Source organism: Crassostrea angulata, chromosome 2 (genome assembly GCF_025612915.1).
Source record: "Crassostrea angulata isolate pt1a10 chromosome 2, ASM2561291v2, whole genome shotgun sequence".
NCBI classification, from domain to species: Eukaryota; Metazoa; Mollusca; class Bivalvia; order Ostreida; family Ostreidae; genus Magallana; species Magallana angulata.
In genome coordinates this window covers 59,490,114-59,562,202 of record NC_069112.1, presented here as the reverse complement: position 1 = coordinate 59,562,202, position 72,089 = coordinate 59,490,114, and the positions used below count along the sequence as shown (strand labels likewise).

The 72,089-nt window shown below is 34.3% G+C and overlaps 1 long non-coding RNA gene and 1 pseudogene across 1 annotated transcript; one reads left to right on the top strand and one right to left on the bottom strand.

The window, feature by feature from the left end:
- Positions 1–8,130: 8,130 nt before the first annotated feature.
- Positions 8,131–10,855, bottom strand: LOC128173357 (uncharacterized). Its single transcript, XR_008242484.1, has 3 exons — positions 10,765–10,855; positions 8,541–8,927; positions 8,131–8,460 (listed from the first exon to the last, which is right to left on the bottom strand). It is a non-coding gene; the product is annotated as an uncharacterized LOC128173357 (long non-coding RNA).
- A 29,746-nt stretch (positions 10,856–40,601) lies between these two features.
- Positions 40,602–64,666, top strand: LOC128174594 (uncharacterized; annotated as a pseudogene).
- Positions 64,667–72,089: the final 7,423 nt, after the last annotated feature.

The window sequence follows — 72,089 nt, the reverse complement described above, 5'->3', positions numbered from 1 at the left end:
TAGTATCTAGCCCTTAGAATGTAGACCTTTGTCTTATATGTTAAATCACGTTTAGCCGTTAAATAGCAAAACCAAGGTCGTACATGTATTTCATGTTCGAAAACACAAGGAAGACCTCCTCGTTGCTCGCAACGAGATCGTGTCTAGTTATTATTATTATTTTTTTCCAAATTTTGTGCACGCGATTTCTCGGAATCTATTCGACCGATCTCAACCATTTTTTCACAGATGTTAGAGCGTGATCTAAACTTAATACATTTTTCTTAATTTTTTCGTAGTCACTTCCGGTACCGAATTTTCGGCCATTTTGTAATTTTTGACGACCCATTTTGTGCAGCTATAAACTCGGAAACCATAAGAGATATAAATATCAAATTTTCAGGATAGGTAGATGATAGTTTGGAGTTGTGCAGCATGTAGTTGTTTAATGCCTGTTGCGCCATTTCTTGGAGCTCGCCTGGGCACAAAAATTGGGTACGAATTTTCATTCAAAATTTTCACACGTTTTGATTTATATCTTTTTATCAGTTGATATTTTGTTAAGACATATATAACAAAAGAGGTAGAGAATCAAAAGTTTATTCCAACAAAATAAAGAAAAAGGGGCTGGCCCCTTTAATTAGGGGCCAAAACACTCGTAAACTCTATTACAAATAACTTAAAAACGATAAAGATTTTGTAATGTATTATAGAAGCAAAGTTGTTGATCGTACCAATATCTATTAGAAAAAATTATTACCACGCCCATTTATTACGTAATTAGGGATTTTTAGGGGCCAAAATACTTAAACTTTGACAAAATATAACTAGAGAAGTAGAAATATTTTGTTAGACATCATAAAAGAAAAAATGTTTGAATTAATAATTTAAATTGATTCCACTTATCAAAACACGAATTTCTGTCCCCATTAAGGATCTAGAGGGCTGGCCCCTAAAATATTCAAACATTTGTATCTAAAAAATGATCAACAATTTTAAATACGTGTAAGAACAAAAATTGTTAGTATTCTTAAGATCTTTTAAAAGAAATCAAGAAAAAGGGGCTGGCCCCTTTAATCAGGGGCCAGGGTACTCTTAAACTCTATTACAAATAACTTAAAAACGATAAAGATTTTGTAATGCTTTATAGAAGCAAAGTTGTTGATCGTACCAAGATCTATTAGAAAAAAATATTGCCACACCCATTTATTACGTAATTAGGGATTTTTAAGGGCCAAAGATCTTTAACTTTGACGCAATATAACTAGAGAAGTAGAAATATTTTGTTAGACATCATAGAATTTTTTTTTTTTGAATTAATGATTTAAATCGATTCCGCTTATCAAAACACGAATTTCTGTTCCCATTAAGGATCTAGAGGGCTGGCCCCTAAAATATTCAAACATTTGTATCTCAAAAATGATAAACAATTTTAAATAGGTGTAAACACAAAAAATGTTAGTATTCTTAAGACCTTTTCACAGAAATCAAGAAAAAGGGACTGGCCCCTTAAATTAGGGGCCAGGGCACTCTTAAACTCTATTACAAATACCTTAAAAACGATAAAGATTTTGTAATGCATTATAGAAGCAAAGTTGTTGATCGTACCAATATCTGGTAGAAAAAAATAGCCACGTCCATTTATTACGTAATTAGGGATTTTTAAGGGCCAAAGAACTTAAACTTTGACGCAATATAACTAGAGAAGTAGAAATATTTTGTAAGACATCATAGAAGAGAAAATGTTTGAATTAATTATTCAAATCGATTCCAAATATCAAAACACGAGTGTCTGTCCCCATTAAGGATCTATAGGGCTGGCCCCTAAAATATTCAATCATTTGTGTCTCAAAATGATCAACAATTTTAGATGGGTGTAAGAACAATAAATGTTAGTATTCTTAAGACCTTTTCAAAGAAATCAAGAAAAAGGGGTTGATCCCTAAATAAGGGGCCAAGACACTCGTAAACTCTATTACAAATAACTTAAAAACAATGAAGATTTTGTAATGCATTATAGAAGCAAAGTTGTTGATCGTAACAATATAAGTTTGTAAAACTCATAGCCACACCCATTGATGACGTAATTAGGAATTTTTAGGGGATTAAAACATTAAATCTTTAATGTGCTGTACGGAAATGTGAGTGGAAATTCAGAAATTTCATTGATATTTTAATGGTATCGTTTGAAAAATTAAACGGAAGACCTCCTCGTTACTCGTAACGAGATCGTATCTAGTTATTATTATTTTTTTCCAAATTTTGTGCACGCGATTTCTCGGAATCTATTTGACCGATCTCAACCATTTTTTCACAGATATTAGGGCGTGATCTAAACTTAATACATTTTTCTTAATTTTTTCGTAGTCACTTCCGGTACCGAATTGTCGGCCATTTTGTAATTTTTGACGACCCATTTTGTGCAGCTATAAACTCGGAAACCATAAGAGATATGAATATGAAATTTTCAGAATAGGTAGACGATAGTTTGAAGTTGTGCAGCATGTAGTTGTTTAATGCCTGTTGCGCCATTTCTTGGAGCTCGCCTGGGCACGAAAATTGGGTACGAATTTTCATTCAAAATTTTCACACGTTTTGATTTATATCTTTTTATCAGTTAATATTTTGTTAAGACATATATAACAAAAGAGGTAGAGAATCAAAAGTTCTTTCCAACAAAATCAAGAAAAATGGGCTGGCCCCTTTATTTAGGGGCCAACACACTCGTAAACTCTATTACAAATAACTTAAAAACGATAAAGATTTTGTAATGTATTATAGAAGCAAAGTTGTTGATCGTACCAATATCTATTAGAAAAAATTATTGCCACGCCCATTTATTACGTAATTAGGGATTTTTAGGGGCCAAAGTACTAAAATTTTGACGCAATATATCTAGAGAAGGAGACATATTTTGTTAAGCATTGTAGAAGAGACAATAACTGTATTGATGATTCTAATTGATTCCATTAATCCAAACACCAAAGTCTGTCCCCATTAAGGATCTAGAGGGCTGGCCCCTAAAATATTCTATCATTTGTAATTATAAAATGAACAACAATTCTAGATAAGTGTAAGAACAAAAAATGTTATTATTCGTTAGACCTTTCGAATGAACTCAAAAAAAGGGGCTGGCCCCTTTATTTAGGGGCCAAGACTCTCGTAAACTTTATTACAGATAACTTAAAAACGATAAAGATTTTGTAATGCATTATAGAAGCAAAGTTGTTGATCGTACCAATATCTATCAGAAAAAATTATTGCCACGCCCATTTATTACGTAATAAGGGTTTTTTAGGGGCCAAAGTACTTAAATTTTGGACGCAATATATCTAGAGAAGTAGACATATTTTGTTAAGCATTGTAGAAGAGAAAATATCTGTATTGATGATTCTAATCGATTCCATTAATCAAAACACAAATGTATGTCCCCATTAAGGATCTAGGGGGCTGGCCCCTAAATTATTCTATCATTTGTAAATATAAAATGAACAACAATTCAAGATAAGTGTAAGAACAAGAAATGTTATAATTCGTGAGACCTTTCGAATGAACTATAAAAAGGGGCTGGATTTTTATTTAGGGGCAAAGACTCTCGTAAACTCTATTACAGATAACTTAAAAACGATACAGATTGTGTAATGCATTGTAGAAACAAAGTTATTAATCGTAATAATATCAGTTTGTAAACTCATTTCCAAACCCGTTGATGACGTAATTAGGGATTTCAGGGGACTTAAATCTTACATCTTTAATGTGCTGTATGAGAAAAAGTAAAACTCTTTGTTAAGCATTTTAAAGGATAATAACAATCGTATACATTTTCTGAAAGGGAATGGTTGAGGGGAATTCTGAAATTTCATTGATATTTTAATGCTATCGTTTAAAAATTGAACGGAAGACCTACTCGTTACTCGTAACGAGATCGTATCTAGTTATTATTTTTTTTTTTCACGAATTTTGTGCACGCGATTTCTCGAAAACTATTCGGCCGATTTCGACCATTTTTTCATAGATGATTGCCAGTGATCATAATTCTAGAAGTTTTTTGAAATTTTGAAATCGGCACTTCCGGTTCCGATTTACGGCCGATTTTGTCAGTTTTTACGACCCATTTTGTGCAGACATAAACTCAGAGACTATCAGAGATAGGAATATGAAATTTTCAGGATAGGTAGACCATTGTTTAAAGATGTGCAGAACGTAGTTTGTTAGCGCCATTGGCGCCATTTCTATGAGCTCGCCTAGGTTCAAAAATTGGGTACGAATTTCGAATCAAATTTTTCATACGTTTTGATCTGTATCTTTTTATGAGTTGATATTTTGTTAAAACATATATAACAAAAGTGGTAGATAATCAAAAGTCCTTTCCAACAAAATCAAGAAATAGGGGCTGGCCCCTTAAATTAGGGGCCAAGACACTCATAAACTCTATTACAAATAACTTAAAAACGATAAAGATTTTGTAATTCATTACAGAAGCAAAGTTGTTGACCGTAACAATATCTATCAGGCAAGATCGTTGCTACGCCCATTTATTACGTAATTAGGGATTTTTAGGGGCCAAAGTACTAAAACTTTGACGCAATTTATCTAGAAAAATAGACATATTTTGTTAAGCATTGTTGAAGAGAAAATGCTTGCATTGATGATTTTAATCGATTCCATTAATCAAAACACCAATGTCTGTCCCCATTAAGGATCTAGAGGGCTGGCCCCTAAAATATTCAATCATTGTATCTAAAAAATGAACAACAATTCTATATAAGTGTAAGAACAAAAAATGTTAGTATTCGTGAGACCTTTCAAATGAACTCAATAGAATAGGACTGGCCCCTTAAATTAGGGGCCAAGATACTCGTAAAGTCTATTACACATATCTTAAAAATGATAAAGATTTTGTAATGCATTATAGAAACAAAGTTGTTGATCGAAACAATATCACTTTATAAAACTAATTTCTAAACCAATTAATAACGTAATTAGGGATTTTAGGGGACTAAAATCTTAAACCTTAAATGTGCTGTATGTGAAAAAGCAAAACTCTTTGTTAAGCATTTCAAGGGATATTGACAATCGTATACATTATCTGAAAGGGAGGGGTTGAGTGGAAATTCTGAAATTTCTTTGATATTTTAATGGAATCGTTTAAAAAATTGAACGGAAGACCTACTCGTTACTCGTAACGAGATCGTATCTAGTTATTATTATTATTATTTTCCAAATTTTGTGCACGCGATTTCTCGAAATCTATTTGACCGATCTCAACCATTTTTTCACAGATGTTGTGGCATGATCTAAACTTCATACATTTTCCTTAATATTTTCGTAGTCACTTCCAGTACCGAATTGTCGGCCATTTTGTAATTTTTGACGTCCCATTTTGTGCAGCTATAAACTCGGAAACCATAAGAGATATGAATATCAAATTTTCAGGATAGGTAGACGATAGCTTAGAGTTGTGCAGCATATGGTTGTTTAATGCCTGTTGCGTCATTTCTTGGAGCTCGCCTGGGCACGAAAATTGGGTACGAATTTTCATTCAAAATTTGCACACGTTTTGATTTATATCTTTTTATCAGTTGATATTTTGTTAAGACATATAGAACAAAAGTGGTAGAGAATCAAAAGTTCTTTCCAATAAAATCAAGAAAAAGGGGCTGGCCCCTTTATTTAGGGGCCAAAACACTCGTAAACTCTATTACAAATAACTTAAAAACGATAAAGATTTTGTAATGCAATAAAGAAGCAAAGTTGTTGGTCATACCAATATCTATTAGAAAAAAATATTGCCACGCCCATTTATTACGTAATTAGGGATTTTTAGGGGCCAAAGTACTTAAACTTTGACGCAATATAACTAGAAAATTAGAAATATTTTGTTAGACATCATAGAAGAGAAAATGTTTAAATAAAGGAGTTATATCGATTCCACACATCAAAACACGAATTTCTGTCCCCATTAAGGATCTAGAGGGCTGGCCCCTAAAATATTCAAACATTTGTATCTCAAAAAAGATGAACAATTTTAAATAGGTGTAAGAACAAAAACTGTTAGTATTCTTAAGACCTTTTCAAAGAAATCAAGAAAAAGGGGCGGGCCCCTTAAATTAGGGGTCAGGGTACTCTTAAACTCTATTACAAATAACTTTAAAACGATAAAGATTTTGTAATGCTTTATAGAAGCAAAGTTGTTGATCGGAACAATATCTATTAGAAAAAATCATTGCCACGCCCATTTATTACGTAATTGGGAGTTTTTAGCGGCCAAAGTACTTAAACTTTGACGCAATATAACTAGAGAAGTAGACATATTTTGTTAGACATGATAGAAGAGAAAATGTTTGAATTTATGATTTAAATCGATTCCACTTATCAAAACACGAATTTCTGTCCCCATTAAGGATCTAGAGGGCTGGCCCCTAAAATATTCATACATTTGTATCTCAAAAATGATCAACAATTTTAGATGGGTCTAAGAACAAAAATTGTTAGTATTCTTAAGACCTTTTCAAAGAAATCAAGCAAAAAGGGGCTGGCCCCTTTATTTGGGGGGGGGGGGGGCAAGAAACTCGTAAAGTCTATTACAAATTACATAAAAACGATTAAGATTTCGTAATGCATTATAAAAGCAAAGTTGTTAAATGTAGCAATATCTATCTGGAAGACTCATTGCACCACCCATTTATTACGTAATTAGGGATTTGTATACATTATCTGAAAGTGTGTGTTTGTTGGGGGGGGGGGGTATTCTGAAATTATATCGAATATTCATGGTATGATTTAAAACAGAAATCGCAAGGAAGACCTACTCGTTACTCGTAACGAGATCGTATCTAGTTATTATTATTATTTTTTTCCAAATTTTGTGCACGAGATTTCTCGGAATCTATTCGACCGATCTCAACCATTTTTCCACAGATGTTAGGGCGTGATCTAAACTTAATACATTTTTCTTAATTTTTTCGTAGTCACTTCCGGTACCGAATTGTCGGCCATTTTGTATTTTTTGACGACCCATTTTGTGCAGCTATAAACTCGAAAACCATAAGAGATATGAATATGAAATTTTCAGGATAGGTAGACGATAGTCTGAAGTTGTGCAGCATGTAGTTGTTTTATGCCTGTTGCGCCATTTCTTGGAGCTCGCCTGGGCACGAAAATTGGGTACGAATTTTCATTCAAAATTTTCACACGTTTTGATTTATATCTTTTTATCAGTTGATATTTTGTTAAAACATATATAACAAAAGTGGTAGATAATCAAAAGTTCTTTCCAACAAAATCAAGAAAAATGGGCTGGCCCCTTTATTTAGGGGCCAAGGTACTCGTAAACTCTATTACAAATAACTTAAAAACGATAAAGATTTTGTAATGCATTATAGAAGCAAAGTTGTTGATCGTACCAATATATATTAGAAAAAATTATTGCCACGCCCATTTATTACGTAATTAGGGATTTTTAGGGGCCAGAGTACTTAAACTTTGACGCAATATAACTAAAGAAGTAGAAATATTTTGTTAGACATCATAGAAGAGAAAATGTTTGAATTTATGATTTAAATCGATTCAACTTATCAAAACACGATTGTCCGTCCCCATTAAGGATCTAGAGGGCTGGCCCCTAAAATATTCAAACATTTGTATCTCAAAAATAAACAACAATTTTAAATAGATGTCAGAACAAAAAATGTAGAATTTGTGGGACCATTCGATTGAATTTAAGAAAAAGGGGCTGGCCCCTTAAATTAGGGGCCAAGACACTCGTAAACTCTATTACAGATATCTTAAAAACGATAACGATTTTGTAATGCATTATTGAAGCAAAGTTGTTGATCGTACCAATATATATTAGAAAAAATCATTGCCACGCCCATTTATTACGTAATTAGGGATTTTTAGGGGCCAGAGTACTTAAACTTTGACGCAATATAACTAAAGAAGTAGAAATATTTTGTTAGACATCATAGAAGAGAAAATGTTTGAATTTATGATTTAAATCGATTCCATCAATCAAAATACCAAAGTCTGTCCCCATTAAGGATCTAGAGGGCTGGCCCCTAAAATATTCAAACATTTGTATCTCAAAAATGATCAACAATTTTAAATAGATGTCAGAACAAAAAATGTTAGAATTTGTGAGACCTTTCGATTGAATTTAAGAAAAAGGGGCTGGCCCCTCAATTAGGGGCCAAGACACTCGTAAACTCTATTACAAATAACTTAAAAATGATAAAGATTTTGTAATGCATTATAGAAGCAAAGTTGTTGACCGTACCAATATCTATTAGAAAAAATCATTGCCACGCCCATTTATTACGTAATTAGGAATTTTTAGGGGCCAAAGTACTTAACCGTTGATGCAATATATCTAGAGAAGGAGACATATTTTGTTAAGCATAGTGGAAGGGAAAATGCTTGCATTGATGATTCTCATCGATTCCATCAATCAAAATACCAATGTCTGTCCCCATTAAGGATCTAGAGGACTGGCCCCTAAAATATTCAATCATCTGTATAAAAAAAATTGATCAACAATTTTAGATACTTATAAGAACAACTATTGTTAGTATTTGTGAGACCTTTTGAATGAACTCAGGAAAAAGGGGATGACCCCTTACATTAGGGGCTAAGCCACTCGTAAAGTCTTTTTCACATACTTTAAAAACAATCAAGATTTTGTAATGCATTACAGAAACAAAGTTTTTGATCATAACAATATCAGTTTGTAAAACTCATTGCCACACCCATTGATGACGTAATTTGGGATTTTAGGGGACTTAACTCTTAAATCTTTAATATGCAAAATGTGAAAAAGCAAAACACTTTGTTACGCATTATAAAGGATATTGACAATCGTTTTCATTATCTGAAAGGGAGTGTTTTAGGTGGAATTCTGAAATTTCATTGATATTTTAATCGTATCGTTTAAAAATTGAACGGAAGACCTACTCGTTACTCGTAACGGAAGACCTTATTGTTTTCGTACTGTTTCTTATTATTATTATTATTATTTTTTTCCACAAATTTTGTGCACGCGATATCTCGAAAACTATTCGGCCGATTTCGACTATTTTTTCACAGATGATTGCCAGTTGTCATAATTCTAGAAGTTTTTTGAAATTTTGAAATCGTCACTTCCGGTTCCGATTTACGGCTTATTTTGTAAGTTTTTACGACCAACTTTGTGCAGACAAAAACTCAGAGACTATCAGAGATATAAAAATGAAATTTTCAGGATAGGTAGACCATAGTTTGAAGGTGTGCAGAATGTAGTTTTTTGGCGCCAGTGGCGCAATTTCTTTGAGCTCGCCTAGGCTCGAAAATTGGGTTCGAATTTCGATTCAAAATTTTCACATGTTTTGATCTGTATCTTTTTATGTAGTTTTTTTGCGCCAGTGGCGCCATTTCTATGAGCTCGCATAGGCTCGAAAATTGGGTACGAATTTCGAATCAAATTTTTCATACGTTTTGATCTGTATCTTTTTATGAGTTGATATTTTGTTAAAATATATATAACAAAAGTGGTAGAAAATCAAAAGTTCTTTTCAACAAAATCAAGAAATAGGGGCTGGCCCCTTAAATTAGGGGCCAAGACAGTCATAAACTCTATTACGAATAACTTAAAAACGATAAAGATTTTGTAATGCATTATAGAAGCAAAGTTGTTCATCGTACCAATATCTATTTGAAAAAATCATTGCCACGCCCATTTATTACGTAATTAGGGATTTTTAGGGGCCAAAGTACTTAAACTTTGACGAAAAATAACTAGAGAAGTATACATATTTTGTTAGACATCATAGAAGAGAAAATGTTTGAATAAATGATTTAAATTGATTCCATTTATCAAAACACGATTTTCTGTCCCCATTAAGGATCTAGAGGGCTGGCCCCTAAAATATTCAATCATTTGTATCTCAAAAATGATCAACAATTTCACATGGGTGTAAGAACAAAAAATAGTTGTATTCTTAAGACCTTTTCACACAAATCAAGAAAAAGGGGCTGGACCCTTAAATTAGGGGCCAAGGCCTTCGTAAACTCTATTACAAGTAACTTAAAAACGATGAAGATTTTGTAATGCATTATAGAAGCAAAGTTGTTGATCGTACCAATATCTATTTGAAAAAATCATTGCCACGCCCATTTATTACGTAATAAGGGATTTTTAGGGGCCAAAGTACTTAAACTTTGACGAAAAATAACTAGAGAAGTATACATATTTTGTTAGACATCATAGAAGAGAAAATGTTTGAAAAAATGATTTAAATTGATTCCACTTATCAAAAGACGAATTTCTGTCCCCATTAAGGATCTAGAGGGCTGGCCCCTAAAATATTCAATCATTTGGATCTCAAAAGTGATCAACAATTTTAGATGGATGTAAGAACAAAAAATGTTAGTATTCATGAGACCTTTCGTATAAAATCAAGAAAAAGGGGCTGGCCCCTTAAATTAGGGGCCAATAGACTCCTAAACTCTATTACTCATACCTTAAAAATGATCAAGATTTTGTAATGCATTATAGAGGCAAAGTTGTTGATAGCAGCAATATCTGTTTGTAAAACTCATTTCCAAACCCATTGATGACGTAATTAGAGATTTTAGGGGACTAAAATATTAAATCTTTAATGTGCTGAATGTTAAAAAGCAAAACTCTTTGTTAAGCATTTTAAAGGATATTGACAATCGTATATATTATCTAAAAGGAGGTGGTTGAGGGAGAATTCTGAAATTTCATTGATATTTTAATCGAATCGTTTAAAAAATTAAACGGAAGACCTACTCGTTACTCGTAACGAGATCGTATCTAGTTATTATTATTTTTTTCCACAAATTTTGTGCACGAGATTTCTCGAAAACTATTCGACCGATTTCGACCATTTTTTCAGAGAAGATGAGTCTTGATGTAAACGTCATACGTTTTTGAGATTTTTCCTGTAGGCACTTCCGGTACCGATTTATCGGCCATTTTGTACATTTTTACGACCTATTTTGTGCAGAGCTGATCTCAGAAACTATCAGAGATATGACTATGAAATTTTCAGGATAGGTAGTCCATAGTCTGAAGTTGTGCACTATTATTTTGTTTTACGCCAGTGGCGCCATTTTTTGGAGCTCGCCTAGGCACGAAAATTTGGTACGAATTTTCATTCAAATTCTTCATACGTTTTCATCTGTATCTTTTTATCAGTTGATATTTTGTTAAGACATACATAACAAAAATAGTAGATAATTAAACGTTCTTTCCAACAAAATCAAGAAAAAGGGGCTGGCCCCTTAAATTAGGGGCCAAGACACTCGTAAACTCTATTGCAAATAACTTAAAAACGATCAAAATTTTGTAATGCAATATAGAAGCAAAGTTGTTGATTGTAGCAATATTTATCAGGTAAAATTATTTTCACACCCATTTATGACGTAATTAAGGATTTTAAGGGGCCAAAGTACTTAAACTTTGATGCAATATATCTAGAGAAGGAGACATATTTTGTTAGGCAATGTAGAAAAGAAAATGTTTGCATTGATGATTCTAATCAATTCCACTAATCAAATCTCCAAAGTCTGTCCCCATTAAGGATCTATAGGGCTGGCCCCTAAAATATTCAATCATTTGTATCTCAAAAATGAACAACAATTTTAGATGGGTGTAAGAACAAAAAATGTTAGTATTCGTGAGAACTTTCGATTGGACTCAAGAAAAAGGGGCTGGCCCCTTAAATGAGGAGCCAGGACACTCGTAAACTATATTACAGATAACTTGAAAACAAGCAAGATTTCAAATAGCTTTGGTACTTAGCCTTTTTTACAAAATTGATACCAGCGAGATTTTAGTCACTGTAAGTGATTGAGACACAAACTTTTATAAATGATAGACAATCGATTGAAGATATATTTAACGGGTTTTCTTTTGTCAACCGTCACTCCCGGTACTCACCAGAAGAGTTCAAACAATTCATTTTTTTCACAAGTTTAACTGATTATCTTTGGTGTTTCATCTGCTATGATTAACAGTAGTGTACACTAAACATATGTATAAAAAAAACCCTAGCTTTTATTTTCATAAACCTCTTTTGTTCGTCCGTTTTCGGTCTCGAGACAAAAAACCTAGATTCACCAAGATCGCAGATTTGGCAGAGAATATCGATATTTCATCGTATCATATGAAAACATAATCGGACGGAAGACCTACTCGTTAGTCGTAACGAGATCTAGTTATTAAGGTCTTCCGTTTCCAACGGAAGACCTTATAGTTTTCGTACTGTTTCTTATTATTTTTTGTTTCCAAATTTTGTGCACGCGATTTCTTGAAAACCTTTTGACCGATATCAATCATTTTTTCACAGATTATTAGGTGTGACCTTATCTTCATACGTTTTTTTAATTTTTTGTGTCGTCACTTCCGGTACCGATTTATCGGCTATTTTGTAATTTTTTACGACCTATTTTGTGCAGAGCTGATCTCAGAAACTATCAGAGATATGACTATGAAATTTTCAGGATAGGTAGTCTATAGTTTGAAGTTGTGCACTATTATGTTGTTTTACGCTAGTGGTGCCATTTCTTGGAGCTCGCCTAGGCTCGAATATTGGGTACGAATTTTCATTCAAAATTTTATATATATCTTTATATATCTTTTTTTTATCAGTTGATATTTTGTTAAGACATATATAACAAAAGTGGTAGAGAATCAAAAGTTCTTTCCAGCGAAATCAAGAAAAAGGGGCTGGCCCCTTTATTTAGGGGTCAAGGCACATGGAAACTCTATTACAAATAACTGAAAACGATAAAGATTTTGTAATGCATTATAGAGACAGAGTTGTTGATCGTACCAATATATATTTGAAAAAATTATTGATACGCCCCATTATTACGTAATTAGGGATTTTTAGGGGCCAAAGTACTTAAACTTTGACACAATATAATTAGAGAAGTAGACATATTTTGTTAGACATCATAGAAGAGAAAATGTTTGAATTAATGATTTAAATTGATTCCACATATCAAAACACGAATTTCTGTCCCCATAAAGGATCTAGAGGGCTGGCCCCTAAAATATTCCATCATTTGTATCATAAAAATGATCAACAATTTTAGATGGGTGTAAGAACAGAAAATGTTAGTATTCTTAAGACCTTTTCAAAAATTAAAGAAAAAGGGGCTGGCCCCTTTAGTGAGGGGCCAAGAAACTCTTAAACTCTGTTACAGATAACTTAAAAACGATAAAGATTTTGTAATGCATTATAGAAGCAAAGTTGTTGATCATACTAATATATATTAGAAAAAATCAATGCCACGCCCCTTTATTACGTAATTAGGGATTTTTAGGGCCAAAGTACTTAGACTTTGACGCAGTATAACTAGAGAAGTAAAAATATTTTGTTAGACATCATAGAAGAGAAAATGTTTGAATTTATGATTTAAATTGATTCAACATATCAAAACACGAATTTGTATCCCCATTAGGGATCTAGAGGGCTGGCGCCTAAAATATTCAATCATTGGTATCTCAAAAGTGATCAACAACTTTAGATGTGTGTAAGAACAACAAGTGTTAGTATTTTCAAGACCTTTTCACAGAAATCTAGAAAAAGGGGCTGGCCCCTTTAATTAGGGGCCAAGAGACTCTTAAACTCTATTACAAATTACTTAAAAACGATAAAGATATTGTTATCTATTATAGAAGCAAAGTTGTTGATAATACCAATATCTATCAGAAAAAATCATTGCCACGTCCCTTTCTTACCTAATAAGGATTTTTAGGGGCCAAAGTACTTAAACTTTGACGCAATATATCTAGAGAAGGAGACATATTTTATTAGACATCATAGAAGAGAAAATGTTTGCATTGATGATTTAAAGCGATTCCACATATCAAAACACCAATGTCTGTCCCCATTAGGGATCTACAGGGCTAGCCCCTAAAATATTCAAACATTTGTATCGCAAATATAAACAACAGATTAAGATGGGTATAAGAACAAAAATGTTTGTATTCTTAAGACCTTTTCAAAGAAATCACGAAATAGGGGCTGGCCCCTTTAATTAGGGGCCAAGAGACTCGTCACTCTATTACAAATAACTTAAAACGATAAAGATATTGTTATCTATTATAGAAGCAAAGTTGTTGATAATACCAATATCTGTCAGAAAAAAATCAATGCCAAGCCCATTGGTTGCGTAATAAGAGTTTTTTAGGGGCCAAAGTACTTAAACTTGGACGCAATAAATCAAGAAAAGGATACATATTTTGTTAAGTATTGTAGAAGAGAAAATGTTTGCATTGATGATTCTAATCGATTCCATTAATCAAAGCACCAATGTCTGTCCCCATTAAGGATCTAGAGGACTGGCCCCTAAAAAATTCAATCATTTGTATCTCAAAAATGAAAAACCATTTTAGGTGGTTGTGGTTGTAAGAACAAAAAATGTTAGCATTCGTGGGACCTTTTAAATGAACTCTAGGGAAAGGGGCTGGCCCTTCAAATTAGGGGCCAAGAGACTCGTACAAATGCCCTAAAAACGATCAAGATTTTGTAAAGAATCATAAAAGCAAAGTTGTTGATGTTAACAATATTAGTTTGTAAAACTCATTGACACACCCACTGATGTCGCATTAGTGATTTTAGGGGACTAAAATCTTAAATCTTTAATGTGCTGTTTGTGAAAAAGCAAAGCCCTTTTGTCAAGCATTTGAAAGGATATTGACAATCGTATACATTATCTGAAAGGGAGGGGTTGAGTGGAAATTCTGAAATTTCTTTGATAATTTAATGGTATCGTTTAAAAAATTGAACGGAAGACCTACTCGTTACTCGTAACGAGATCGTATCTAGTTTATTATTATTATTATTTTTTTCAAAATTTTGTGCACGAGATTTCTCGGAATCTATTCGACCGATCTCAACCATTTTTTCACAGATGTTAGGGCTCGATCTAAACTTGATACGTTTTTCTTAATTTTTTCGTAGTCACTTCCGGTACCGAATTGTCGGCCATTTTGTAATTTTTGACGACCCATTTTGTGCAGCTATAAACTCGAAAACCATAAGAGATATGAATATGAAATTTTCAGGATAGGTAGACGATAGTTTGAGGTTGTGCAGCATGTAGTTGTTTAATGGCTGTTGCGCCATTTCTTGGAGCTCGCCTGGGCACGAAAATTGGGTACGAATTTTCATTCAAAATTTTCACACGTTTTGATTTATATCTTTTTATCAGTTGATATTTTGTTAAAACATATATTACAAAAGTGGTAGATAATCAAAAGTTCTTTCCAACAAAATCAAGAAAAAGGGGCTGGCCCCTTTATTTAGGGGCCAAGGCACTCTTAAACTCTATTACAAATAACTTAAAAAGATAAAGATTTTGTAATGCATTATAGAAGCAAAGTTGTTGATCGTACCAATATCTATTAGAAAAAATCATTGCCACGGCCATTTATTACGTAATTAGGGATTTGTAAGGGCCAGAGTACTTAAACTTTGACGCAATATAACTAGAAAAGTAGAAATATTTTGTAAGACATCATAGAACAGCAAATGTTTGAATTTATGATTTAAATCGATTCCATTTATCAAAACACGAATTCCCGTCCCCATTAAGGATCTAGAGAGCTGGCCCCTAAAATATTCAAACATTTGTATCTAAAAAATGATCAACAATTTTAGATGGGTGTAAGAACAAAAAATGTTAGTATTCTTAAGACATTTTCAAAGAAATCAAGAATAAGGGGCTGGCCCCTTTATTTAGGGGCCAAGGCACTCGTTAACTCTATTACAAATAACTTAAAAACGATAAAGATTTTGTAATGCATTATAGAAGCAAAGTTGTTGATCGTACCAATATCTATTAGAAAAAATCATTGCCACGCCCATTTATTATGTAATAAGGGATTTTTAGGGGCCAAAGTACTTAAACTTTGACGCAATATAACTAGAGAAGTAGACATATTTTGTTATACATCATAGAAGAAAACATGTTTGAATTTATGATTAAAATCGATTCCTATTATCAAAACACGCATTTCTGTCCCCATTAAGGATCTAGAGGGCTGGCCCCTAAAATATTCAAACGTTTGTATCTCAGAAATGATCAACAATTTTAGATGGGTGTAAGAACAAAAATTGTTAGTATTCTTTAGACCTTTTCAAAGAAATCGAGAAAAAGGGGCTGGCCCCTTTTTTTGGGGGGGGGGGGGGCAAGAGACTCGTAAAGTCTATTACAAATTACATAAAAATGATTAAGATTTCGTAATGCATTATTGAAGCAAAGTTGTTGATCGTACCAATATCTATTAGAAAAAATCATTGCCACACCCATTTATTACGTAATAAGGGATTTGTATACATTATCTGAAAGTGTGGGGGGGATAATTCTGAAATTGTATCGATTATTCATGGTATGATTTAAAACAGAAATCACAAGGAAGACCTACTCGTTACTCGTAACGAGATCGTATCTAGTTATTATTATTTTTTTCCAAATTTTGTGCACGAGATTTCTCGGAATCTTTTCGACTGATCTCAACCATTTTTTCACAGATGTTAGGGCGTGATCTAAACTTTTTACGTTTTTCTTAATGTTTTCGTAGTCACTTCCGGTACAGAATTGTCGGCCATTTTGTAATTTTTGACGACCCATTTTGTGCAGCTATAAACTCGAAAACCATAAGAGATATGAACATGAAATTTTCAGGATAGGTAGACGATAGTTTGGAGTTGTGCAGCATGTAGTTGTTTAATGCCTGTTGTGCCATTTCTTGGAGCTCGCCTGGGCACGAAAATTGGGTACGAATTATCATTCAAAATTTTCACACGTTTTGATTTATATCTTTTTATCAGTTGATATTTTGTTAAAACATATATTACAAAAGTGGTAGAAAATGGAAAGTTCTTTCCAACAAAATCAAGAAAAAGGGGCTGGCTCCTTTATTTAGGGGCCAAGGCACTCTTAAACTCTATTACAAATAACTTAAAAACGATAAAGATTTTGTAATGTATTATAGAAGCAAAGTTGTTGATCGTAACAATATCTATTAGAAAAAATTATTGCTACGCCCATTTATTACGTAATTAGGGATTTTTAGGGGCCAGAATACTTAAACTTTGACGCAATATATCTAGAAAAGGAGACATATTTTGTTAAGCAGTGTAGAAGAAAATATGTTTGCATTGATGATTCTAGTCTATTCAATTACTCAAAACACTAATGTCTGTCCTCATTTAGGATCTAAAGGCCTGGCCCCTTAAATATTCAATCATTTGTATCTCAAAAATAAACAACAATTTTAGATGGGTGTAAGAACAAAAAAATTTTAGTATTCGCGGGACCTTTTGAATGAACTCAAAAAAAGGGGCTGGCTCTTTGAATTAGGGGGCAAAGAGACTCTTAAAGTCTCTTACACATACTTTAAAAACGTTCAAGATTTTGTAATGCATTATAGAAGCAAAGTTGTTGATCGTAACAACATCAGTTTGTAAAACTCATTGCCCAGCCATTGATGCCGTAATTAGAGATTTTAGGGGACTAAAATCTTAAATCTTTAATGTGCTGTATCTGAAAAAGCACAACTCTTTGTTAAGCATTTTAAAGAATATTGAAAATTGTATACATTATCTAAAAGGGAGGTGTTGAGTGGAAATTCTGAAATTTCATTGATATTTTAATGGTATCGTTTAAAAAATTGAACGGAAGACCTACTTGTTACTCGTAACGAGATCGTATGTAGTTATTATTTTTTTCCACAAATTTTGTGCACGCGATTTCTCAGAAACTATTCAGCCGATTTTGACCATTTTTTCACAGATGATTGCCAGAGGTCATAATTCTAGACGTTTTTTAACATTTTGAAATCGTCACTTCCGGTACCGAGTTACGGCGGATTTTCAATCTTTTTACGACCTATTTTGTGCAGAGCTGATCTCAGAAACTATTAAAGATATGAATACGAAATTTTCAGGATAGGTAGTCTATAGTTTGAAGTTGTGCACTATTATATTGTTTTACGCCAGTGGCGCCATTTCATGGAGCTCGCCTAGACACGAAAATTGGGTACGAATTTTCATTCAAAATTGTCATACGTTTTGGTCTGTTTCTTTTTATCAGTTGACATTTTGTTAAATAATATATAACAAAAGTGGTAGATAATCAACAGTTCTTTCCGAAAAAGTCAAGAAAAAGGGGCTGGCCCCTTAAACCAGGGGCCAAGACACTCGTAAACTCTATTTTAAATATCTCAAAAACGATAAAGATTTTGTAATGCATTATAAAAGGAAAGTTGTTGATCGTTACAATATCTATCAGAAAAAATTATTGCCACGCCCAATTTTTACGTAATTATGGATTTTTAGGGGCCAAAGTACTTATACTTAGACGCAATATATCTAGAGAAGGAGACATATTTTGTGAAACATTGTATAAGATAAAATATCTGTATTGATGATTCTAATCAATTCCGATAACCAAAACATCAATGTATGTTCCCATTTAGGATCTAGAGGGCTGGCCCTTAAAATATCCAATCATTTGTATCTAAAAAATGAACAACAATTTTAGATGGGTGTAAGAACAAAAACTGTTATTAATCGTAAGACCTTCGAATGAACTCTAGAAAAAGGGGCTGGCCCCTTTATTTAGGGGCCAAGACACTCGTAAACTCTATTACAATCTTAAAAACGAGAGATATTTGTAATGCATTTTAGAAGTAAAATTGTTGATCGTTACAATATCTATCTGAAAAAAATCTTGTCACTCCCAATTATTACGTATTTAGGGATTTTTAGGGGCCAAAGTATTATAGCAATATCCATCTGGAAAACTCATTGTCACACCCATTTATTACGTAATTAGGGATTTGTATACATAATCTGAAAGTGTGTGTGTGTGTGTGTGTGGGGGGGGGGGGGTAATTCTGAAATTGTATCGATTATTCATAGTATGATTTAAAACAGAAATCGCAAAGAAGATCTACTCGTTACTCGTAACGAGATCGTATCTAGTTATTATTTTTTTCCACAAATTTTGTGCACGCGATTTCTCGAAAACTATTCGACCGATTTCAACCATTTTTTCACAAAAGATAAGACTTGATGTAAACTTCATACATTTTAGAAATTTTCTGTGTTGTAACTTCCGGTATCGATTTATCGGCCATTTTGCAAATTTTTACGACCTATTTTGTGCAGAGTTGATCTCAGAAACTATCAGAGATATGACTCTGAAATTATCAGGATAGGTAGTCTATAGTTTGAAGTTGTGCACTATTGTGTTGTTTTACGCGAGTGGCGCTATTTCTTTGAGCTCGCCTAGGCACGAAAATTGGGTACGAATTTGGTCAATTGTTAAACAATAAGTTTCTAAATATTGGATGTCAAGCATCGTCACATTAAAGGTGTGACATCGTAATCTGAGACTGTGGCTTTAAAATTAACCTGTTGAACACGCTAAACTTCTGTAGTTATGAACAAAATAAAATATATCAATATTGTTAACAGAGACATAAACAACTTAATAAGTTATTTATGTCTCTGATATTATAAGTTAAAAGTTTTAAATAAAATTTGTTCTCAGGATTAGAAGTAATGATATACGACTACATTATTCAATGAAGTCGGTCGTCATAGAAATCGTCAGAGTACTGCAAGTGTCGACAGTTTGTTATTTCTTTGAAAGACCATAGTTCAATTGACTTGCAGACTATAATATAGCGACTTTTTTGCCTCCCAAAAATGTATGCACTTAATTGCTATAGAAAAGTGTTTTTGGGGGATTATACTAACTGTTATATGCATATTGATAAAAAAAATCATAAAGTTTGTGCAGTATGATGTTGTAATGCAAATTTATGACTTTAAAACTCAGCTGAATATTTTATTTTGAATATGGCTTGTCAAAATGGGAGATTGTTAACTTGTAGCTTGTTAACTCTAGAACAAGAGAAATAAAGTCTTTATGGCTTTCGCTACATCTTCTTATTTATGTGTACGAGTACATAAAGCTATTTTAGATTTTGATTCACTATATAAAAAGTGTTGTTTTTCTTAACCTAAAATTTAGATCTATAGAAATGGATTTTTATACCTCACGAAAATTAATTGGGGGGGGGGGGATTAAAAATCACCTTGTCCGTCCGTCCGTCTGTCTGTGCAAAATTCGTGTCCGGTCTATATCTTTCTGATGGAAACATTGTAAGTTCTTACTTCATAAAAATATTACTTATTACCTGACGAAGCGTCATGACCTTAACCCAAGGTCATTAGGACAGAACAAGGTCACTGGCAGGAAAAGTGCAAAATTTGTTTCCGGTCCACTTCGGAATTTCTTACTTCACACAAAGATTGCTTATGACTTGAGAGTGTATAATGATTTGTCCCTCATTAAAGGTCATTAAAGGAGAAACATTGGGAGTATCTATTTCATATAAATAAAAAAATTCCTCTTGACCGATGATGTGTCATGAACTTGATCCAGGGTCAGTTGCGCAAGTTCAAAGTCATATTAAAAAATCCTTAATTCCTGTCTGTGTCATATCTTGTATTAATGGAAATGATTAAAAGCTAAAGTTTGACAAAAAATTGCTTGTGATCTGTAAATATACCCTGTCTTGTCTGACTTACTATAAAAAAAGAAGCATCTATCATTCTCTAATAGACAAATACGTGAGTTATGATTTTTTTCTTAGCGGGGGTATCATTTGTGAGCTTGCTAACAGTAGCTTTTAGATGGTCCAGAGGACGCACTGCCCCCGCCCCTTTCTAGCAACCAAATTTTCCTTTAAGTTAACGTTTAGAAAATTGATTTTTGGGGCACCCCCCTCCCCCACCGCCACACACACACTTTTATTATAATTAAATTAATTATATACATGTAAATATATGATGTTCTTTTTAAAGTTATCCTAAAAGTGAAGTCAATTAAACGAAGAACTTGCTTGGTATCAAAATAATAATTTGAAATTGAGTCTCGTTTTCGAATTGTTGAAGGTACTATTATCATATTGATAATCCAATCTCATTAAAACCATTTCCCTTCTCCTGACACTCGTCAGGGTCTGATAGACCTGTATCATTAACACATCATTTCCACTTGACCTCCACATTTGCATAAAATCTAAATATACTTCTATTTATCTGTTTAATGAGTGGTGCAACTTTTCAATACTCTGTTACATAGAAAACAGCCATCAATTAATTTGTTTGTATCCATTTGAAGATTTCCAATCACTTTTCTAAATATCTAATTGGTAAGAAAAAATGGTCGTGTAAAGATGACCTTTGATCAATACAGGGTCTGTCAGGCTCTGACAATTGTGAGAAGGAGGTGGTTTTAATCAGACTGATGGACAATCCTTCCGCGACACGAAGTTGCGACGGAAGACCTACTCGTTGCTTTGCAACGATCTCGGCTCTAGTTATGACTTATGTTTTGGCTACGTATGTATGTCTTGTGTTTTAAGCTAGGTAATATGTCTTATGCTTTGGCTAGTACTGTATGTCTTATGCTTTGGCTAGGTAATGAGGCCTTATATTTTAGCTAGGTATGTCATGTCTTATGTTTTGGCTAGGTATGTATGTCTTATGCTTTGGCTAGGTATGTAAGTCTTGTGCTTTGGCTAGGTATGTATATCTTATGTTTTGGATAGGTATGTATGTCATGTTTTGGCTAGGTATGTATGTCTTATGTTTTGGCTAGGTATGTATGTCTTATGCTTTGGCTAGGTATGTATGTCTTATGCTTTGGCTAGGTATGTATGTCTTATGTTTTGGCTAGGTATGTATGTCATGCTTTGGCTAGGTATGTATGTCATGCTTTGGCTAGGTATGTATGTCTTATGCTTTGGCTAGGTATGTATGTCTTATGTTTTGGCTAGGTATGTATGTCTTGTGTTTTGGCTAGGTATGGATGTCTTATGTTTTGGCTAGGTATGTATATCTTATGTTTTGGCTAGGTATGTATGTCTTATGCTTTGGCTAGGTATGTAAGTCTTATGTTTTGGCTAGGTATGTATGTCTTATGCTTTGGCTAGGTATGTATGTCTTATGCTTTGGCTAGGTATGTATGTCTTATGTTTTGGCTAGGTATGTATGTCATGCTTTGGCTAGGTATGTATGTCATGCTTTGGCTAGGTTTGTATGTCTTATGCTTTGGCTAGGTATTATGTCTTATGTTTTGGCTAGGTATGTATGTTTTATGCTTTGACTAGGTATGTGTGTCTTATGTTTTGGCTAGGTATGTATGTCTTATCTTTTGGCTAGTTATGTTTGACTTATGTTTTGGCTAAGTATGTATGTTCGGTTGTGTTTTGGCTAGGTGTGGATGTCTTATGTTTTCACCAGGTATGTATATCTTATGTTTTGGCTAGGTATGTATGTCTTATGTTTTAACCAGCTATGTATGTTTTATGTTTTGGCTAGGTATGTAAGTCTTATGTTTTGGCTAGGTATGTATGTCATGTTTTGGCTAGGTATGTATGTCATGTTTTGGCTAGGTATGTATGTCTTATGTGTTAACCAGGTATGTTTATCTTATGTTTTGGCTAGGTATGGATGTCTTATGCTTTGGCTAGGTATGTATGTCTTATGCTTTGGCTAGGTATGTATGTCTTATGTTTTAACCAGGTATGTATATCTTATGCTTTGGCTAGGTATGTATGTCTTATGCTTTGACTAGGTATGTATGTCTTGTGTTTTGGCTAGGTATGTATGTCATGCTTTGGCTAGGTATGTAAGTCTTATGTTTTGGCTGGTAATGTATGTCTTATGCTTTGGCTAGGTATGTATGTCTTGTGTTTTGGCTATGTATGTATGTCAGATACACTATGTCTTGTGTTTTAGCCAGGTATGTATATCTTATGCTTTGCCTAGGTATGTATATCTTATGTTTTGCCTAGGTACGTATGTCTTATGTTTTGGTTACGTATGTATGTCTTGTGTTTTAGCCAGGTATGTACATGTATAACTTATGTTTTGGCTAGGTAATGAGGCCTTATATTTTAGCTAGGTATGTCATGTCTTATGTTTTGGCTAGGTATGTATGTCTTATGTTTTGGCTAGGTATGTAAGTCTAGTGCTTTGGCTAGGTATGTATATCTTATGTTTTGGATAGGTATGTATGTCATGTGTTTTGGCTAGGTATGGATGTCTTATGTTTTGGCTAGGTATGTATATCTTATATTTTGGCTAGGTATGTATGTCTTATGTTTTCACCAGGTATGTATATCTTATGTTTTGGCTAGGTATGTATGTCTTATGTTTTAACCAGGTATGTATGTTTTATGTTTTGGCTAGGTATGTAAGTCTTATGTTTTGGCTAGGTATGTATGTCATGTTTTGGCTAGGTATGTATGTTATGTTTTGGCTAGATATGTATGTCTTATGTTTTAACCAGGTATGTTTATCTTATGTTTTGGCTAGGTATGGATGTCTTATGCTTTAACCAGGTATGTATATCTTATGCTTTGGCTAGGTATGTATGTGTTATGCTTTGACTAGGTATGTATGTCTTGTGTTTTGGCTAGGTATGTATGTCATGCTTTGGCTAGGTATGTAAGTCTTATGTTTTGGCTAGTAATGTATGTCTTATGCTTTGGCTAGGTATGTATGTCTTGTGTTTTGGCTATGTATGTATGTCAGATAAACTATGTCTTGTGTTTTAGCCAGGTATGTATATCTTATGCTTTGCCTAGGTATGTATATCTTTTGTTTTGCCTAGGTACGTATGTCTTATGTTTTGGCTACGTATGTATGTCTTGTGTTTTAGCCAGGTATGTACATGTATAACTTATGTTTTGGCTAGGTAATGAGGCCTTATATTTTAGCTAGGTATGTCATGTCTTATGTTTTGGCTAGGTATGTATGTCTTATGCTTTGGCTAGGTATGTAAGTCTTGTGCTTTGGTTAGGTATGTATATCTTATGTTTTGGATAGGTATGTATGTCATGTGTTTTGGCTAGGTATGGATGTCTTATGTTTTGGCTAGGTATGTATATCTTATATTTTGGCTAGGTATGTATGTCTTATGCTTTGGCTAGGTATGTAAGTCTTATGTTTTGGCTAGGTATGTATATCTGATGCTTTGGCTAGATATGTATGTCATGCTTTGGCTAGGTATGTATATCTTATGTTTTGGCTAGGTATGTATATCTTATGTTTTGGCTAGGCATGTAAGTCTTATGTTTTAGCCAGGTATGTATATCTTATGTTTTGGCTAGGTATGGATGTCTTATGTTTTGGCTAGGTATGTATATCTTATGTTTTGGCTAGGTATGTATGTCTTATGCTTTGGCTAGGTATGTAAGTCTTATGTTTTGGCTAGGTATGTATGTCTTATGCTTTGGCTAGGTATGTATGTCTTATGTTTTGGCTAGGTATGTATGTCTTATGCTTTGGCTAGGTATGTATGTCTTATGCTTTGGCTAGGTATGTATGTCTTATGCTTTGGCTAGGTATGTATGTCTTATGTTTTGGCTAGGTATGTATGTCTTATGCTTTGGCTAGGTATGTATGTCTTATGTTTTGGCTAGGTATGTATGTCTTATGTTTTGGCTAGGTATGTATGTCTTATGTTTTGGCCAGGTATGTATGTCTTATGTTTTGGCTAGGTATGTATGTCATGCTTTGGCTAGGTATGTATGTCATGCTTTGGCTAGGTATGTATATCTTATGTTTTGGCTAGGTATGTATATCTTATGTTTTGGCTAGGTATGTAAGTCTTATGTTTTAGCCAGGTATGTATATCTTATGTTTTGGCTAGGTATGGATGTCTTATGTTTTGGCTATGTATGTATGTCTTATGTTTTGGCTAGGTATGTATGTCATGTTTTGGCTAGGTATGTATGTTTTATGCTTTGGCTAGGTATGTATGTCTTATGTTTTGGCTAGGTATGTAAGTCTTATGTTTTGGCTAGGTATGTATGTCTTATGCTTTGGCTAGGTATGTATGTCTTATGCTTTGGTTAGGTATGTATGTCTTATGTTTTGGCTAGGTATGTATGTCATGCTTTGGCTAGGTATGTATGTCATGCTTTGGCTAGGTATGTATGTCTTATGCTTTGGCTAGGGTGTATGTCTTATGCTTTGGCTAGGTATGTATGTCTTATGCTTTGGCTAGGTATGTATGTCTTATGCTTTGGCTAGGTACGTATGTCTTATGTTTTGGCTAGGTATGTATGTCATGTTTTGGCTAGGTATGTATATCTGATGCTTTGGCTAGGTATGTATGTCATGCTTTGGCTAGGTATGGATGTCTTATGCTTTGGCTAGGTATGTATGTCTTATGTTTTGGCTAGGTATGTATGTCTTATGTTTTGGCTAGGTATGTATGTCATGCTTTGGCTAGGTATGTATGTCATGCTTTGGCTAGGTATGGATGTCTTATGCTTTGGCTAGGTATGTATGTCTTATGTTTTGGCTAGGTATGTAAGTCTTATGTTTTGGCTAGGTATGTATGTCATGTTTTGGCTAGGTATGTATATCTGATGCTTTGGCTAGGTATGTATGTCTTATGTTTTGGCTAGGTATGTATGTCTTATGTTTTAGCCAGGTATGTATGTCTTGTGTTTTAGCTAGGTATGTATGTCTTATGTTTTAGCTAGGTATGTATGTCTTATGCTTTGGCTAGGTATGTATGTCTTATGTTTTGGCTAGGTATGTAAGTCTTATGTTTTAGCCAGGTATGTATGTCTTATGTTTTGGCTAGGTATGTATGTCTTATGCTTTGGATAGGTATGTATGTCTTATGCTTTGGCTAGGTATGTATGTCTTATGTTTTGGCTAGGTATGTAAGTCTTATGTTTTAGCTAGGTATGTATGTCTTATGTTTTGGCTACGTATGTATGTCTTGTGTTTTGGCTAGGTATGTATGTCTTATGCTTTGGCTAGGTATGTATGTCTTATGCTTTGGCTAGGTATGTATATCTTATGTTTTGGCTAGGTATGTATGTCTTATGTTTTGGCTAGGTATGTATGTCTTGTGTTTTGGCTAGGTATGTATGTCTTATGTTTTGGCTAGGTATGTATGTCTTATGTTTTGGCTACGTATGTATGTCTTGTGTTTTGGCTAGGTATGTATATCTTATGCTTTAACTAGGTATGTATGTCTTATGCTTTGGCTAGGTATGTATGTCTTATGTTTTAGCTAGGTATGTATGTCTTATGCTTTGGTTAGGTATGTAAGTCTTATGTTTTAGCTAAGTATGTATGTCTTGTGTTTTAGCTAGGTATGTATGTCTTGTGTTTTAGCTAGGTATGTATGTCTTGTGTTTTAGCTAGGTATGTATGTCTTATGTTTTGGCTAGGTATGTAAGTCTTATGCTTTGGCTAGGTATGTATGTCTTATGTTTTGGCCAGGTATGTATGTCTTATGCTTTGGCTAGTAATGTATGTCTTATGCTTTGGCTACGTATGTATGTCTTGTGTTTTAGTTAGGTATGTATGTCTTATGTGTTGGCTAGGTATGTTTAGGTATATTTCATCTATGTTTCTTACCACTGTCTGTTTAAAGCCTTTCTGTTGTACAGAATAGATGGAACCAACGTATGTAGTATTATTTGGCTGGTGTTAAACAACATGGCAATCTAAAAATACATCTTTAAAAAAATGAAAATTTTGTGAGGGCGCAAAGAGCCCGAACTAAAATTTTAATTATGTGATAATATTTTATAAATTAGAAATAATAATGCATTTCGTTTCAGCAATAAAAATACAATGAGAGTAAGGTGGTTGACACGCTTTGGTGGATCCAAGTTAGGGATAGTCTCGATCATAATATATACTTGCAATGAAATAATATTCAATGATTTCGTAAAGAGTGAATACATTTACTGTGAGCCCATTAAAAGAATACATAGAAGTTAAGGTTTGACATATAGATCAATTCGTTTCATTTTTGTTTTGATACTGAGTCGCTTGCGAAGCACAACCTCTGGTTAGAGAATGCAATAGAACTTTCCAGAACGGGGTAACTGACTTATTAACGAAAAGTGTTGGACGAGTTCATTATGCATCGTAAGCAGATACCTTGTATCAGACATCGATTTATACTTAACGTTACTAAATAAAATGGAACAATTAATGCGATTTTTGTACGCATGGAAAGAACTTTCCAGAACAGGGTGCCCAGAAACGGTTGACTAATTGACGCCATGGCGGAAGGTGTAGGTCGAGTCAACCAGCGGGTAGATACTTTAATGCTGACAACTTTGGTTTAAAATATGCATACAAATGGATAATACTGCAAAACCTAACTTGTTGTGATTTCATACATATTCATATAACTGCAGAGTGGTTGTAAACCTTAGACATTAATTTGTAAACATAAATGAACAGATTATTGTACTCTACGTCTAAAACGATAAATGATGTATGCATAAAACGGGGAGGTTTAATGGGGATGCCCCCCTTCCCTCCAGATTGTTTTTAAAAGAGTCTTTTATCTGAAATTCTTATTTGAGACAATAAAAGAAATAATATTAAAATTTGACCCAGAGAACCAAATTTAGAAAGATACACTAAATACCCATGTACTGGTTGGAAATAAATACAAAAAAGTGTATTTTTTCAGTCAGCTGCAACAAACAGTATAAAGGCGACATACATGTATAACTACTTCAGTTTAAATTGTTCATCCCTCTAAATATCCAATTTTTTTAATTTCATTTTTGAAGAATCAGATTAGGAAAACAACGTACAAAGGATATACAAAGATGGACCAAAAAATATGGTTCACCATACTGGGCAATATATCATAATAATGTGTAAAGTGTTTTGAAAACAATCACCTGTTTGATTTACCGAAGTCTTTGTTTAATTTGATACGTAAATATTCCAAAATACATGCGATAGTTTACCGCAAGTTAAAAGGCATACTTAACGAAAATGAACTAAAATCAACACAATCCAAAGCCATCATCACAAGTTAACTTGTCATCGCATTGCGATATTAAACCTTTTACTTCACAAAATCGGCACAAATATATTTTGCAAGTTCCAAATATTCCCTTCGCACATCAACTGTTGGACAGGGACAGCAAGAAAATTCATCTTTGTCAGTTTGGAACATGGCTTCTCCAAACAACACCGGGTTTTCGTTATACGAAATACCGAACCCGAAATTATAAACTGATCGAACCCCATTCTTTCTTGATTACTATTTTCGTACATTACTCAAATTTAAAACAGAATTAGCCCCATGTTTTTTGCAATTTATATTTTCCTTTCGATAAGGATTATTTAGGCTTAATTACGTTGAATTTGACTTAGTGGTTTTTGATCAAAATTTTTAATATGCACTCCTCTTTCCACTGTTTAGAGTTTTTCTCCACTTTGAATAAAGTTCGGTCTTTCATTTCTTTCATTTATTTTCGTCCTATCTTAAGGATGATTCGTGCCAAATTTGGTTGAAATTGACCAGGTGGGTTTAGTAAAGAAGTTGAAATGTGAAAGTTTATAGACGGATGGACTGAGGATTGACAAAATGTGATCAGAAAAGCTCACTTGAGCTTTCAGCTAAGGTGAGCTAATTGTTTTCTCATCTGTTAAGTATTTTGGGGTTTTAAGGGGTCAGAATATCAAAAAAAATTGATCACCTATATCTTGTAAAGGAAACATATATTGATAAGCAGTTTAGAAGAGATGTTCATAATGATGTACTGAACAATATTCAGACATCAAAATTTCGTTAAACGGTCTCGAATAGCAGATATGGGGTCGGCCCTAAAACTTTTTTTCTCAAATATCTCATTACCAGTTACAAATTTCTAAACACTTGATAAACAAAATGTGTTTAGTTTCAATGTCCTTTTTTTAAGCTAAAAAAGGGTTGATCCCCCAAATTAAGGACCAAGAGGGGTCTTAATTTTTTCCTCACATTTTGAGAACGGAAACAGAATTTTAAAAACTTGTTGAACAAAATGTGTTTAAATGGGAGAAAGTCTCTCAAATTAGGATCCAAGAGGGATTTAAATGTTTTCAACAAAGGCTCTTACACCTGAAATAAAAAAAAATAATCTCTGGCCCTTAGAATGAAGGCTCCTATCTTCTAATTTTAAATCATGTTAAAATCAAACTCCAGGTAATACATGTATCTCAAGTTCAAGAATTGGATGGAAGACCTTCTCGTTGCTCGCAACGCGATCATGGCTAGCTTTATTTATGTTTATATATATTTAGTTTTTTTATACTGTTATATACCATCTTCAGAGTACATCAGGGTGCTTTTGAGCGTCCGTCTCAACGCGAGCATACATATATCTCTACTATACCCAACATTTCAGGGTAGGGGACTTAATCGAAATAAAGGTGAACTATATTAATACGTAGATGTTTCTATCTTCACTGGCAACTTACATTTAAATTTTTCTTTGTGGAAAAACTTACCATTTGATGAGTTTTGAATGTTGTGAAAGGGTGGCAGAAGAACACTAAAACATATTATTAAAAGATGCTCATTAAATATTAGTCACATGTGTGCGTAGAGATAAAACTGGTGGTGTAATATAAATGGTTTACATAATTAAAGAAATTAACATGATTAGGATGATTTATATTTTTGAAATAAAATGCAGTTAAGCACGACACTTAAAAAGCATTATAAGTCACGCCTCTCTTTCATAGTATCTTTGAATAAAACCTCAACATTGTTCACAGACCTTTAACAGTTTCAGCATATTTTGCGCTACCGGTCTCCCCAATGTTGTCAAGCATCTTGCTTCGCAATATTATTTGGCGACGATATTATCAAGAATAATATACATTACCCCAGATAAAGTATTTAGCAGTAAAATAAACCGTTAAAACATGAATTTTGGTATTCAGGTTACGGTCAGTTCAAGAATATCTTTTACAACATACACCATAGCATAGCATAGCATTGAAATCTCAAAGCATAGCATTGGAATCTCATAGCATAGAATTGGAATCTCATACCATAGCATACAATCTCATAGAATCGCTTTCGTCATATCATACCATAGCATAGCATACAACATTATTTTAAGTCAGTTTTAAATGTTTTTATTTGAAAAAAAATTAATGTTTACATGATAGATTTGTGGTAAACTCTGGCTTCTTATTATTTCATTTCGAAATGTGTGGAACTCTTCTGTGTATGGAGGCGTTTTTGTTCAAATCTCATAGCATACCATAGCATAGCATAGCATACCATATCATTAAGCCCTTCATTTCAATTTCTCATAGCATAGCATACACATCTCATAGCATACCATACAAATCTTATCTTATAGCATATCATTAAAATCGCAATCCATAGCATAGCATTAAATTGTAAAAGATATGCATAAAATGACTGTAACAAATTGTCGCACTGTCATCTATATATTACAAAATAAAGCTCAACCAAAACATTCAAGAGTAGTGATCCACCTTAATCTTATTCAAATAAAAACATATAAAAGAGCAGACATTTTTCATTCTTCACACTTGTCAGTAAAGTTTTTATAAAAATAATTTGTCTGACAAAGCTTACCTTTTAAAATCGGAATGTTTTGACGGGATGGCAGAAGCACACTGAAACTTAATGTTAAACGATGTTCGTTAAATACAAGTTACATATTTGCGTACAGATAAAAATGTGGAGTGATAAAGATGGTTTAGATAAGTAGAAAGTCAATATTACTCAGAAAGCCTGATTGATTTGATAAACAAACCAATCATTTTAGATCACCTGAGTCACTCAGATGCCCTAATGCTATCAGTTTTTGTCCGTACACGTTCGCCGTTCGTGAACTTTTGAACAATTGTTTTACTCTGTTGAACCACTATACTAATTTCAACAGAATTTGGCATTTAGGAATCTATGTGTAATGGAGAGCAATTTGTCAAATTCATGGCTTTGCCCCACCCCATCCCCAGAGGCCTGGGGGTTGCTGCCTTCAAAATTAATGCATCATTTCAATCATATAGTTCATTACTCCTGAACATCTTGCAGTCAAACTGCTGGCGTAATTATAATTATTATTAAGCTGTCTTAAAAATTGTGAAATTCATTGCCCAAGATAATGTGTTCGTGTACTTGGGAGGGGCTTTAATGAATATAATGTGTTTTCAAATTCTTTAAAAGTAGTCTTCTCTGCTTTTTGGTATTAAGCGAATAAACTTATTACATAGTTATGATAAAAAGCATGCCTCTTCAAAATTGCGAATTTCATGGCCCCTTGGTCAAGGGTTCTGGTGTTAGTGTAGGCCTCTAATGATTATACAGGTAGCAAGGGACAGTTTCGAATAAAGTACCCGTCAATATTTTTGTAAAATTGAGAGTTGCTGTACTTGAAGGCTTATGAGTATTGCTAAAATTCATGAAATGATTTTTAATGATTATCATTAGTTAGAAGGATGTCTGTTGTTGATATTGATATGCAATATGTAGGCCCCTTATGTTAGGTACATAAGAATCAGAAGTAAAATGCGAAACCTGCGGCTATGACTGTTGTGCTGACTTTACACAGTGAATTGCAAGTTACAGACGGGAGGTAAAATAACACGAAAAGTAGGTGGATGGGACATTGTAAACTATACACCGGTAAGTTTCTGACATGTGATAGTGCAACATGCACGCGGTACGGAAGGTCAACCCTCTGCAGGGAATTAGCTCGGGGAGGTCTAAAAAGCTGAAAAATGATGAAAAATTAGCAAAATATGAAAGGGTCAAAATCTCATAAAAACCAGTATGTAGAGAATTTTACAGGTTTTGACTAATAATTTTCTTCAGAAATTGGTGATTTGCCTTATAAAGACTGAATTAAAGGTATTTGTGCTGAATGGAAACTGAGGAAATTCTAGTTACAGAGTTCCGAAGACATGCATCCCTTGGCTACAATGAATTGTATTAAAAAAACTGTCCCCTGCCACCTTCAAGTCTACATGGTATTTTCATATTTCTCCTTTAACTGTAATTTTTCGTGGATTTTGTACCATAAGTAATACATTTTGTGAAAATGGATGTTTTTCTTGGCTATAGATGTCATTACATGATTCATTAACTAAAATATTCAAGGGGAGTAACTCCCTCTTAAATGTGTAGAATGACCACCACTAGAGTAAATTGGCTAAGAGAGTAGGTATTTCCTATCCTGATGACAATTAATAGGCTTAAGTTAATTACTGAGATAAGAATAAATCCTTTAAAACAGTTTTTATCAATTAAATCATTAAATTTATGAATTTGCAGCCATTTTGCTGTCTGATTTTATGAAATAACATTAAGCCACCTGACTTATATCCCCCAATTTTTTGAAAACAGCATATTTTTATTTCAAATGAACTTTACATGTAGACAAATGCAGTTATCAAAGTATACAATATGTCAAAAAACTCAAGTTTTTGCTCCTTCCTATCAAAAAATGGTATTTTAGATGTATTTACAGAATTGAAAAAGCCACCCCCTCTTTCCAATGGACTCGATTACCATTACATGTAGGATATGTAAATGTACATTTGACCTTGAAATAACATCTGCTATGATAATTACTCTTGAAATGAATAAAAAACAACATATTTTTACCCTTTTATTGTATATATGCATCAAAAATGTAGAAAAAGGTGTAAAATTTGAACATTTTTCATGGAATTCTCATCCGTCCTCAGGTACCCGGGTGTGTTTGAATTTCATTTTAATTAAACGCACACATCACACTTGTAGGTATTACTAATTTAGCAAAGTTAAAAGGAGACTAGAAACCAGAATATGTAAGATATCCACTAAATATGACTATAGGCTTAGTTTTTCATGAAAACAAGAAATCACATGTAGGGCGACATGACTTTTTGTGAATAAAAATGCTGCAAATCATCCATTTACCAAAAAAGATCAATTTTAAATATCAGTGATGGTTGTTTTCAAATATGTGTAAGAAATGACTCAAGGAAACTGCCAAAAGTTTCATAATATTAGGTTAAAGTGTTCAAACTAATCCTTCTTGTGAAAATCAAAAGATAGGGGGAGGGTATATTGTAGAGGGATTTCTAAGTGATGTGATGCTTTTATCATGATAATATCAAGCAAATGTATGTAGTATTGAATAAGGTTTCTTATTTAAGAGGGTTGAACAACAGTTGACCTCTAAAAGATTAGGTAAAGATGCTTTATTTATGGAGAGCCCTATGAATCTGTGTTAAATAGAGGAAAGTGGAAATGGTGGGTTCACTTAAATGGCCATATTTTTCTTAAACCTCAATGGAATTGTCAAAATGTGGTGTACTTTTTCTCAGAATAGCATAATCCTTTTAGTTTTAAGACAAGATGACTTTTCAAAGAATGTTAGTGTATGTTAAAGGTAGCAAGGGACAGTTTCGAATAAAGTATCCGTCAATATTTTTGTAAAATTGAGAGTTGCTGTACTTGAAGGCTTATGAGTGTTGCTAAAATTCATGAAATAATTTTTAATGATTATCATTAGTTAGAGGGATGTCTGTTGTTGAAATTGATATGCAATATGTAGGCCCCTTATGTCAGGTACATAAGAATCAGAAGTAAAATGCAAAACCTGCGGCTATGACTGTTGTGCTGACTTTACACAGTGAAATTGCAAGTTACAGACGGGAGGTAAAATAACACGAAAAGTAGGTGGATGGGACATTGTAAACTATACACCGGTAAGTTTCTGACATGTGATAGTGCAACATGCACGCGGTACGGAAGGTCAACCCTCTGCAGGGAATTAGCTGGGGGGGGGGGGTCGAAAAAGCTGAAAAATGATGAAAAATTAGCAAAATATGAAAGGGTCAAAATCTCATAAAAACCAGTATGTAGAGAATTTTACAGGTTTTGACTAATAATTTTCTTCAGAAATTGGTGATTGGCCTTATAAAGAGTGAATTAAAGGTATTTGTGCTGAATGGGAACTGAGGAAATTCTAGTGATTCTTTGATACAATGAATTGTATCGAAAAAACTGTCCCCTGCCACTTTCAGTGAAATACATTATTTCTTTTAAAATCTTTTCCTCTGGTCTTTGGTATTAAGCAAATCTTCAACAAAGTTATGATGACAAAGAATGCCTCTTCAAAAATTATGAATTCCATGGCACCTAAGTCAAGGGTTCTGGTGTGTGTGGTGTGTGTGTGTGTGTGTGAGTGCGTGAATGGTGTCAAACGGGGACAAATATGTCTTTAAACACCTTCCAAACGGGGACAACCTCCCAACCGGAGATGTCCCCATTTGTTTTCAATTAAATTAAATGTTCAGTTAAATTTTGCGTGCACGCAGGAACATCTCTTAGAAGCTGCTGGATATGGCCCACATGTAAATTTTGTATTAACTGCCACCCGGTAAATTCAAAATTTACAACTTCACACAAATGACATCAGAGGTTGCAGATTGAAGGACTGATATTTTTTATGATGAACGGACTTCCTATACATCCCGGATCTTGCACCTATGGATTATGCTTATTCAGTAATTTCCTTATCTAAATCAAAACTGTGTGGATAGAGATTTTTGGACCTAAAAATCTATGATATACCACAAAAGACATTATACATGTATATACAAAAACTTGACAAACCTTGGTATGAAGATACTTTTTTATAAATGGGTTAAAAGACATGAAAAGTGTGTGGAACTTAAAGGTTTTTACTTTGGAAAAGAGTGCTAGGTTTGCCTTCCAGTTGTTTGACGTTACCTGACGTCTTAGAAACATGAAATTGTGCTCCGTAAATCTAATTCATAACACTGTGCCGGATCATTATGCCTGCGCCAAGGTGGTATTTCTGCACCCGCTTAAGATGCAGTTTCGGATAATACATAAATAGCAAATGATAGACCGTTGTCTAGAGAGTATATAACCACTTTGTTTTTAGTCTGTTGCACCTGACAAGTGAAATATTTATCTTTACAAATTAATAGGCCTACCCCATAAGAAAATGATAATTCCTATAGGAAAAATGGTTCTCTTACAAGAAATATTGACAATCCGATAGGATTTTCTTACAACCCTATAATAATTATGTATCCTATAAGAGTAGTAATATAGTGGTTCATTTCAAGCCCTGTTTATACGCCCCGTTTATGCTATACGCCCCGTTTTCCATACATGACTGGTTTGTGACCTTGGACGAATCTCCGTTTATGCTATACGCCCCGTTTTTCAACTTCACATGACTGGCACTGGGTGATGCTATACACCCCATTTGGTTTAGATGACTTTACACACCATACACCCCCCCCCCACCCTTTTTACACACACACACACATATACACACACACACACACATAGAATTGAACACCCCCATAACGGATTTAAATAAATTGTAACAAAGAAAATATTGATCTAAGCATGAAAATTAAAGGGGAAAAATAGGCGTAGATTACCTTTCATTTATATTTTTATAGAATAATCAACCATCCACCAGCTCCGATAGTTTAGATCAAATACGTAACCAGGAGTTACCGTCAACCAATAGACCAAAATCTCCAACGCACCCAACACAAGTAAGGATTTTAATAATATAGAACCAAAATGCATTGTGTATTTTTTACCAAGTAAATGTTACAACGATGTATTTTTTTTTTTAAAGAACAATCAATCTTTGGAGTCGAATAATGCGAAGGTTGTGGATCTCACATTGGTGCGTATAAAATAATATTTGTCTCTTTATTTTGTTTGTTTTTTAGAACAACAATGTGTCTCATTTTATGTACATTTTGTTTTAGCATCCTTCAGATGAGTCCGATGACAACTTAGGATTGGACTGGAATGTTCGCGTTCCTTTGTTTAAACGTTCAAAAAAGCGGTAAAGATATTGTTTGAAAACCTTTAGAAAAGAAATCATATTGTATTAAATTTATAACATTTGTCATTGATTTTTTTTCTTTTTAATATTTAGACAAAAGAAAAAGGGCCTGCATCTAAATCAAAAGGAAAGAAAATAGGAAAAAAGGGAAAGGCTTTAGCGAAAAAAAATTCTAAAGAAAAAAGTAAGGTATAGATATACAAACATATATATTTTTATGAGCTATTTTTTAGTTGTTGTTGTTTATAATTGTTGTTTAGTGAAGTAAAATTTTATTGTTTTGTTTGCAGCAAATCAACAAAGTCAAACCCCTCAATTACGTGGAGATAGATTAGATGGGGTAGAGGGGGGCATGATTTATGGGATAGACCCTCCACGTCGTCTGCCACGACTTACGAAGAGGACCCTGGTCCTTTAGACTCTGATGACCCCGCTTTAACTAAACTTTTAGACAAATATTCTGAAATTATTCATAGAGATGATTACGAATACACAATTCACAAGGAATTTAATTTTCCTTTAGAAAATAGACAAGTAACGTATGAAGACATTAACGAACAACTTAGATCAATTTATGGCGACGAGCAACATGTTTTTAAGATTAATATTTCAATGGGTGTGGTACTGAGAAATGCCGAGGGAGAGTTGCGCTACTTTTACGCGTCCGGAAATGAATCGGATTTAGCCGAACCTTTCCAAATTTTGAGTCAACAAGACGTTGACACCTTAATCTAACGTTTAAAAAACACAGATGTTTTAGAATTGGCGTTACAAGCGCGACCAGATTAAAAATGGTCTGTGTATGTTGTGACCAACATTAGATGGATGGTCACCAGAACCAATTACGTGTTAGGGGTGGGGAGAAATTTACCAAATTATCTAAAGAAAAAAAAGTGCATTGTAACTTTAAACAAAGGGGCTAACACCGGGCGATTGATAGAGGACATCAGTGCTTAGCATACCATAGAAAATAAGTAAGGAAAGGTTTAGAACGGGATACATTAGAATACTTTAGGCAATTTACGGGAGAGAGGGTATCCAAAAAAATTAGTTTCAAAGGTCTCTGTTTAAATGATATTCCTAGATTTGAAACATGTTTTAACATTAATGTTAATATTTTTCAGCTGTTTGAGGATGCAAGTTGCGTCAATTTGTTTAGATCTAGAGGGATTTATGAGGATACTATGAATTTAAATCTTTACGAAAACCACCTTAGTTATATTACCATGTATGGTGAAATTGCAAAACTCTTTTTCCGACTCATAGTAAAGTAGATCGTCATGAAAAAACCTGCAAAGAGGCTACCAAATTTGTCTATCCGGGGGGATATTACGCACGACCGAAGCACATTTTCGATGAGTTAAAATATCGAGACATAAAAGTAGACGAAGATCTTCGTTTTTATCCCTTCTTTATAACCTATGACTTTGAATCTTTATTGTTGACGGATGATTTCCCCCCCCCCCCCCCCCCCGCTTCGAGAAATTCAACCTGGACTCAACAGCATTGCCCCGTTTCCTTTTCTATGTGTTCAAACGTTCCCGACCATACCGAACCTATTTGCGAAATCGATAACGACGTTTCTTGTTTAGTTTCAAAATTTGTAAAGCGAGCGAGCGAAATACAGACCACTGCTCAAAAATACATGAAAGCTAGGTTTACCAATGTTTCAAAAAAACTTACTCTTGAAAGTAAACAATTACAGGAATTATCAGAGGAAATTTTGGACGAAGATATAGACGATGACAATGACAATGACGAAAATCGTGCAGTAAATACGCCATTGCTTAATCACATACGTAAAATCCAAGGTAAATTAGAAAATTACATTAGTGAAATTCCGGTGCTAGGTTACAACAGTTCAAAGTATGATTTAAATTTAATTAAATCCAAATTTGCAGAGTGTTTAAAATTAGCTCTCAGTAAAACATGCTTTGTGGTTAAAAAGTGTAATCATTACATGTGCATTAGCAATGGTCAGTTTAAGTTTTTGGACATTAGCAATTTTGTAGCTCCGGGGTTTTCGTACGATAAGTTTATTAAATCATACGAGATAGACCTTCACAAGTCCTTTTTTCCTTATGAATTTTTGACCTCATACGCAAAACTTGATCATCCTGAGCTTCCTCCATATGAAGCGTTTTTTTTCAGTTTGAAAAATGGTAACGTTCTTGAAGAAGAATACACGCGATATAGAAAATTGATAGAAATAGATAAGTACTCGGAATCTGTAGCGTTGAAAAAAATGAATTTGAAACAAAAACCTTTGACCGGTCGAGAAAATTATGAAAAACTGCGCGCGATTTGGGAAGAACAAAACATGCAGACAATGCGCGATTATTTGATGTATTATAATAATTTAGACGTGCTACCATTTTGTAAAGCGGTAATGAAAATGTTGCAATTTTACATGTCGCGGAAAATTGACTTGTTTAAAACATGCATCAGTGCACCGGGCGTTGCGCGAGAAATTGTGTTTCGATCAGCCGCCGGAAAAGCCCACTTTGCGTGTTTTGATAACCAAAACAAAAACATTTACCAACTGTTTCGTACGGGGATGTGCGGAGGCCCCGCTATTGTGTTTCACCGGTATCACGAGCGCGATATGACTTTTATTAGAAATAACGAGAGTAAACCGTGTCAAAAAATTGTAGGTTATGATGCCAATGCGTTGCATTTATGGGCTTTAAAACAAGACATGCCCACGGGGGCTTTTACGATTAGAAAAAGAGAGATGGTTTTAAACTTGTAAAACGAGACCGGTATCTAAAAGCTTTATATTATTTAGAATGGTTAAGACTGAAGCAAAATGTAGAAATTGAACATTACTTTAACGCGGGTCGAGAATACCGAATCGGTCCTTATCGCGTCGACGGATTTGATAAAACAAATAAAAAAGTGTACGAGTTTAACGGATGTTATTTTCACCACCACGAGTGCTTTCTCACCGCGAATATTACGGATGCTAAATGGCTAGCCGATTCTAAAAAGATTCGTAAACGCGATCAAGAACGCGCCGAATATATTTAAAACCAAGGCTATGACATAGAGATTACGTGGGAATGCGAATACCATCAGTTATTAAACGCGTGTCCAGAATTTAAAGAATTAGTCGAGACCCAACGCCAGCAGCACCCATTAGAACACCGCATTACTTTAACCGAACAAGAAATTTTAAGCGCAATACGAGATAAAAAAATATTTGGCGCTGTCGAGGTTGACTTGCATGTTCCCGATAACCTTCTCGATCACTTTGGCGAAATGTCTCCTATTTTTTGTAATGCAGAAATCCCTTTTGAAGCGGTAGGTGAATACACTCAAAACACTGCGCGAAAGTTACAAGTCTCTGAAAATCCGCGTAGGTTGTTAGTAGGGGGAGTGCGTGCGCGCAAAATTTTATTAGCGACTCCTTTATTAAAAGTGTATATGGAACACGGACTGGTGATATCCCGCGTTTATCAAGTCGTAAAATTTACCCCAAATCCTTGTTTTGCGGATTTTACGGAGGAAGTTAGCGATGCCCGCCGTCGCGGAGACAGCGATCCGCGTTTTGAAATTTTTGCCGATACGATGAAATTGATTGGGAATAGCGCGTATGGTTCAATGATAATGAATAAAGAAAAGCACACTAATGTTACCTATTGCGCGACCAAAGAAAAAGCGGGTTATTTTGCGTCTAAAAAAAGCTTTAGAACTTTAAATGAATTAGAGAATAACTATTTTGAAATGGAACTTGCGAAAACTCGTATAAAGTTAGACCTTCCTATACAAATCGGTTACTTTGTACTGTACTGTACTACTTTGTACTGCAATACGTGAAGCTTAGGATGCTCGAGTTTTTTTTACGACTGCGTTGATAAGTTTTGCAATCGCGAAGACTTTCAGTTAATGGCTATGGACACGGATTCTTTGTACATGGCTCTCTCGGCCGACTGTTTTACAGATATTATAAAACCCGACATGTAATCTCTTTTTGAAAAAGAGAAACACCAATGGTTTCCTCGCTCGCAGCCCCCCGCGTTGGCCGCTTTTGATAGACGAGAACCTGGGTTATTTAAAGAAGAATTTGTAGGGACAGCCATGGTAGCGCTTTGCAGTAAAACTTATTGCGTAGAAAACAATGAAAATGTTAGGACTAGTAAATTTAGTTGTAAAGGTTTAAACAAAAGCAACTTTAGTCATCCTCTTACACTGTACAAAGAAGTCTTATTTAATCAGTCAAGCGCCGGTGAAACGAACCGTGGTTTCCGCGCTCGCGACAATACCATTTTTACCTATACACAGCATCGACAGGGCTTAACTTCTTACTACCCAAAACGTAAAGTGTTAGCGGACGGGGTATCCACAACCTTCCTCGACATTGAACTTTGCCCGCCCGATCAAACCTTAACACCCCTTTCTCAGTAAAACAATGGACTGGTCATGCTCGGGTATTGGGACCCTACCCATTAGATTGACGGGGGGTATCAGAGTTGGTTTTTTAAAAATGTTTTCCTGTATATTTTGTAGATTGAGTATGTTAAAGTACAGAGTAGTATAATATTAATTTAGATGATATTATTTAAAATGAAAATTATTTTTTTTTCTTTTGCTTTTAAACTCCTTTATTTTTTTTTATTTTACCCTATCCCCCTCCCCCCCCCCTCCGGGTACATGGGGTTGACTTTGAAAGTGTCTTCTTTTGACACTCGCTCGAAAGATGTGGCTCTGGATAGTGTTAGCTTTGAGTTTAGGAGTTTAAGGAGATTTGGATCAGTGGTGCAAAACCCAGGGAAAGGTGGTAAAATGCGATCGACTGAAGGAAAACGTAACCTGCCAGGACGTAGGAGACAAACTGGTCAGAGCGGAGAGATTGTTGCTGATGTCCCCGAGAATGGCCATTTTGAAGATCACCCCAAAGTGTTTACCGCGGCTGCAGACGATCGAGGTGCGGGGAACCAATCTGCTCAACTGTTCCCACTTTAAGGGATTTACCCTTGTGATCATCAATCGCCGTATCTGTAGTGCATCGGTAAGTAGATTTTTAAAAATATATATATTTATAATTTTTTTTTTAAATATATTTCTTATTGTATTGTAGACCACAACCCTGACATCGGAACAAAGCACCAAAAGAATCCCTCCAATTAAAACTAGGCGCATCCCTCCTCCTTCCACCACCGTCACCACCACGGAGGTTACTAATAGGACCATGATGACATCAGAGGAGTTCATGACCTTCGTTAATAACGAAACAACGACAGTCATCTTTGCAAATAACAAAACCATGACAGTTATCTATGAGCCGGTGAAGAAAGGTAAATGCCAAAAATGATTTAGTTATATCTGATTTTTAAAAAAAAAAAATGTTTTTTATAAAAATTTTATTATCATTTTTTATTTAGCGAATGCATTGATGATTGCGGTCTCCCTTCTGTCCATCCTAAGTCTACTCTTGGTGATCGTGCTGTGCATTATACTTTGCAAGAAGAAGCGCGTGAGGCGAGTGAAAAAAATCCCTTTAGCGGAGGACTTGGGAAGTTCGGAAGTGATTTTCATAAACTCTCGTAGAAAGGAGGAAACCAAGTTCGATTAATGTGCAAGTTTGATCTGTTAATACGCGTTTTTCCCCAAGTGTTGATGCATGTAAATAGTTTTACGAGTTTGCTCTGTTAATATGTGTTTTTTCTTATTAAAAGGAGAAAACCAAGTTTTGATGCATGTAAACATTTTTACGAGTTTGATTTGTTAATAAACAAAATATAAAACAAAAAGTGCGTTTTCTTTAAAAAAAAAAAACAATTTGTTTATTTGGTGTAATTTTTTTTTACAAAGATATCCACGAGGTCTTTACACCGGGGGGTGAGGACTTGCCGCTTTTTTCAATAACACCAAGTCTTTTAGGAGTCGGTTTCTTTTCAATCACGGGAGGAGGTTAAGAATCCTTCAATCGTAAATATTCCTCTTTAGGCACGAGAACATATTCACTAGACATGTTTAGCAAGTAGTGGTTTTAACAAAATAGGAATAAATCCGTGTCGTCTTTTTAACAAACTCTTTTTGTTAGTGGTCTTCTTCTTGGCTAGTCGTCGTAATAAAATGTTCCGAGGGAATGAGAGCGCGGTTATGAATTACGTTATAAATCACTTCTAACAGCGTCTTTAGTTGCTGAACGTTAATATCTAATAGCGCTCGTCGTTGTTTGACGGACGCAGTGGCTAGTAAATTAATAAACGCCCAGTTGCGTTTTAGTCTTGCGCTCATCGTTTTTTGTACACCGTCAAAAGGTCTCCGGGAAATATCCCCGTCCGCAATGCATAGTCTCTGTCGCCGCTGACTGTTAGGTCTACTAATAAATAAGAGTAAGGTTTTTTGCGTCGCTTTTTCGTACGCATCGAGAAAGTATTTGGTCTGGCCGGAATAAAGTTGCGTAGCTAAAAATTTTACCTGAAAATTATCCCGAGGGTTCTTAAAGAGAACCAGATATTGACAGTTGAGAGAAATAACTCGGCTGTATTTGCCCTGAGGAAACAGGTTTTGAGAAATAAAAATGACAGATATGTTCATATGATGCACATGAATCGTAAATAGTTCCATGTAATCAAACGACTGAATGACTCTATACACCAAATCATCTAACACCAGTAATAAACCTCCCTCTCGCTGACTCCATTCCGAGAGATCTTGCTTGGTAGGCAATCCTTCGTAAAACAAAACGGACGAATCGTTGTCGCTTATTTCTTGAAATGCAGGTTGCCACTGAGAATTGGCGTACACAATGTTAGGAATAGGTTTTGAGAAAACCCCCGGGTTGTTTAATATTTTTTGCGTAAATCTAGTTTTACCACTTTGGCTAGGGCCGCTCACGAATAAAGAGGGCTAATTTACCGGGATCCATTTTTGGAAAAGAGTAGTATTTTCGATCGATATAGATATATAAAGCGGTATCACGACTTGATATGTCAAGTATAAAAGAAACCTTTACCGTGGACTGGAAAGGTAAACGAAAAATAAAATGTTTTATAAATTCGGGTCACTCCTTGACCGTGTCCCGGCGAAGAGATCGTTATTACGTTAAAATTAAATCAAAGTACTGAAAGTACTGTTAGACGGTGGCGCTGTTTGAAAGTGGCATATTACATGTATGTAAATTATTGTTGTCGAAAATCCACAGCCATCGTCTCATACTAGCACAACTTGTCGTGAGTTACTTACATGGATAATTCTGTGGAAATCGTACAAATGTAGTTGTGTTCACAATACACACTTTACAAATGTTGTGTCTCTTTATCGTCATCTTTTGGGGAAAATCCATAGCTTTATCACAGTAGCCTTTGTAGTATAGAAGTTTGTATCTATATGTTTGTATCTATATGTTTGTATCTATATCAGTTGATATTAAAACTCCGTTTTCGGTAATACATGTACTACACAAATGTATTTTGATTGCCCCAGAATGACTCATTAAATATGTGGGTTGCCACCACATATTGAATGAATAAATCAAATCCAAAGCGATTTCATCACAGTACGCCAAACTATTTCATTGTATAAAGAAGAGGAATTTTGTTTTTTTCCCTTTTGACCTTTGGGTCTTTGACTTTTGAAAAGTGTGGATTGGACTTTTGTGCTTTAAAGATATTGTAGATGTCTCAAAGAAACGAGAACAAATAAAGCTTTAGTATGATAAAATACTTATCAGGTTTTTACTAACTATTGCATCATCACACTTGCTTGTGGAATATCACACTTGCTTTTGTCCTCATAGTCAGTTATACATTTAGGTGTACAGAAAACGGAATGGTTTGCAAGAACCTGTTTGATGAAACTGGTATTGCTTTTAGAATGCACGTCATCATGAAACAGAAGAGTCAATCAATATTTTATCTTCGACTGTAGTGGATTATTTCCATTTGCTCACAAAGAAAGTGAATAAAAATTTGAGAAAAAAATATCATACAATATTCAGTCGCGGCAGTTTCATTAATCAACGTTTTAAAGTACATTTGTCTAATTGTATTTAGCTATAGATGTATTCAAATCATTTAAATGAATTTGGGAAAGTCACATTTATATTTTATCGCTTCTCAGTACACTTTAACACGCATAATTTACTTGCAACATTAAACTTTTCTAGTAAACTTACAAGAAATATAGATTAATTATTCAAAATTAGTTTTTAAAAACACCAAACAAACAAAATCCAAGTTAAACGCATGTTTTTCTGACCGTACAGCTGTGTATATAAATTTCATTTTATTCTTTGCATGTATTATAGTCTATACAATAGATCTACGGTCCGCAAATCCCGGCAATATTTCCGGAAAGCTATAGTTCTGTAGCTCAGCAGAATACTACAGTCATCTATGAAGCACATTTTTTACCTTCATGTTTAATTATTTATCGCAAATATAGCATGGATGTATACTCTACGGCCGATGTAGATTTCGTTGAGTGATGACACTTATTTCGATTGCGAGTCGCAACAAACTGGCGCATTTATATAGGCCCGCCTATTTGTAAATGGAAACAAATGTCGAAGAAAGCTCATAATAGAGTTGTACTCGCAAGTTAAAAATTATTTGAGAACAAAAGGGGTGATATTTACGTACATGTGTAAATAATGTTATCTGTTTGCGAAAAAATCCCCCAAAACCAAAGAAAAGGTTCTCTAATAGCAGAGACGGGTGCATATGGATTAAAGTCACAGATTGTACTTCGCTCATCAAATTTCAGTTTAGTGTGAAAAATTCGTCAGAAACTGTTAATTGAACAAAATTATTATATCTTACATTACCGTTCACAATGTACCATAAATGTATATGGAATATTGCATGAGTTTAACCGATTGTTTTTTCTCACAAAAAAAGCTAGCGTTTGCTGAAATTAGAGATACACGAGCTGATACGCCGTGAAATCCACAAGACGTTTTACAGCATGTCTTTAATCCCTTATTTGCTTACAAAAATCTGAACTGAAAATCTATAAAACATCGTAAAATGTTGTTTGTTTATACATGTACATGTAAAATGGCGACTTGATTTGCACGTGAATTTTCGATTAGCGTGTTTGAGAGAAATTCAGCAGCAAGTAAAGCGTCGACATCAGTAGTAAATATTGTCTGATGAATATTGAGGTGCCTGTAATAATATTAATGTTCCTACAGCCTGAGTGGGTTACAAAATAAGGTAAATCATAGGATAGTCCAAAATTAAACACATTTGTAGCATAAATTTTAAGTTTTTTGTTTGTTAAAAAAACACATTCATAAACACTTGTAGAAGAAAGTTAGCTGCAGGACTGTAGCTCCCGGTCTGAAAAAATTCGGATGGACGACCTGGGAGCTACAGTGCCTCCCATAGTAAAAAACTGCAATTTACGGCGCACAAAAAATTGCGCTAGTTTTGGACTTATTAACCTTATTTTCATACAAATTCTGTACAAATCTTTGATCCCAAAAAATTCCTCGGACATTTTACTACAGATATCGTCACTTCACTTACTTCTGATAGTCTTTTAAACACCATCACCAGCCCTGTAAATTAAAGAGGTGCAAGTTTGTTTACATTTAAAAATGGCGACTCTCGATCTCGACGTAAATTAGCATCCTTCTTTTTCCGAGGTCGGTTATCATGTTTAAGAGAAGATCTGAGGCAAGTGTAGTGACGATATCAGTAGTAAATTTGCTGAAGAATTTAATGGTACTTATTATTTTTACAGAATTTGTATGAAAATAAGGTTAATAAGTCCAAAACTAGCGCAATTTTTTGTGCGCCGTAAATTGCAGTTTTTTACTATGGGAGGCACTGTAGCTCCCAGGTCGTCCATCCGAATTTTTTCAGACCGGGAGCTACAGTCCTGCAGCTAGAAGAAAGTGTGCCATTGATCGGTTGAAGTTCAATAAAATGTAATTTATCTAATATTCATTATCAGTATCTGTTGTGAATTCTTTAGAATAAGCTACTAAAAAATAAATTTTCTTCCTCAACTAAAATTAATGCGTTGAAAATGAATGAATTTATCGATGAAGCATACTTGCTGAAATATGAAATGGCAAACCTTTTTAAATTGTGTGTGTTTCAGACAATTGTTTACATCATAAAAAAACAAGAAGCGATTATTGTGAGATCTCTTAGCCAATTATCGCAGTGATATAGTTTATGCAGTCCTGATACAGAGTTTAACGTCACAACTGGCAGTTGGTGCATAAATTATCGATACCGCGTAAGCAGACAGGGTAACAGCTCATTTAAAATAAAACACAATTTCATAAATTATTTAAATATATGTACAAAATGATTAGCAGCTATAATGCTTAAAATATCTGATAAGATTAAAATTACTTGTAGTTATCATACTGAAATCGACACATAGATAAAACATTGCGTGTAACACTGCATATCTAACAGAGTTATTGTTCGTTATCCGCTAGGGTCCCCGTGAGAAATACTCTTCCAGTCAGGACCGTAGCAATAGACCGTGGCTATTTATAGCCACCGTCTAAAAAGGAAAAAGGGATGTTTCCTTGTCACCGGAAATGTGGGCAGTTTAATGCGATCGGAAAGAAACTGTGTTGTTGTGCTCTACTTTTTTAGAGACTTCTTAGGGGAAAAAAATGTCTTTGTCTAAGGAACATGAAGACTATTTAAGTGCTTTGTATTTTGATATTGAAAAACCCGGTGCCTACAGAAGCCCCTTGCAACTCTGGAGACAAGTGAAAAAAGACAACTAGTACAAAATTGGATTGTCTCGAATTAAACAATGGCTTCAGAACCAAGACATGTATTCTATGAACAAAGCACTGCGTCGCCGTTTTAAAAGAGCGAGGGTACTAATGGGAGGGATTAGGGATCAGTACGACATTGACTTAATGGATGTAAGTTTTCATTCCAAAGAAAATGACGGAGTGAGATACTTACTGATCGTTATTGACGTGTTTACTAGATACCTGTGGGCGGGTCCACTGTACAACAGAACCAGTGCCGCCGTGCTCACCGCTCTCAAGACTTGTTTTGAAACTATCGGAACTCCTAAAAAAGTTAGAAGTGATCTGGGCAAAGAGTTTACATCGCACAAAACCCAGGCCTATTTAAAATCAATCGGAGTAAAACATTTTACTACTCAGGGAGAGGCTAAGAGCAATTACGTTAAACGCGTTATAAAAACCTTACGAAGTTTAATACACAGATACACTAAAAAACTGCGGTATTTCCGATATATCGATACATTAAACACCTGATTCAAAATTATAACGCAACGCCGCATAAAAGTTTGAGCTATAAGGCACCCTCGGAAATTAATGAAAAAAATGAAGTCAAACAAATCATTTTTCAGTACCTGTCCCCTCCGACTTTAAAGAAAAAAGTAAAGAAAACAAAAAAGAAAAAAATCGGAAAACCAAGCTCTCCTTTTCGCTTTAAAATCGGTGACACCGTGCGCATTTCACATCTTAAACATCCATTTGAACGGGAATTTATGGAAAAGTATACGGGAGAAATATTTAAATCACATCTCGGTTTCTTAAGTAAAACATACCCATGTACAAACTGTGCGATTTAAATGATCAAAAGTTGACTGGTAGTTCTTACCAACCCGAATTACAAAAAGTAGAGAAACCCGAAGATACTATTTGGGAAATAGAAAAAAATTTGCGCAAAAAGCGACGACAAAACAAAACTTATGTGCTAGTAAAGTGGTTAAATTTTCCTTGTTCATTTAATAGCTGGATTCCGGAAAGCGATGTGCGCGACCTGACCTAATGGATTTTTACATGATCATTTCAAACCGCGATTCTCGGAGTTATTATCCGAATAACAAACCTTACGATTTTAGAATTCACGCGCCTAACATTAACCTTAAAGGTCGGTGGTATGTGGGTCTCTGCGAACTGACTACGGAAGTTGATCGGGATTGTGAAATGCTCGTGCTTTCTGATATTTGTACAGACACTTTTATCGAAGACCAACAGAGACCTTTACTGCGCAGACTATCGCTAGCGCAAGGAAAAAATAACGTCGCGTTTCAACGCGTTATGTATATACCGATTATAACAAACGACTTTCAGTCTATTCGAGTGTTTGTTGAAGGAACCGAAGCGCTTGCGACGGACTTGACGGTCCTCCTTCATTTTAAAAAATATCCGTTTATCTAAGATATGAAAACGTCTAACGTGTATGTAGCCGATACTAAAAAATAGACTGATTGTTTTGCAAATGCGACCAAGCAGCCGTCCAATGCTTACTCCTATCGACAAAGGGGAGGTAACTTGGGAAACGGAACAGCTAGTACTTCCTCCATTGTCCCCGTAGATATACATTACGCGTCGCGAGAAAAGCGCTTTTCATCCCAGACACCAGAAATTACCCTCGTCTCGTCCGCGCAAAGAGACGTGCAGCAGGCTCAGTCGGAATTAAAACGAAAAAGGAAAAATAAAAATAAAAAAAGAAACCCCAAGAGAGGAAAACGCGGTGATAATTTTGATTAGCATGGAGGAGGCAAAACCAATGACCAGCAACAGGAGGCATTATACGCCCTCGCGACTCGCCAAACTATCGGGACTCATGTTGCTAATGACCCCCTTTTTTATCGTATTTGGAATGACCGTCGATTTGTGGAACCTGGCTAAAAACCCCGTCGACTTACACGAAAAAAACACAACACTAAAATGCGAGTATACTAACACTTTTCCGTTGACCAAAACTGTACACGTCAGCCTGTGCATTTACCAAGGAGCGATGAGCGTTCAGTTTAAAAAACCAGACAGATCGACGGGGATTCAACTCAATCCTATGCAGTGGTATTATCTCAAAACAACTTTACCCTTTATCGATAGGGCGCTAAGCGCCCTGCAATCTAGACGCGATTATTCCAGTAATATAACCTCGCTCCCGCAAGACGCTCTTTTGTTTAAAAAAAACAAAAAACAACGCCATGGATGACCTACAGGAACGACTGCCGAGAGAACTACTACTTTTTCATCTTCCCGTGACTCAAACGGCTGTCACTAAAACTTATTACGTAGACAGCCGCCCCGTATCTCAGATTAGCGAAACGGGACCCGATGAATTCCACGTGGCGGGTACGGGGGACTACTTGGATTTGAAAAAAACAGTTTACTGTATATCAAGGCCAAAATGTAAAGACCAGACGGAACAACGTTAGATCCTGACGAAAAAGTGGGACCCGTCAATAATTTTTTACACAGATTGTTTAATCAGATTGAAATTTCTCTCAACGGGAAGCAGTTGTCCAGTGGCGGAGGTGCCACCTACGCTTATAAAGCCTACCTACAAAACCTGCTAAATTACGGGGAAGAAGCTAAGCAATCTCAACTTCAATGTTGTTTGTTTTTTAAAGACGATGCCTTTTACATGGATGTTAGTTCTTCTAACGGGCCTAATTCCGGTTTATATTCCCTCACAGTTTTTGTTAATCAAAGCAAGCCTTTTGATCTAGAAGGACCTATCTTGGAGGATGTGTGTCGTCTAAACCGTTTTGTGTTAAACGGTGTTGACGTCAACTTAAAGCTATACAGACAAAATTTAGCTTTTTGCCTAATGTCCGAGGAACCAAATCCTAATTACAAAATTGTATTTGACGATGTCATTTTCCGAGCATGCAGAGTACAGGTGTCCCCCGGCATCATTGTAGGACATAACAAAACTTTAGAAGACAACACCGCTAAATACCCCCTGATTCAGACTGATGTCAAAATGGCATCCATCGCATCCGGACAGACTCGTTTTATATGGGATAATATTTACCTCTCTCAGTGCCCTAGTAAAATTGTATTGGGATTGGTATCTACGGAGGCCCAGAGAGGAAATTATCAAAAAAATCCTTTTAATTTTCAAACGTTTGATACTAGACAAATTGGGTTGTTTGTCAATAATGTTAGTGTACCGGGTCAACCCTACAAAATCGACGACGATTGCTACATTTCCGCCTACAGCAGTTTATTTGACGTCGTCAATAAAACGCAAATGGATTCCGGTGTTATATAGTGCCTTTTCCCCCTAGCCATCTTTCCCCCCGGAAAAATGGCTATATAGCAGTTCTTCCCCTCGGAAATGGCTATATAGCAGTTTTTCCCCCAGGGAAAGCTGACTATATAGTGGGCTTTCCCCCTTTTTATAGCCAGATTACCCCCACGGAAAACCTACTATATAGTGGATTTTCCCCTTTTTTATATTCCGGCCATGTATATGGCGGATCATTCGTGGCAATAATTTGCAATAATTGATATGATATTAATTTCTCATTAAAAAAAAAAGAATAATTATGGCATTTATTAATACATAGAATAAAATACATGGTTTTTAAACCCCAAATATGAACTAAGGCATGCGCCTTCATTACATGCATGTGTCATCATCGTTTTTTTTACCTGTTCTCACCCCTTTTTGGAACACCTTTTACACGGATTTCATAATACCTCGAATCTTTTTTCATCTAATCGATGCTTATCTACAGTTTTGACTTCGGCGTTATGAACACGTGAGAACACATTTGAGTGAACAATACGCCGGTTTGGAAATTTAATTTTCCGTTGTATTACCATCAATGTATAAGCTTCTCCCAGGGAACTAACTGACCAATCTTAATTTTGTAGAGGAATGGAATAAAAAGTGGAACGTCCAAAAGGCTATCAATTTTAAATTAATACCGTTAGAATTGACTATCTTAAAAACAATTATATATTTCTTCTTCTAAATATCAAACGGGAGTCGACAGGATGTAATGATATGATGAGAAACTGAAATGTTTTAGTTTTACTTTGATTGATGGGGTTCTAAATCATGGTTAAGGGGTATTTAAATTATGTATTAAAAGCATGTGTAAAGTTAGTGTTTACCATTTCGTTTTAAAGTTACGCATATTCATATTTTTAAGCACATTTCTACGAAACACGAGATATTATGATGTAAACATTTCAAAAAACAATGAAATGTCTTCACAACCAGAACAATGTCGGTATCTTTGCTGGTTACTTTGGAAAATGTGAAATGGAGCATGAACTAACTTTATGTTTATATTGTCACTCACTATTTGCTAATTTTTTTCACTTTTAAGTTTGCAACGTGATTTATAAATATACAATTTTGAAAACGATGCTATATAAATCAAGATATACGATTCAATTACCTAAAAAAAAATTATACTTTTTGTTTCATATTTTTGCAATAAAGATTTACTTGTGTACCATATTATTTCTTCGAACAATTAAACAAGGGTAATTAAAAAAAACTAAACAAAAAACAACTTACACATATATTGTGATGAGTTGACTTTTTTAAATATAAACTTGTTCTTCTAATCAACTAACAAGTAAAAAAGTCGTATATGCGCTTAGGTTGGTTATTTATTTTTGATTTTCGGTTTCTCCTTTTATGAATAAAATGTTCATTGATTTATTTATCTAATTATTTATTATATCATTAGTCATCTTATGAATTGATTAAATGTTTTGAAGAATAATGAATTTTACCCGCGTACCTTTTTAAAAAAAAATGTTCGTAAATTAAAAAAATAAGATTTTGATAAAGAAATATATGAGTGATTGTGTATTTTTAAATGATGTTTTTACTTTTAAATGACTGTAACAATAGGTTCATGTGGTTATCTATAGTTTTTGAAATATGGGGCCCTAAAAAATACATATTCTTTATACATGTAATTGGATTTCAAACATCGGGCTCGAAAACAACAAAGGCTCCTACCCTGCATGGGGGCTTAAATTTTCGGTGTCATCTACTAGTGGTATACCACTATCACTGTGACAATATGGTTAATTGGTCATCTCTAGAATTTGAGATTCGGGTCCCCACTTAGAGAACACTATTCGATCATTATAATGGGGTTTTAATCATCGGGACCTGAAACATCAAGGGCCCCTACCCTGAGAGCTGAAATTTTCAGAGTCATCTTCAAGTGGTAAACCACTGCCACTATAAAAATATGGTGATATAGTCATGTCTAGTTTATGAGACATTGGACCCTAAAGAATATGCACTATAATTATTATAATAGGATTTTAAAAATCGGGCTCTGGAACATCGGAAATAAAATTTCTCTAAAACAGAGGTTTAGCCTGGATGAAATTTTCACAAACAGACAAACAGTCTGATAAATTTATCAAGAAATTCTTAAAACATTCTCGTTTAATACAATTTTAGAACACAGAATTATGCATATAAGTGTGTAACTTGTAAAACTTTTTTCATTAAATTACCTAAATTAAGTTCTATGTGTAATTTCATTACACACATGTTCAACTTTCACCATTGTCTATAAAAATAATAAATCGGCAACACGAAACTTAACCTGTACAGATGAATGCAGATATACATGTATGCAACTTGGGAGTGTAGAAACATTGATTTTAATCCTTACTGGATTTCCATAAATATTTTTTATAAAATCTGAACCAAAAAAGTGAGGGAGAAACCCTACTATGGGGGAAAAGCTACTATATAGTAGCTTTTCCCCCCGGGGGGAAGGCTACTATATAGAAGGTTTTCCGGGGGGAAAAGCTACTAAAGGGGAAAAACTGCTATACAACACCGGTAACAACATTGACAGGGATGATTGGAAGGAGGGATACGCGTGTTAGCATAGGATAAGGGGGGTACCATTTTTTATGTACAAGCAAAGAGAGGTAACTCCAATTTATGGTTACGCTTTGACTGGTCCTCTGTTATTGGAACTCTTTTACATTAGAAGTCAGTATCTGGTACCCAACCAAATAAACGAATTTATTTCTATCTTCACTCTTCTTTCCAGGTAATTATTACATATTTTGAGACTTGTAATGTATTTGTAATGTTGCAGAAGTATACCTAAGATCCAGCGTATAATGTTTATATTCATCTTTTGGGGTATCACACAATAATATTGTTTAATTGGGGTGTTACTGGGTTTGGCCAAGCACATGTGCGGCGCATGTTCCCGCCATTGGTATTTTTGGTGTTTTTATCATTTTCAACTGGAATTTAGACTTATTACTTATCTGTCAAATAGAGAATAACATTCTTTATATATTCATTCATGTTCATGAGATTGTTACATACTTAAAATGCTGTAGAAATGATTTTTGGGAAATTACCGTATGTACCCTTATAAGCCACAGGATACTTAAATGTTGAGTTGTGAATTACCGTAGTTACTCTTATGTAAGTACTGTTTACATTAGAAGTCAGTATCTGGTACCCAACCAAATAAACGAATTTATTTGTATCTTCACTCTTCTTTCCAGGTAAAGTGGCAATAGTTACACGCGCTTTACGGATTTCCCTTGCAACCGCAGTACGGACATGACGACACTCTTCCCCTAATGAAGCAAGCCTCCGTACGATTGGAAATAGCTTTTGCTCAGGTGCTTACCGAAACTGTCTCGTGCATTTTGTACGCTGAATTTCCAACTTACTTTGAAATAGATAGTACCAGAAACGTGATTCTTAACCTTGATACAACCTCATGAACGGACAGACTTTAGACAATCTCTGTCGCTCGGATGCGATATTAGAACAACAATTTAGAGGAATCTATTCCGCTGACAACCTACCTCACCGTGTAGAAATATACCCTAGTGCATACATCGTGAATACGGCTTTCTCGTCGGACTCTGGCGAACATTGGTTGGCCCTGTATTTTACTTCGTCAAAACATTCGTTTGTATTTGATAGTATTGGAAGAAGAGAGACTTTACCCGCCATGATTCGAGCATTTATTAACCGTAATAGTATTCAATGTACCTATAACAGTAGTCAAATACAAAATAATCGTAGCCAGACTTGTGGATTATATTCCCTTTTATTTTTGCTTGTAGCGAGTAGAAATTATCATAATGCAGCTCAATTTAAAGATTTGTTTTGTAGCGATACTTTGCAAAACGATTGTTATGTGTATCAAACTCTTTGTTTTCTGTTTGAATAATAATAAAAGGTCAACAGTATTTTTATTTATTTATTCATTTTAAAAGTAACAATTCTTTCTTACTCCGGGTCGCTCTGCAAGGCCTTGAAAAACCTCCACCCGTGAAGATCATCTGTGGTCTGTAATGCGTACCGTCGTAGCACATCCTCCACGGATATTTCCTCAAAGCATTTTTCTATGTAAACATCTCTCAACTCACTCCAAGGCGATAGGCATCCCATATTCATATGCTGTTTTTGACTGGGATGGTCAAAAGAACATCCGTGACAATTTTCCTTGGCCATCTCGAAAACTTTTTCTTTAAGTATTTCATAAATAATAGGTTTCATGCTGTCCACATTTATCTTTGTTGATCCGTTCGTTATTTCCTTGTACTTTTGCTTAAAACACTGCCACTCGTTAAAGTTTAAACAAATGCCGTATCTTGTGGGGAGTTCGGGTTCCGATTGAAAATAAAACACGCGAAAGTCAACGATGATGTGTGGGGTGTAGGGGAAAATCTTTACAGTCACCCTTTTGTTCCCTTCTCCGTTTCGTCTCATATCCCATGTCTAAGCCTCTGTTTCGGAGTTGTCTTTAAGTTTCTGTGTCCACTCGTCAATCTCCAAAATAATGGCAAGAAGAAGGCTCCACTCCAATGGAGAAAATGATACGTTTTTCTCGGGGTTCTTCGTATTCGACAGTTTGACTCTGTTTTGAAGAGTGGTGTACAAAACCATGCGTTCACTTATCTCCACTTTGCTTCCCATGCTTGCGTCTGCTGAAGATGTTTTACGGAAAGACTATCACTCGCGCTTTATACTACTCTAAAAAGTCGTTAAACAAATGTTACACAACACAACCGGTATAGGCGTCAAACATAAACCGATCTTAATAATAGCCGACGCCGCACCAACCCGTCAGGTTGTCACGAAGGGCCCAGTAATGGTGTTTTTGCATTTTTTTCACCGCCATATGCATGCTTTTGTAAAAACAAAAAGGATCAAAATATTCTTCTAATATTTCTTGACAGTGATCAAGAACATTACAATCATGACCGTAGAGAGCACAAATTCGAAGACCCTCTCCATCCTGAACAATCCCGGTATCATCCCATCCTCGATCGGTTATTCCTTTGTATTGCCAAAATCTCATATTGATTATCTCTTGTGCGTAGGTCATGCATTCGTATATTGATCGAAGTCTTAATTTTCGTTGTTGTATGCAACGCGTAGCTGGGTAATAATATATATTCCATAATATAGCCCTTTCCACACGCTGCATGTGAAAAAATACTGCAAAGTCTGCTAGACGTTGTAAAGAACACACTCTCTGCATCTTTCTCCTCCTCTGCGTTTCAAAGCTTATTATATATATATATATATATATATATATATATATATATATATATATATATATATATATATATATATATATATATATATATATATATATATACTTAGTCTATTCACGTTTTCCATGACGTTTTTTGACAAACCGTGTCTAAAAATTAGCCTTAGGTACTGCATTTAGTAAAAATATGTTTACGCAATGCGTGTAAAATATGTGACCAAATACGACCATATATGTGACAATTTTGTTTTTATATACTTTGTTCAGTAAGTCAGTCATGTGGGTTTATGTTTTCACCCTAATTGATACGACATCACACCAATGCAGTAATGCACATAACACCTCGTAGGTATCCGCAAATACGACCATATATGTGACAATTTTATGTTTTTACATACTTTGTTCAGTAAGTCAGTCATGTGGGTTTATGTTTTCACCCTAATTGATAATATGTGCGACATCACATCAATGCAGCTATGCACATAACACCTCGTAGGTATCCACTAATACGACCATATATGTGACAATTTTATGTTTTGTTTGGTGTTGATTATCCTGTAAGCTTTATCAAAAAGAAAGGAAAAAAAAGTACCCAATTAACCTCTTAAAACCATTTATTAAATTAAACTTTACATAATCTTTGTTCTTATTTCACACATTACTCTGGTAAAAACATACCCGTGAAAGAAGTACGGTTGAAACCGATGAAATGTAAATTATCCAAGATATCTTCATTCAAATAAGCCCTTTTCACTCACTGAAGTTTACAGTTCTGAACGAATACAAATTTCTTGCAGAGATTTATAATGGGAAATGTTTACACTTTTCTCCATTCCGAAGCTCTCGGGACACCGCGCAACTTTTCAACTTTATCATCCGCGCTTATTAATGGCTGATGCAATGCAAAAGGCTCGTAGACTATTTATTTTGGGATTAGTCCATAATACTTGATGTGTTCCTGGCTTTTTTAATATATATTTTACATGCCAGGAAAACGTCAGAACAGGTGCCATTACGAAAACTGGAAATTCGCCGCCTCCAACTGAAGGTGAAGAATAGTTTGAGGAGTTTCTAGTATTATAGTTGAAAGTGACATTTCTAATTACAGGAGTTATGTCTTTTAGATAAGAAGGATAAAATAAAAAATGCTATGAATTTTGAACATAGTAGATATTTTTTGGCGGTCTCGTCTCATTATTAATGGTTCCCATCCTGTTTCCAAATATAGAGAATTTCTTGAGGCTATGACTGAAAGACCTGAAACTATTCTTGCTGCATATAGTTGAACCTTTTCAAGCTTATCCATATCAAATTGGGTACATCCAGACAAAACTTCAACAGCATACTCTAGTTGTAGTCTTATAAATGATACATTTGTGCTAAAATATCTCTAGATACAGTAAATATAAGTTTTTTAAGTAAACCAAGTTTTTTGTAAGCTTTTTTAACAATGTTGTCTATGTGATAAGACCAACTTAAATTTGAAGATAACAATACTCATAGATGCTTGTGTTGTGAAACATATTCCAAGGTACAATCATCAAACAACAAATTACGGAATTTTTCAATATTTTTAAGACTAAATAATACAACTTTTGTTTTCTGTGGATTAAATTCTAGAAGCCATTGTTTTGACCATTCCTTAAGTACATGAAGATCATAATTAAGATTATCTTCTATGACAGAAATATTGTTTGAACACTGTTGTAATGTTCTATCATCAGCATAAAGTTTACATATTGATCTCATGTTTTCAGCCACATCATTTACATAGAGTAAAATCAATAATGGGCCAAGAACAGAGCCCTGGGGAACACCTGCATTTATGAATTGGCTGGAAGAGAGTTTGTTTTTAAACCTTCTGTGTTCTATTACTTAAGTAGATAATAAACCATTCAAGAATTGGCCCTGAGACTCCATATGATTTAAGTTTATGAATGAGACCCTTATGCCAGACCCTGTCGAAAGCTTTTGAACGATCACAAAATATCATACAGCAGTAATTACCATCATCAATATTTTTCACAATAGAGTGATATGTTTCTAAAAGTTGGTAAAAAAGTTGAATGTCTAGGCAAAAAAACAGCCTGATATTTATAAAATAAATTATTGGCATGTAAAAAAAATGTATAGATGTTTAAAAACAATTCCATTAAAAATTTTGCTAATACAACCCTTTTCTTGTATGGTCATTTAATAACAGTCAAAACAAGCATTTAATTTACGTAGATTATGCTTGACAGGAGCATAGGGAGGTAGAGTCCCAAGTCATGCTACATAATAATGTAGGGTAATCTCCGCGCGATTCGTCGAGACTGATATTTTTTGACATACGTCTCTTCCAAACAAAGTTTCTTGTGGAGAAATATTGGAAGTTCTTACTTTACACAAAGATTGCTTATGATCTAAGGGTGTGTCATTGCCTTGACATAAGGTCATTCGGTCAAGGTCACTGGCAGAAAAAGTGCAAAATTCGTGTCTGGTCCATATCTCCCTTTTTGAGATGCATTGAATGTTCTAAATTCACAAAAATATAGCTTATGAGCAAAGGATGTGTCATGACCTTGACCCAAGGTCAATTGAGGAAGTTCAAGGTCATAGTTTCAAAAATGCTAAATTTTGTCTGTGTCATGTCTTGTATTAATGGAAATATCAGAAGTTAAAATTCGACACAAAGCTTGCTCTTCTCAGGCCACATAAAATTATTTTTAGATTCTCCTCCCCGTCTGTCTAAAAATGGCCTGTCCTGATAAAATTCAGAAAAAATCGGGCACAGTATACCAATAATTCAAAATGTTTTAATATTTAATGGCTGCTTGACATGTGGATTTCGTTTGATTCGAGTCATGGTTGTTCACGGAAGGATGCAAATGTCCTCATGCATTAACAGTTAACTTAAAATAAAATGGAATTAAAGGATAGAAATTGGTTTGTTTACTCCTATTAGCATTAACAGTTTTAAAAAATAGAGAAGTTGTTATTTATAAAAAATGAACAGTGAAAAAGAGTCATCCAATAATTTCTATAATAGCAAAAATACACGCGTTATGATTTTTTTCTTAGCAATTGTGAGCTTTGCTCACAGTACCTCTAGTTAGGATTAACTTTTGCGAACTTGAGATTTCTAAAGATAGTTGAATTTTAAGGAAGATGCGAAATGATGATAGCAAGAGGGGAATACATTGTCTATATGAAATTGATTTTATTATTTACATATGACTGCGATAACATTTATTATCAACGTCGGGGTGTTATCTGTCATCTTGCATGTCCCCTATTGTGCCATGTAAAATGTGTACACAAAATGTCCCAAATACTGTTATATCTAAAATGTGTACACAAAATGTCCCCAATTGTACCTAGTAAAATGTTTACACAAAATGTCCCAAATGCTGTTTTATCTAAAATGTGTACACAAAATGTCCCCAAAACTATTTTATCTAAAATGTGCACACAAAGTGTCCCCAAATTTACCAGGTGAAATGTGTATAAAAAATGTCCCCAATTGTATCTTGTAAAATATGGACACAAAGTGTCCCCAAATATAGCATGTTAAATGCGTATGTAAAATGCGCCATGTTGATTGAAAAATTAATAAATACAGGTTTTGTCATTTAAAGGGGCATGGTCACGATTTTGGTCAAATTCTATTTTTGGTTTTTATTATTCACAATGCTTTAGAAATGTATTTCTAATTATTAAGTAAAATTTGAGAGTCATCGGTAGAGGTATTAGCAAGATACAGGGCTCATAATTATTTGTCACGTAAACAAGGCTCGTGCCCTGTATTTGTTTACAATGGTTCAATATACCAGTAAAAAATCTTTTTTAAGCTTATTTGTCAATCTTTTTATATATTTTAAGCATATATAAACAGTTCCTAACGTTTAACACATTCGTTTTTGATTTCAAACTGAAATTTTTACTTCATCGTTCCAAATGTAAACTAACGCTTTGTTTACATTGCAAAGAATTTCAAGCTCTGTAACTCGCTTATAACTCAACAAATGACACTCTAATTTCAGTTGCCTATTAAAATTGCCTTTTTTAAGCATTGTAAATAATAAAATCGGAAAAATAATTTTTGACCAAAATCGTGACCATGCCCCTTTAAGGTAACTCCTTACTCGTAAAACTCTCTGATGAAAGTTGAAAAACAGAACTGATTTCAGTTTAATAGACTTAATTTTCATCAATTATAAGAAAAAATATACATGTCATCACACCTTTTGAGATGTCAGATAAACATGAACTAAAGCATAATTTAGCATCAGAAAACCGTACTTTTTTGTAAAAAGTGAAATATTTGTAGACAGAAACTTGTTTATCTTGTTTAATTTCATTGTCAACTGTGTCAGGAAAGTGAAAGTACAAAAACATTTTAATAAAATTAATTGTTTGGATAAGAAAATTTATAGCATTTAGACATACAACTCAGAGAACAGCCAGAAAAAGTTATTTCCCTTTAGCATAGATAAAATGTAAAAAAAAATTGAAAATTTAGGATAAAATTAAGCTGCAAAAATATCTTGAACTTAACAGTATTTCTAATTACATCCATGAGATTATGTTCACATTAAATAAATATAACTATCTTGCACACATTTTAAAGAATTCAAAGTTTTACAATAAAGTATGACATCACAGAATACTGGATCAACTTTAATATCATAATTTGTACAGTAAAACGTGTTTAGTACACACATGGATATAGAGAATTTTCAGATGTAGCGATTTTTTTTGGAATCCCCGGTAAAAATCTTAACAAATCGTTTAGGTTATAACGAATTCAGATTTAACGAGATTACGGACATAGCGAACTGATTTTGAGTCCCGTAGAGATGAAATATAATGAAATATAACACCTTTATAACAAATTATTTTTTCAGTTTAAAAAAGTTTTTACATGTACTACCAATTAATAAAATATTTTGAATGAATTTATTTTCATATAATTTTTTCAATATACAATCCGATTAATAAAGGTATCAAAGTAATGAATTTTTATTTTAAGCCTCAATTAGAAAAATTTATAGTCTGGTGAAAGAAAACATGTGTATAGTGAATTTGCTAAAAATGTTGTTACGTATTTATTATATGGATATAACCAATTACGGATATAACGAAGTAATTCCATTGGACCCTAGGACATCGCTATAACCGAGTTTTACTGTATACAGTATGCCCATAGGGTAAAATGATTTTAAACTTAATGTTTGAATTTCAGTGAAACAACGACAACTACAGGGGAAATCTGACAAGAATGACTCCTCGTCTTCCTCTCTCCTCCTCCTCCTCATACGAGATGACCACTACTGACCACAGGAGGGATGACAAACAGAAACCTATTGATTTAGGTGTGTATTGATTTTACAGTGTATTGTAGAACATAGTGAATAAGCTGATTACTCAACTACATGTAATTTATTTTGTGACATGTAGCAAACAGTATGACGGATATGGTTACGTGTAGCAAAGAGTGGGGCGAAAAAGATGAAGGCAAGGAAGAATGCACAGAAGGAGGTGATACTATTGGTAAGTATGCTGTGGCAGGTCTATACAGTAGGAATACAGTGTATGTATGAAATGGATTTCATTATTTACGTAGGAGTGTGATAACATTGATGATCTACGTCAACTCAGGGTGCTATCTGTCATATTCATGTAATGTATGTCCCCTATTGTGACATGTGAAATGTGTACACAAAATGTCCCCAATTGTACCTTGAAAAATGCGTACAAAAATTTTGTCATGTAAAATGTGTGTGCAAAATGTCCCCCCTTTTTAGCTCACCTGAGCTGAAAGCTCGTCGGCTTTTTTCATCACAGTTTGTCCGTCGTTCATCTTTCTGTTCGTCCATCTGTTAACATTTCAGATTTTAAACTTCTTCTCCAAAACCACTCGGCCAATTTCAACCAAATTTGACACAAAGCTTTCTAATGGAAAGCTGAATATAAATTGCATTTTAAAAATATTCTACTTAAGAACTACTGAGTAAAATGAAATGTATTTTAGTATAAATCATCCTTATGGAAAGGGAAATATAAATTGCAAAAATAAGGGCCAATGTTCTTCCGAATTATGACGAAAATAATAATAAAGAGAAGGGGGTGGGCTTCAAATCAGTTTATAACTTTGGGTTCCGTATTCCATATCTCGAAGATTTGAAGCAGCCATGTTGGATGTATGATAAACAGGTTAATCTGATGAAGATGAATTTGTTTGTTGTGCAACAGTTGGCGTGCGATGGGAATCATTAAAACATGCAAGATACATTTGTGCCGATTTTGTGAAGTAAATTGAGGTAAAATATTCCAATGCGTTGACATTTTCACTTTTGACGGTGGTTTTAGCTTATTTCGGTTTTTGTTCCATTTTCATTAATACATAAGACAGCTGACTGTTAACCTGCGCAAAATATGATGCATTAATGGGTACTATAATACAATTCAACTCAATATTCAATTATACCAATACACTATTGATAATTCGGTATGATCTTTGCGTATGTGTTTTGTTAGATGCTCAGTATTTTCTCGAATCTATACAGTCTTAACCTCGATTAATTTCGCTGATGGAAATATTTAGGTATATATTAATTTATTTTGAAAATAAATTGTTCACTTTCTTTGTTTTTGTGCATTTGATTAGCAATATTTGAGTGCCAAGTTTCCAGTTATAAGAAAGATACAGAGCTTTGCTCACAATTCTATGTTTGCACACAGAGCTGAGGCCATGCTTTTGTTCGTTTACATTTTAAATGCTGTAAAGTTAATGCCAAGTTTAAACATGTGAACAAAGACATAATTCCAACCTAGCAGAATTGTGAGCTCTTTATCTTGCTTATAATCCTACAATTGACGTTAAAATTTTTGTTGATCATTAGAAATGGTTTGCTAAATATTAAAGACTTGAACGGAATGATTAAAAGGATGATATGCTGTTACTACTTTTTTGACCCCCTTCTTTTACGATAAATTTTATGAGATCTACACCAATATTGATAGGTTTCCAGACACGAGTAAATTATAACGACAACTTTTAAACAGTTTCCATAATTCTGACACAATATTGTTATTGGGTTATTAAATGCATTATCGTTGTTCATAAGAAAATATCACAGCGGAAACTCATCTTGGTTTGTGGCCAGTTGTTGTTTTTTGAATAAAGATGAAAATAATGGATGAGCCTTAGTAAAATAAAGTGATATGCCTGTCAATACATTGATTAGAATAGCTCTTTAACATATTACGTTACAATTTTTTTCATTCTCGTATTTATCGATTAACTTAATAATGTTTTAAAATGTCACACAAGTTTACGCCAGGTAAACAACAATCGTTTATGACGAGGAAAACCAAATAAATTTTTGAATGTTTTTTTTTAGCGCATTGAGATACAATTTTCTTCTTTAACATATAGGATTTTTTGTAAAAAAAAAATATACAATTACTAGTAGGGAGTTGAAGAAGAAAATGTACCTATATGCTCTCATATATTTTGATCACTTTATAAAGTGTGTGTGTGGGGGGGGGGGGGGCACGTAGTTTAATATCTTGCATAAGATCTTCTTGCGATAAAAATGGTATTTCATAAAGATACAATCTAAAAGATTCAGTGTATGTAAAAATAAGTGTAAAATTCAGATACTTTATGGTATTTATTTTTTGTTATTCTACTGAGGGACCATATGGCACAATATCCTTTGAACGCCCATATAAGCCATTGTTGCTCAGGTGAGCGATGTGGCCTCATGTGTCTCTAGTTAAACATATTTTAGCAAAATAAAAAAAGAAATGGATTATTGTAATCCAAACAGGCTATTATGTCCCATTTGGTTGATTGGTCCAAACCTGTAGAATTTGCTGCTATATAATTGATGGTTGTTTTGAAAGAGAGATAATTTGAGACACTGAAATTTGTCCAGTTCGGACAATGAGTTTGAAAGAGGCCAAAAAAAACTGAGGTGAATATTTCCCTGTGTACAGTAAAAAGATTATATGAAATATATTGTAAATATGTAATTTTGTGGGGGGTTTTTTCAGAGAGTGAATCTGACATCATCGATGATTCCTTTGATGAGGATTTCATTCCATCCTCCTCAGACTCAGACAGTGGGTCGGATGTCTTTTCACTTGTCATGTCAAAGGCGGGCAAGAAACAACACCATAAAAATCAGAATGGGGGTTACAATGAAGATGTTGATAAACAGACATCAAGGAAAGAGAAGGAAACTTTATCATCACTTCAGAAAAGTAAATCTCCTGGATCGGTGGAAGAGGAGATTGTTGTTCTTCAGACCCACAACATAGGGTCAAGAAAATATGACAAAAAGTACCTCTGTCCTTTCTGTGATTAACGCCAAGCAAAGCTTCCACGCCATTTAGCATCAAGACACAAGAATGAAATTGAAGTTGCAAAATATTTAGCTGAAAAGGATTCTAGAGTGAAAAGAGATGCTTACAAAGTTAAGAAACATAGGATCACATAAACACAACTTGGAAGTGATTAGTGAAAAAAAGTTGCAATTATGGTTGTGTATAGGCCGTCAGAAACTACACACTGGTCCAAGTACAGCCCCTGTCCATTTTGTTATGGATATTATGCAGCTAATGTTCTGTCGAAGCATGTAAAAAGGTGCAATTTTGCTCCAGAGCTACGGAAGCATGGGAAGATCTTAGAAAACAGCCGAATTCTTCTACCTTGTGGTGTAAACAGTCTAAGTGATGGATTAAGAACAATTCTTTTGGCAATGAAAGACGATGCTGTGTCACTTGTTGTTAAAAATGATACATTAATAAGACAACTAGGACAAATGTTATCCTTAAAACACGGAACCAATAAAGAAAACTATCACTACATAAGAAACACCCTGAGAGAAATGGGACGGTTACTAATTTGTGTAAATAAAAAAACTGGATCATCCAACGAACTTGCCAATTTTATAGATCCATTTCAATTTGATTTGCTTGTTAATTGCACACGGGAAGTTGCTGGATGTTCTAATGAAACATCTCAATTTAAAACGCCCTCTTTAGCATTGAAAATCGGGTGCTCACTCAAAAAATGTGCAGGCATTTTAAAAGGAAATGCTCTTTTAACAGGAGATGAAAATTTAGAAAGGAAAGCTGCCATATTTATGGAACTCTATGATCCCAAATGGAATGAAGAAGTTACAGCTCATGCCCACCGAACTTTAAAGGAAATGAAAAGGAATCAAGTCCAACTAATTCTACTTACAGATGATGTTATGCTTTTGAGTGGGTTGCCACCACATATTGAGTGCATAAGAAAATTCAAGAAGCTCAACAAAAATTGACAGAAAACAAAAACAATAAAGATGCATGGTGTCAACTGAGTGAGATGACCTTAGCCCAGCTGATGTTGTGTAATCGAAGGCGCCAGGGAGAAGCATCAAAACTGAAAGTAAATGAATATCTGAAAAAACACACTGCAAGACAAGAAGATGCACTATTTGACCTGACAAATTTAGCAAAAAAACTGTGTTCAAGCCTTGAAAAGGTAGACATTGTTGGAAAAAGAGGAAGAACAGTCCCAATTCTTTTGACAAACAAAGTTAAAATGAGCGTCAATGTCCTTTTGGAGACGAGAGACATTATTGGCGTACGCTCAGACAACCCATATGTCTTTGCAAGAGTAAACAATTCAACGGACCACATCCGAGGCTGTGATGTCCTAAGAGAATGTTCTCTCAAATGTGGAGGAAAACATCCGGAATTACTAAGGTCTCAAATATTGAATTTAAAAGACAATGAGTTGGACATCCTAGCCAACTTTCTTGGACATGACATTAGAACTCACAGAGAATATTATAGACTACCTGAGGAGTCCCTTCAAGTATCCAAAATGTCCAAACTATTGTTTACCTTAGAAAGAGGAGAAATGGGTCTTCAAAAAGGCCTAACCCTAGAGGAGGTTTCTGTTGACCCAGATAAAGGTTAGTTTTTAATTGATTATTTATAATTGATGGTTTCTCTTAATTCAGTGTGTGCAATAAACATTTTGTACCATAGGCAATTGGTCTACAACAGTTTTAAATCTATAGACCTGACTGATTTCCTATAGACCAAAAACCCCAAAAATATTATTTTGTATTCGTATTGTAATTTTATTCATGGTGAAATAACCTGGTACATTACAACACAATAGGACCTCTTTCTAGGAACAGGATGCAGGGCGCGTGGCTCTAAAACCCACACACAGTGACAACTACTGCCTTGAAATGATTTTAGCTCAGCTGTACATGGAAACCTTTGATTATTTTCATATTTAAAAGAATGCAATTTATATTATACATATTTATAATATTAATGCATTGATATTTTGTAAGTTTATTAGACATATATGACATGACTTCGAGGGCGACATACCATTGTCGCCCGAGAAGACATGTAATATATGTTATATAACATTCTTAAAAATAAAAATCGGTTTAAGAATGTTTTCCTTATTAACAGGTGTATTTTAATTATTAATGCATCTTCATATCTTACAAATCAATTTTCTTGTAAAATACCGATCGATGCTTTCAAAAACAAGATCATTTTTCAAATTAAACAATTAAAGGAAGTTTCTCTGAATAGCAGACACTGTCATGCATTTTTAACCGGGTTTTCCAACGGAAAAATCCGGTAATTAAAATGGTGAAAATGGCGGGCGGGCGGGCGGCTGCCAAAAGGGTACCCTCATTGTACGGGTAACTCCTCCTACAGTTCTCAAGATAGGAAGTTGTTCTTTTGCAGATCAATTGTACATATATCAGAGGTGTGCATATTGCTAGGATTTTGATTTCCAATAATTTATCGAAAAAATACCAGCTTTTGAGCTTAGTCATTTTTCGGCAAAATATTGCATATAGGGTACCCTCATTGTACGGATAACTCCTCCTACAGTTCTCAAGATAGGAAGTTATTCTTTTGCAGATCAATTGGTCATATATCAGAGGTGTGCATATTGCTAGGATTTTGATTTCTGATAATTTATCGAAAAAAATACCAGCTTTTGAACTTAGTCATTTTTTGGCAAAATATTGCATATAGGGTACCCTCATTGTACGGATAACTCCTCCTACAGATCTCAAGATAGGAAGTTGTTCTTTTGCAGATCAATTGTACATATATCAGAGGTGTGCATATTGCTAGGATTTTGATTTCCAATAATTTTTCGAAAAAATACCAGCTTTTGAACTTAGTCATTTTTTTGCAAAATGTTGCATATAGGGTACCCTCATTGTACGGATAACTCCTCCTTCAGTTCTCAAGATAGGAAGTTATTCTTTTGCAGATCAATTGTACATATATCAGAGGTGTGCATATTGCTAGGATTTTGTTTCCGATAATTTTTCGAAAAAATACTAGCTTTTGAACTTAGTCATTTTTTGGCAAAATATTGCGTATAGGGTACCCTCATTGTAAGGATAACTCCTCCTACAGTTCTCAAGATAGGAAGTTGTTCTTTTGCAGATCAATTGTACATATATCAGAGGAGGTGTGCAAGTTGCTAGGATTTTGATTTCCGATAATTTATGAAAAAAATACTAGCTTTTGAACTTAGTCATTTTTTGGCAAAATGTTGCATATACATGTAGGGTACTCCATTTCACTTGATAAGGGTTGACATGGATTATGGATACAGTTTACATAAAAGAAAACCCGGTTTGCTGTCACATTGACAGCTTTTCACTTGTTATCGTTAGGGAACTGTTTACGTTTGCTTAGCTTAATCCGATCCCGACGTAATTAATATGCAGAATTATTGCACGCGAGGGTGATATAACAGTTTCGGGAGGGCGATATAACCATTTCCTGTGAAATATAACTTTTTCCGGTAAGGCATTATAGCTATTTCCGGTGTGATTCAGCAATTTACAGGGCAAAATAATAAAATTATCTCATTTGTGACATAACGAAAAAACTTATGCAAACATGTTATATAACTAAATTTATAACAGCATATCTATAATTATTTTCAATAATATAAGACTAAAATGCATTAGCACTAAGATTCATAAACTAATTTTAACAATAAAATACATAAGTATTTCTACAATAATTATTAAATGTTTGATGAACTGTTGTAAGTCTTGTAGAGATGCAAGTGGGTGGTTTACTTTACTTTACTTACTTTTATATATTTTTTTCCAACACGAAATAGTAATTGACAATCTATTGGCAGCTGGTGTTGACATGATTGCAGTTTATCTGCATTTGATGCCGATGGTCAGATTTCACGCTGTTTGTATGGACATATTTTTGAATTCACCCAGGCAATGTTTGATAGCAACTTCGTCCACGCCGGCATTAATTGCACACAGGCCTGAAGCTATTTTTACAGGTATTTTCAGTCCAAACACAGGTGTAGGCGAAATAATGGGAAAAGGTGCTATACCTTTTCATTCCGTATAAATGAAGCGAAATTTAATAGAAAACTGTATAAAAAAAAACAATAAAAAAAAAAGCTTGTTTGGATCTGGAACAAGGAATTGCGGATAAATGAGACAATTTAGCTTTAATAAAATCGACCAGATAGTAGTAGGATAGTGAAGATTAGGGATAACTGGCGTCTGAATTTCTGAAGCCCCACTGTATAAATACATATATCATAAATACATCAATGCTCGTTATTGAAGATGAGGATAACTTATTGACACATGTCCATTGAGTACAAGCTAGTTGATGTCATTTTCAGTTAGTTTACTTACTTGGTTTACCTTCCAATTTTTACCAAAAAATGTTGTAGAGGTTGAGATGCTGGAGGAGGAGGAAGAGGACCAAATTTGTGAAGTACATGTACGAGACGTACAACATGTATGTTGTCTAACTTTTAACCCCCTGCAAAAAAAAAATAACCTAGGCAATTGCATTCAAAGAGGAAAGCAGTTGCATTCATATAATTCTAAAAGCAACAGAAGAGATGTTGTTTATTGAGAGAGAGAATGCAGTGGGCATGTGTATTGATATATTTACAGAATTTCCTCCTTCATATGATTTTTTTTTACTTATTTGCAGGATTATAGAAACGATTTCCAAAAAATCCACTAGTAAGTATAATTAGTATAGATTTTTTAATCAATAAATGTAAGGGTATTCTAATTTTTTTCCCTTTAAAATTCCAACATGTTATCATGGTTAATGCTGAAATGAAATACTATATATTCAAAAACTGTTTCAACAACTTGCATGCCATTTACCCTAATCTATTTAAAATAATCAGCAAATTTTAGTACTAACAGTAAATCTCGGTAAATATTTAATAATTTATCAGAACATGCAGCTAAAATGTTGGTAAATATTAGTGCATGTACCAACAGCAATTAGTAAAATTATCAGTAAATATCAGCCATTCTGAACTCCTTCACTCGTTATCAGTAAATATTATTAAGAAATGACACATTTATGAAAATTTTGCATCTTAACTCTCTGTTGCTAAATCATTGCATGGCATTACTTGCCAAGTTTTAAATACAAATGTAGCTTTAGTTTGTTGATTTTTAAACTTGTAATTTGTGAAAAAAAAAATTAAGTTCAACTTCTGGTTATTTTTTCCAGGCAGTAATGAGATGACTATAGCCTCTTTCTAAAACTAGGTTGTCTTTCTTGAAAAATCGAACTCTCCTGTGTTATGAGATTGCACTTTGTGAACTTCCGGTAGGTACAAAGTTCCGAGTGATCTCTGGATTCAAGTAGATATATCAGTTTATGATGGAGAAATTATATTGCTGTGCAACAAACTGTCATAATTACAGCGGGAAAAGTGTTAACAACCGAAAGGTGACTTTGCATAGATTTCCTGTCAATAAAAGACACAAAGATATATGGAAAAATCGTATCAGCCGCAAGAACTGGAAACCAACGAGTTGTTCAAGACTGTGTTCCGAGCATTTCGTCTCTCTCTCTCTGGTCCCACAAAGGAACACCCATTGCCATCTATCTTTCACCACAAAGTATTTAAGACTACAAACGTAGGTGGTTTTTGTTTTAACATCGCATATGCATATGTTCACAAGTATAAAATAATTATATTACACATGTGTAATTAGGGGCATATAAGTAATGTAGTCTGGGATATAAATTAATCATTACAGAGGTGTACTGGTTGAAAAAACAGGTCTCAGAAGTGTGCTTTCAAAGTATAAAAGTATTATTTTCTGCATTCTTGTTTGTGTACCCCCTTATTAGTATATATGGCAGTATTAAATACTATCACAACATGAAATTTCTTAATATTTTTTTTCCACTTTTGAGGATGATCTCATGTTATATAATTAGGAGTAGTACAATTTATGGTTATCAGTAATTTATATCACAATTCTTTTGGACAGATTACGTCAGATATTGATATTTAATATGATCATTTACAGTTTGACCATACACCAGAAGTTTTGAAAGAAGTAGTCGATAATCAACAAGAACATATTAAAGATGGGTCAGGTTCAGAGACTTCGCAGTCAGATTCTGCTGAAACATCGAGCTTCAAAGTTAATTCAAACCAATCAGTGTTGGACACATCGATACTATTTGCATGATTACTATGGCTACATTGACACATCAACCTTATCCCAGCCGAAGAATCAATTCACACAAACTGATGTTCTACAGAATAAAAGTGTTGGGATTCAGAAAAGTGAAAGTTACAGTGATGTTTCTGAAAATAATGATGTTTCTTCAAATATTACATGTGATAAAACAACAAGTACAACCTTTATACCCTTTTTAACCATTGAGGACATAAAAGAGGACATCTCATTTTACACTGGTTTACCTAACAAAGAAACCTTTTATTTATTGTTTGAACACCTATCCTTCTATTATAAATGTGAAGTTTCTGATGTTCTCGGAGGAAGACCAAGAAAACTAAGAGAAGTTGATGAATTTTTGATGGTTTTAATGCGTTTAAGACTAGGACTCTTAATTCAAGATTTGGCTCCAAAATTCAACATATCTCCATCAACCTGCAGTAAAATATTTAATGAATGGCTAAACTTGATGTATGAACATCTAGAATTTTTAGTAGCACGGCCAGACCGAAATGTCATCAAAGAAAATATGCCCGTGTCATAATAGACTGCACGGAGATCTACACGGAAACACCTCAATCATTATCCCACAAAGGAAGAATGTATTCAGACTATAAATCACACATGACTTGGAAAGTCCTTATTGGAATCAGCCCTAATGGTGTTATTACACATGTGTCGGATTTATGGAGTGGGAGCACATCTGACAAGCAAGTAACCAAGTTATCAAAACTTATTGAAAAATGTGAACTCGGAGATGCAATAATGGGTGACAAGGGATTCCTTACAGCTGATCTGTGCACTTTAAATGGAATCCATCTCATAATACCCCCTTTAAAGAAACATGGACGGCTAACAAAATGTCTAACAAAATGTGAAGTAGAAAAAACAAGAAGGATTGCGAATTTAAGAATTCATGTGGAACGAGCAATGGAGCGAATTAAAATTTTTAGAATTTTTCAAGGTGTAGTTCCAATATCACTTCATAACAAGATGTCCAAAATAGTGTTCGTTGTTTGTGCTCTTTGTAATCTCATGCCACCTCTTATTCAATCATAGTACAGGGCAGTCAATCTACATATATCTCATTTGGTTCCTCTATAGTATTATACTAAATGTCATGAATTTTCCTAATCTAAAGAAATCCCGACTCCAAGCAAATATGTAGTGACTGCAATGTTATTATGATTTCACTGTTTTATGAATATGTCTATTCCTTAATAATATGAAATAAATAATAATTCCATGTATAATTGTTTTATTTTAATCAAACATGATCACAATTTAAAATAATGAATACAATTTGCAAAATTTTGAAATATCTCATTTGCAAGGTATATTCAATGTTTTCTTGCAATTTCTTTAACATATAAATAATATACATTATTACCAGTACATAAATCTTTGATTGTTGTCGTGCTAAGATTTTAGTGTTAACAGAGTTTTTCTTAATGCATCATTTGAGAACAGAATTAAAAAATCTTTACCCATCACTATAGTGTTGTATATTAAATGCATTGAAAAAATACACAACACCCAAGAAAAACCTTACTAGCTTGCATATGGGTTAAAAAGAATGGATTAACTGTCATGGCCCAGTGTTTACAATTTAAGACCCCGTTTAACTCTGTCTGAAAAAAGTTCAGGTAACACTGCAGAGCAAAAAAAAGTATTCAATTTTGGTAACATAACATTTTCCCAAAGTTCTTCATCATAGAAAATGTTTCAAATTCTAGACCTTTATTTGTCCATACAATAAAGTGACACCACTTTCTTTGTGTAATTGCCATTTCCCCTTGGACCTGGTAATAATATGCATGGTTTTTCTTTAGTCGTAACTTCTTATTTTCATTTAAATAACAGAAAAAATTGTCACTTAAGGCTGCTTCTTTTGGATGCACATCTTTAAAGCTGTACGGACACTTCACTTCAATTACACCTTGGTAAAGGTTGCAATGCGGACAGTACACTAGTCCATCAGGGCTTGCACCTAGGTGGGGGAGTGCTTCCCTAACAACTAATCCAGTCTCCTGATATGTGAGGGGTGGGTGCAACTCCCTCGCCTTCAGTAGATAGCTGTCTATAGCAACTTTCTCGTGCTCTCTTCCCCATTCAACCGCTGTATTAGTGAAGGTTGGACAGTATCCAAGAATATATTTCAATAAATTATCTGGTAATGTTTCTGATTTTCTACGAACAATTTTACCAAAGTCTGAGGCAGTAAGGCGTCCATGTCTTGCTTCTTTCCATTTTGGGTTGATGCTTTGACCTATTGTCGTTTCATTTATGATTTCACACTCTTCTGCAGGAATGTAAAGAGACTCAAAATATTGCATAAAATTGTTGTTGACGATTTTCTGAAAACAAATCAACATTGTCTTTGTAACAAAAAGATATTTGATGAAGTTCAGGTATTGCTCTTTCAAAAACTGGTGCAGTTTGTATTTTTGAGAAGTTTTTAAGCCACCCAGCCATTGGATTAATTTTTTCCAATTTTTCTTTAAATTCTTGAACAGATGGTAAGGTTAGGTCTGCACTTTTATCACTGACACTGTAAGAAGCTTGAGCACTGGTGTGTT